Source organism: Camellia sinensis, chromosome 2 (genome assembly GCF_055761805.1).
Source record: "Camellia sinensis isolate YWXY chromosome 2, ASM5576180v1, whole genome shotgun sequence".
Classification (NCBI taxonomy): Eukaryota; Viridiplantae; Streptophyta; class Magnoliopsida; order Ericales; family Theaceae; genus Camellia; species Camellia sinensis.
This window is the reverse complement of record NC_138962.1, coordinates 175,031,080-175,103,168: the sequence shown is the minus strand read 5'-3', so window position 1 is coordinate 175,103,168 and position 72,089 is coordinate 175,031,080. Positions and strand designations below refer to the sequence as shown.

Genomic DNA, 72,089 nt, shown 5'->3' with positions numbered 1-72,089 from the left:
TTTGCATTGGATGTTTTGTTTTGTTTTTTTTTTTTTTTTTTGGTCCTAGACTCATATTTTGCTAATTACATTTTTAACTTTATAGTTTGACTCAAATTTTACTTGGTTTCATTGTTTAACATTAAACGGTTTGATTCCTATATTTTAAATTTAGTTTCAGTTTGACCATTTTATTCAAGTTAAATGTTAAAATTAACAATTTAAAGATACTATCCTTAAGATCTAAGACAAAGCTAAGAAAGTAACTCCATCACATTGCCATTATTTCAATTCTTACAAGTAATTTCAATTCTTACATTGTCATTATTTCAATTCTTACAAGTAATTTCAATTCTTAAAAGAAGCTATGTAATTCTATTGCCAATGTGCTAATTGATACGGGTGTATCCAATTTATTCATCTCGTGTGCTTTTGCATCAGCATTGGGGTTAGAATTGGCTCGACTAGCATCTCCACTCAGTGTGGAGTCACTTGTTGGTAGTGAGATTGTATCAGAACAGGGGTGTCGGGGTTGTGAGATAGAGGTCGTCGATTGCCGACTTCCTTTTGCGTTTGTGTTGTTAGACATGTCGAGTTTCGATGTTATATTGGGTATGGACTAGTTATCTTCGTATCAGGCTGTCATAGATTGTCACTGTCAGAGGGTTACTATATGTATCTTAAGTGGCGATTGTTTTTATTTCATGGGAGAAAGAACCAATAGAGCTTCATTGCCAGTAAGTAACCCGCGAAGTCAGAGTGAACTTAGTTGTCTTCTTGCGAACTTCTTGAGTGGTGATTGTGATGAAGTTCGAGTTGAATTACCAAGAGTAGTTTGTGAATACCTGAATATTTTTCCTGAGGATCTCACTAGTTTGTCACTTCACCATAAGATTGAATTCTCTGTTGATTTAGTGCTTGGCACGGCACCGATTTCTATGTCACCATATAGATTTGCACCTGCCGAGTTGAGTGAGTTAAAGATTCAACTCCAAAAGTTGTTAGATAAGGGTTTTATCTACCCTAGTATTTTGCCTTGGGGAGCACCGACTCTCTTTGCCAAGAAGAAAAAGAAAAAGAAAAGAAACAATCGAAATAGAGAAACAAGGAGAGTGAGAAGTAAAAGATTAAATTTTGAAATAAATATGAAAAATACAAAAAATAAACTAAAAATGAAGATCAACAACAATAATAACAAGAGAGAGAGAGAGAGAGAGAGAGAGAGAGAAAATTAATGACGGAAGAATAAGAAAAAACACGAGAAAACTGAAACAAATACGAATAAGAAAGAGATAGAGTGAAAGAAACATGCGTAAACAGTGGCGACTCTAGAAATTTATAAGGATTGAGTCACTCAATTTTGTGATGATTGCTAAGTTTCACAAATTTTATGAGGAAAAAAAATAGATATTTTAAATTTAAACTTCTCCAACTTTATGTAGAATAAATTTGAAGAAATTATAAAAATAAAAAATTCAGAATTTGACATTTGTAACAAAATAAATTTTTAATTTTTAATTTTGTCAATTTAAATCTAAATCTTTTAATTTATTTTTAATCTAAACATCTATCTGCCTATTTTTGTTAAGTAAAAATGACAAAAAAAAAGAGAGAGTATTTTAGTCATTAAACTCAAAGAAAATGATATTTTAGACATTTTATGCATATTTACATTGAGTTTAACAATTAAAATATCATTTTTTATCACTTTATTTAACAAAAATAGACAAATATTTTAATTTAAAAACAAATCAAAAGTTTATAGTTTAAATTGATAAAATTAAAATTTTAAAATTTATTTTGTTAGTGTGTGTTTATTTTAGAAGGTGAGAAAAAAAAAATATGATTGTGGTATCTTATCTAGACGATAAACGAAAAGTAATGATTTTGTTCTCTCGCTATTTAGATGAATGACAAAGCAAAACATATGAGAGAGGGATACGAGTGTGATTTTTTTTTTTTTTTTTCATTTGTATTTTAAGGGACAATCTTGGTATTATAAATATTTTACAACTGTAGGGGGGTTCAAGGTTAGGAAGGTGATTAGAGAAGCAAAACTATGCTAATGGTCCAATAATGGCGAAAGTGGCTGGAGAATGAGTAGCAGCAACTGTATGAGAGTTGGAGAGTGTATAGCTGGGTGAGGGTGAAGCAAGTGGCTCAAGAAGAAGACAATGGCAGTGCCAAAATGGGTAGCATCTCCCTCAAATCTCAAAATTCCTCTTCTTGAACCTTGGGAAATGGGTCCTATTTATAGGCTTTTCCTTGGTACCAAGAGGACACCAAGTGGCCAAATAGAGAAAAGACATGTGTCCTAGAGGATCACATGGAATATTCTGCCTTGAGCCACTAGGCTGAAGGTGCCATATGTCCCTCTACATGTACTGTGTACTATTTGCTTGCCTCCACAACTACCTTTTTGAGTCTCAGCAAGCGTAGTTACGACATGAGTGTTTGGCGTGGCAACTCCCTTTTAGGCCTCAGCAAGTGCAGTTGTAGCGGGAGTGTTTGCCTCTGCACTTGCCTTTTTAGCCTGAACCTCAATAAGTGCACTTGCAGCGATGAACCTTGCCGCTGCACTTGCCTTCTCAGTTCTATTTGGCCAGTACATGCATTCTTAGGACTCCATAGCCTGCTATCAGCCATGTTCGTGTTCACCTCAGCGAAGCCTACATCCTTAGCCACCTAACCACAAACTCCCCAACTTCCCAGGGCGAAGGCCACAGCCAAGCCTGCTATTAGTCATGTTGTGCCTTAGTACCAAGCCCAATGGGGCCTCTTTAGTCCTGCTTGTGCGACTAAGGTAGGTCCATGACCTGGGTAAAGGAAAGGGAGTCCCTTATGTTCGGGTTAACCAGCTCCTATCTTCGCGGGATCGCCGCGGTAAACTGGTATCTCTGGGCCTGCTATTAGCTCCAACCAGTAAGTCTTGGGGCCTACTATCAGCAACAAGCATTAGCTTCTACTTGTAGAGGGAGGCCTCTCTCAGAGGCTGCTATCACCTTGGCAGGATATTCCCTCTACAACATAATTGTTGCGTTAATGATTTCCCGTGGCAAGTTCAGACGGTAGGACTGAAGATATTAGAGATGGCAGCGCCGACAAAATGCCTCTACAACTTGGGTGTTGCAAATACTGCCTCTGCAACTTAGTTGTTTTGATTTTCTTTTTTCCTTAGCAACTTCAGATCGTGGCGGGACCGAAGATATTAAAAATGGCGGTGCTGAGGCAAAGTGCCTCAGCAACTTTCCATCTGCACATGTTCCCTCCGTAACTTCACTGCTACAAGTGTTGCCTTTGCAACTTGACTTAGGCCTTTTCCTTTGTGAAGTCCATTTGGACCCCTAGTGGGTCGGATCTGCTTTAGCCCACCATTGGCCCACTTCCCTTGGGTTTTTACCCATGCTTCTTGTAAGATATATATAACGCAACGGGTAAAAGGATTCAAGCCATACCTTGTGTGATGGAATCCAAAATGAAGAATCTTGTGAGTAAATCACGTGTTTCCTTAATCACAAACTAAGAACACCCAGCAATGGAGTGATACCACACTATGAGTATCACCCACTCTAATCACAGTGCAAAGGCTGGATCATTCTCTAATATGGGAGTGAGTTAAAGAGAGAGTATGGGAAAAATGTTATGGGTAAAAACCATATAACATTTCTGATATTCTATATATTCAAATATATAATCAGATATATAACCATATATATTCATCTATCCATATCTCCTAAGGATAGGATAGATGTAGAAAGATAGAGGGTTATCCCAACAAATAGGATAATCAGGAAATCAAATTCAAATTACATGGGTAATTTGAATGGGCCATGGGCCATGCCACATGGGCGCCCAAATTCGAGTACAATACCCGGCCCAATTTCCAACATCTCCCACTTGCACATAAGTTGGCATGACACTGCCACATCTCTATCTCAATCTCCCTATGACAATCCTCACCACTGATTAGTGCTAATCGATGATTAAGCATGTTAAATGACTGATTGACTGAAATCCTGAACTGATGGATTGAGTGTATAGCTTAAGTGCATTTCTATCTGTTCATGTTGAATGATCTGTTCATGTTTTGCGCTTTAAACTGTAAATTGAAGGCCTTATCGGCGGCCGAATCTGAAATCGAGTAATGTTTTATACTAGTTAGAATTTATGCGATTTTATGGTATATTTAATTGGAACTTGATTTGGTATAATTAAATTAGATTTAATAATGTTAAATTACATAAGTTGGCTTTATTTACCTAATTGCCATTGAGTGGGTTATGCTAGACCACTACTTCTCTCACCTTTAGCATTGTTTAGCACCATTTCTTCAGCCTTATTCCTAGAGCAAACCGACTAGAGAGAGAGAGAGAGGGAGAGTAGGAGAAATGATTTCAACCAAAATTTGGCTTGGAGGCTTAGGAGGTTGAAGGATTCCTTGCATATTGAGCTCCCACATTTGAAATTGGAGACTTAAGGTAGAGAATTTACCTTCTTGTTCATATCTTGGGTTGGTTCTTGCATGGTTTAGGGGATTGTTGGAGTTTAGAGCCAAGTTATGGCTTAAATTGTTGAATTGAAGCTTGAATCATGCATGTATGTACATATTCTTGCATTTTGAAGTTAATTTTCATGAAATCTTGCATGCAAGTTTACATTCTTGTCCTAGTCCATGAGTTCATCATGGTTTTGAGTTTAATCTTGCTTTGGATCATGTTTTGAGGCATTAGAATTCACTAGAATTCATGCATGTCATTTGTTCTTCATGTTCATAAAAACTTCTTTGAAATTGTGTTTAATTGAACTACCTTTGGGCTTTGATTTCTCAAATTGATCTTTGAAACGTGTCATATTATGAGCTTACAAGTGTTTTCCAGAAAATTAGCCCAAAAGGATCGAATTTGATGCTTTAAAGTTGAGTTTTGAGCTTGAGGTTCAAATCTGAAAATTCTAGATTTTGGACTCACGCTCGAGCGGGGAACTCCACACTCGAGCATACACACTGAGTTCATTCAGTCTGCTCGAGCGGGGAAAGTGACGCTCGAGCGGAAAATGCGTGTATCCAGTACTTTGCATGTGTTTTCAATCCGCTCGAGCGGGGGAATGCGAGCTCGAGCGAGGACTTGTGTCTCACGCTCGAGCGGAGGTCGAACGCCCATCGAGCGTGAATTTCACCCATCCAGTACTTTTACAGCCTGCTCGAGCGGAGTAACTCACGCTCGAGCGGGGCTCTTTTGTCTGCATGTTCGCTCGAGCAGGGAAACCCACGCTCGAGCGGGACCCTGTTTCAGCAAAATTTTGAGAAGTGTTTTTAAATGCATCTTTACATCCTCATTCCATCCTAGGTATTCTTAGGCTTACTTTAAGGCATCTTAATGAGGATAATGCTTTAGAACCACACCGAGTCAAGATAGGGACTAAGTTATTGTTTCCCAAACGTGCAACTTAGTGTGTTCATCTTGTAACTGTGTAGGGTTGGCATTCGAGGACGCTCACTAGCCTATCTGTAGCCCAGAACTCTGTGAGTAACAATGTTGTAAAGATATGTTCAATTATGAATATTTTATGAATGAACAATTGTACTACTTTCTGAAATGATATTTCTTACTAAATGAATGCTTGTCCTATTTGCGAACTATATTCGTGGCATCCATAGCAATTTACTGTTACTGTACGGTGTTGCTACTGTCACAGAGATCTCTGTCGGTTCCCATGTTTGGAACCACTACTGTTTACTGATATGATGGCCATCAACTGACTGTTCGGTCTGTTAAGACCTACTGTACTGTTTTGCTATTGGATGTACCACATATGACTATTATAGTTTCTGGATGACTGTTATGGCATAAAACATGAGCCACAAACTGAATGACTGATATACTGATAAATGACTGTTTTCAATACTGAAAGGACATTCATTGTTAACCTCTTTACGCATATGTTATTCATTGGGCTTTAGCTTACTGCTCATATATATATGTAGGTGTTCAGGCACCGGACCGTTGTTAGAAGCATCAGACTAAGCCCTTGTTTTGTCAAGCCAACCTTTGTGCCTCACTTCGAGGTTCTAGATCTGTTCAAGCTAAGGCTACTTTTGGGGTGTCTCAGATTCACCCTATCTGTCTCTGTTATGTATAGACCGAATGATATTTATACTGTGCTGTTATGGTGGGGATTTGGTCCCTAACCTGAATGCCTGTAAATGATGTATGCATATACTGTATTGTTTTGAATATGAATATGTTATGAAAAGTCTTTTTGCATACAGACTGTCACAGCTCATTGGACATCTTTCATTTACTGTTTTGGCTTCCGCCAGCCCCTGTACTCTGTAATACTGTTATTACTGTTAAGCAGGCCTTTGGTAATCTCGGATTACTGGCCGGTTACAGTGCTAAACCCATAGGGGCGGGTTTGGGTCGTGACAGAGTGGTATCGGAGCGATATTAAACCACGAGTTATACCGCACACACGTGTCCAAATGAGCTATAGGATGTCCTAGAAAAGTAATTAGGACATTACATGAGCATGAAAAGTGTGTGTGGCCATGACATGAATGTACGTGTTAATGCGTTTAAGTATGCAATTGCCTATGTTTATTATTGTCATAATTGCCTATAGTGAAATGGATAACGCAAGAACCACCGATGAAACTGAATCATCTGACGCCAGAATGGCAAGATTAGAAAGAACAGTGGAACTGTTGACCGAAGCCTTAAGACAACAGCGACAATAGAACCAACAACCCCCACCTCCTCCGATACAGCCGGAACAGAATGTGAATGACGACATCATTGCTTTAACACAGAAGTTCAATAAGATGAAACCGCTATCATTTCAGGGAGGCCTTGAACCATTGAAGGCGGAAGCGTGGGTGCTAGAAACTGAAAAATTATTTGAATTGTTTCCGTGTTCTAAAGCACACAAAGTGCTACTGGCTACCTTCACCTTACAAGAAGAGGCTAGAAGGTGGTAGATGCTAGTCCGCGACACCAACACTGCTATGAATTGGGCTCAGTTTAAGAGAGCCTTCTTTGAGAAATACTTCCCACAGTGTGTCAGAGACCGCAAGGTAACTGAGTTTGAACAGTTGAGACAAGGTGCCATGTCTGTGGCTAAGTATGAGTCAAAGTTTACTGAACTCGCCAGATATGCACCGCACATGGTTGACACTGATTACAAAAAGGCCAGGAAGTTTGAAGGCGACCTTAATGTAGAAATTCTTGACAGAATCAACGTTTTGAAATTGCTGAAATACGTGGATGTTCTTGATCGAGCAATAATGGCTGAGTCGAACATCGAAGCATTGAAACAGACTGAAACACCAGCGTCTGAATGGCGTGGTAAGAGACGAGGTTTTAAATTTAAGAAAGGCTAGAACAGTTCATCAAAGAAAAAGCAGAATGCAGGGTCAACAGCCAGTTCCAGTCAGGGAAGTGGTTCCATACCACCCTGTTCTGAATATGGTAAGAAACGTAAAGGGGTTTGCTATAAAATTTCAAGTGCTTATTACAGGTGTGGCAAGGTGGGCCACATGGTCAAAGATTGCCCCTTTGCTCCCCAGGGCAATAGTAAAGCTGCACCAAGCGCAGCAGCATCAATTGCTCCACCGAAACCCAATCCTAAAGCCACTAGAAAAGAGCCTATGAGACAAGGCCGAGTGTTCGCACTCGTACCGGGAGACGTACAGAATACCGGGACCATTGTGTCAGGTATACTCTCAATTTGTGCTCAAAATGCTTATGTTCTGATTGATTCGGGGTCTACACATTCATATGTATCGCATGCTTTTTCGCGAAAATTGAATAGACCATTGGAACCCATGAACTATCTATTAGCTGTATCTTCACCTGTTGGGGGATCCATGACTTGTGCTTATATGTACGCTACATGTGAAATTATTGTTGAGGATGTTCATTTGTACATTGATTTACTGCCATTGAATATTGATCATTTTGATGTGATATTGGGAATAGATTGGTTAACGAAATATCATGCTACCATAAACTTTGTAACAAAACAAGTTGTTTCCATCCACCTGGACTGCCTGAATTTGTGTTTAACGAAGTTGAAGTAGTACCTCCCCCGTATTTGATTTCATCCATGAATGCTTTTAAACTGATTAAGAAGGGGTGTAAAGGGTATCTGTGTTGTGTATTGACTGTACCTACTGATGCTAAAACTGATGTGAACAGTATTCCTATAGTTAGAGAATTCCCAGATGTTTTTCCAGATGATTTTCTAGGGGATTTGATTGATAGGGAGATTGAGTTCACCATTGATGTGATTCCGGGTACATAGCCTGTATCTAAAGCTCCGTACAGAATGGCACCTCCCGAATTGAAAGAGTTGAAAGTTTAGCTGCAAGAACTGTTAGATAAGAAGTTCATCAGGCCCAATACTTCACCGTGGGGCGTGCCAGTCTTATTTGTGAAAAAGAAAGACGGCTCACTGAGGCTCTGCATTGACTACCGTGAACTGAACAAGGTAACAGTGAAAAATAAATACCCATTGCCTCGCATTGATGATTTATTTGACCAGTTACAGGGTGCCCAAGTGTTCTCCAAAATTGATCTTAGATCTGGATATCACCAGTTGAAAGTCAAGACAGGGGACATCGAAAAGACTGCCTTTCGAACGAGATACGGACATTACGAATTTCTTGTTATGTCTTTCGGAGTTACCAATGCACCTGCTGCATTTATGGACCTTATGAACAGAATTTTCAAACCATACCTTGATGAATTTATAGTTGTTTTCATAGATGACATTTTGATTTATTCCAAAAGCACGGAAGAACATAAACGTCATTTGAACATTGCCCTACAGATCCTAAGAGAACAGAAACTTTATGCAAAACTAACTAAATGTGAATTTTGGCTAGACAGTGTGATGTTTTTGGGACATATGATCAGTAAGGATGGTATTACAGTTGACCCACAGAAAATTGAAACAGTAGTAAACTGGCCTAGACCGACAAATGTTACCGAAGTCTGAAGTTTTCTAGGCTTAGCCGGGTATTACAGAAGATTTGTCAAAGATTTCTCCAAAATTGCCCTACCACTGACACAGCTGACTCAAAAAGGGATATCATTTGACTGGACCGATCAGAGGGAATCAGCTTTTCAAGAGTTGAAAACCCGACTAGTGACTGCACCGATTCTCACCTTACCCTCAGGTACAGATGGTTATACTGCATATAGTGATACTTCTTATAAGGGTTTGGGATGTGTTTTAATGCAGAATGGTAAAGTTATTACATATGCTTCCCGACAACTGAGGCCGCATGAAAGGAACTACCCGACCCATGATTTAGAACTTACTACAGTAGTGTTTGCACTAAAAATTTGGCGTCACTACCTTTATGGGGCAACATGTGAGGTGTATACAGACCACAATAGTTTGAAATACTTCTTCACATAGAAAGAATTGAACATGAGGCAGCGGAGATGGTTAGAACTGATAAAAGACTATGACCTGCAAATTTTGTACCATCCAGGAAAAGCTAACACCGTTGTTGATGCATTGAGTTGGAAATCGATTGGAAATTTAGCCTGTTTACTCACCGGGCAGAAAGAATTGCTATGTGACCTTGAAAGACTTGAAATTGAGATTGTTTTGCGAGAACGAGGTGGAACAATAGCCGCTATTTCTGCTCAACCGGCACTGATTGAAGAGATTAAAGAGAAACAGCAACATGATGACTTCTTGAGGAAGATCATCGAAGAACGTAAATCCAAACCGAGGCCGGATTTCAAATTTGAGAATAATATGTTAAAATTTCAGGGAAGATTGTGTGTACCGAGTGATTCTGAACTGAAAAGAAGAATTCTGCAAGAAGGCCACAATTCAAAACTGTCTATCCACCCAGGAAATACAAAAATGTACCAAGACTTGAAACTGAATTTCTGGTGGCCGGGAATGAAGAAAGAGATTGCTGATTTTGTGTCGAAATGTCTTCATTGCCAACAAGTTAAAACCGAACATCAACGACCCGCAGGTTTACTGCAACCCTTACCGATATCGGAGTGGAAATGGGAACATATCACTATGGATTTCATTATTGGTTTACCTCACTCCAGTAAAGGTATGGATTCAATTTGGGTTATTGTTGATAAACTGACTAAATCTGTTCATTTCTTACCTGTCAAGACAATTTATAATGCGGACAAATTGGCTGTAATCTATATTGATGAGATTGTTAGATTGCATGGAGTGCCTGTGTCCATTGTTTCTGATAGGGACTCGAAGTTTACATCGAGATTTTGGCAAAGTTTGTAGACAGCATTGGGTACTAAACTGAGACTGAGTAGTGCATACCATCCTCAGACAGATGGTCAGTCAGAAAGAACCATCCAGACTCTGGAGGATTTACTGAGAATGTGTGTTCTTGATTTCCAAGGAAATTGGGAAAGCCACTTACCGTTGGTTGAATTCGCCTACAACAACAGTTTTCACTTGAGTATTGGTATGGCGCCTTTCGAGGCTTTGTATGGCAGAAAATGTCGATTTTCGATTTGCTGGGCAGAAGTTGGAGATGGGCCTTTGCTTGGGCCCGAAATTATACATGAAACTATCGAAAAAGTGAAACTGATTCAACAGAGACTGAAAACCGCACAGAGCCGACAGAAAAGTTATGCAGATGTCCGAAGGCGAGACAGAGAGTATGAAATAGGTGATCATGTTTTTGTTAAAGTGACACCGATGAAAGGCCAGACTCGTTTTGGAGTCAAGGGTAAGTTAGCGCCCAGATATGTCGGACCGTACGAGATTATTGAAAAGATTAATCCGGTGGCGTATCAAGTAGCGCTCCCTCCTAAAATGGAGCATATGCATAACGTGTTCCACATTTCATTATTGAGGGATTATCTTCGGGATCCCTTTCATGTGATTGAGCCTACCCGTGTAGTGCTAAGTGATGACTACACTTACGAAGAACGGCCTATTCAGATTATGAACAGACGGATCAAGAAGTTGAGGAACAAAGAGATTCTATTAGTTAAAGTTGACTGGCAAAACCATGGTGGCGTGTATGCCACTTGGGAAAGGAAAGACGATATGATCAAGAGATATCCTGAACTGTTCCCACTGAATCCTGTTTTTTTCCAAAATGAAGGTAACTTGAGTTTGGAGGACCAAACTCTTTATAAGGAGGGAAGACTGTGACAACCCTCACCACTGATTAGTGCTAATCGATGATTAAGCATGTTAAATGACTGATTGACTGAAATCCTGAACTGATGGATTGAGTGTATAGCTTAAGTGCATTTCTATCTGTTGACTGTTGAATGATCTGTTTGTGTTTTGCGCTTTAAACTGTAAGTTGAAGGCCTTATCGGCGGCCGAATCTGAAATCGAGTAATGTTTTATGCTAGTTAGAATTTATGTGATTTTATGGTATATTTAATTGGAACTTGATTTGGTATGATTAAATTAGATTTAATAATGTTAAATTACATAAGTTAGCTTTCTTTACCTAATTGCCATTGAGTGGGTTACGCTAGACCACTACTTCTCTCACCTTTAGCATTGTTTAGCACCATTTCTTTAGCCTTATTCCTAGAGCAAACCGACTAGATAGAGAGAGAGGGAGAGTAGGAGAAATGATTTCAACCAAAATTTGGCTTGGAGGCTTAGGAGATTGAAGGATTCCTTGCATGTTGAGCTCCCACATTTGAAATTGGAGACTTAAGGTAGAGAATTTACCTTCTTGTTCATATCTTGGGTTGGTTCTTGCATGGTTTAGAGGATTGTTGGAGTTTAGAGCCAAGTTATGGCTTAAATTGTTAAATTGAAGCTTGAATCATGCATGCATGTACATATTCTTGCATTTTGAAGTTGATTTTCATGAAATCCTATATGTAAGTTTACATTCTTGTCCTAGTCCATGAGTTCATCATGGTTTTGAGTTTAACCTTGCTTTGGATCATGTTTTGAGGCATTAGAATTCACTAGAATTCATGCATGTCATATGTTCTTCATCTTCATGAAAACTTCTTTGAAATTGTGTTTAATGGAACTACCTTTGGGCTTTGATTTCTCAAATTGATCTTTGAAACGTGTCATATTATGAGCTTACAAGTGTTTTCCAGAAAATTACCCCAAAAGGATCGAATTTGATGCTTTAAAGTTAAGTTTTCAGCTTGAGGTTCAAATTTGGAAATTTCAGATTTTGGACTCACGCTCGAGCATGGAATTCCACACTCGAGCGTACACACTGAGTTCATGCAGTCCGCTCGAGCGGGGAAAGTGATGCTCGAGCGAGAAATGCGTGTATCCAGTACTTTGCATGTGTTTTCAGTCCGCTCGAGCGGGGGAATGCGAGCTCGAGCGAGGACTTGTGTCTCACGCTCGAGCGGAGGTCGAGCGCCCATCGAGCGTGAATTTCACCCATCCAGTACTTTTGCAGTCCACTCAAGCGGAGTAACTCATGCTCGAGCGAGGCTCTTTTGTCTGCATGTCCGCTCGAGCGGGGAAACCCACGCTCGAGCGGGACCCTGTTTTAGCAACATTTTGAAAAGTGTTTTTAAATGCATCTTTGCATCCTCATTCCATCCTAGGTATTCTTAGGCCTAGTTTAAGGCATCTTAATGAGGATAATGCTTTAGAACCACACCGAGTCAAGATAGGGACTAAGTTATTGTTTCCCTTAGTGTGTGTTCATCCTGTAACTGTGTAGGGTTGGCATTCGAGGACGCTCACTAGCCTATCTATAGCCCAGAACTTTGTGAGTAACAATGTTGTAAAGATATATTCAATCATGAATATTTTCTGAATGAACAACTGTACTGCTTTCTGAAATGATATTTCTTACTGAATGAATGCTTGTCCTATTTGCGAACTGTATTCATGACATCCATAGCAATTTACTGTTACTGTACTGTACTGCTACTGTCACAGATATCTTTGTCGATTCCCATGTTTGGAACCACTACTGTTTACTGATATGATGGCCATCAACTGACTGTTCGTTCTGTTAAGACCTACTGTACTATTTTGCTATCGGATGTACCACATATGACTATTATAATTTCTGAATGCCTGTTATGGCATGAAACATGAGCCATAAACTGAATGACTGATATACTGATAAATGACTATTTTCAATACTGAAAAGGCATTCATTGTTAACCTCTTTACGCATATGTTATTCACTGGACTTTAGCTCACTGCTCATATATATATGTAGGTGTTCAGGCACCGGACCGTTATTAGAAGCGTTAGGTTAAGCCCTTGTTTTGTCAAGCCAACCTTTGTGCCTCACTTCGAGGTTCCAGATCTGTTCAAGCTAAGGCTGCTTTTGGGGTGTCTCAGATTCACCCTATCTGTCTCTGTTATGTATAGACCGAATGATATTTGTATTGTACTGTTATGGTGGGGATTTGGTCCCTAACCTGAATGCCTGTAAATGATGTATGTATATACTGTATTGTTTTGAATGTGAATATGTTATGAAAAGTCTTTTTGCATACAGATTGTCACAGCTTATTGGACATCTTTCATTTACTATTTTGGCTTCCGCCAGCCCCTGTACTCTGTAATACTGTTATTACTGTTAAGCAGGCCTTCGGTAATCTCGGATTACAAGCCGGTTACGGTGCTAAACCCATAGGGGCGGGTTTGGTTCGTGACACTCCCCAAATATTTAACAATCTCATACTAGCCAATGAACCGTGCGACCGCTGAGAAACACCTGCATGTGGGAGCTCAATACTAGAACTGAAAAATGAGCCAACATAGAGACATCAACCCGAACATAAAAATAATGTCTCATATACCCCAGACCCATCTAATCACACTGGTCCAAAAAACATCTATAATCCCTCAAAAGAGCATGTTTGACCCTCTCAATTCTTGCAATATATTCACACTCAATCCGCCTATCATACAAAGCGATGTGAGTTGCTGGCTGTGAATATACAACAGTGGTGTAATACTAGATGATCTTCCTTTTGCCCTCATGCCATTTAGTTTAGGATTGCCCGCTTTCTCAGTGATATCCCTTAAGGCCGAATCATACATGACCGCAGGCAACATACCAAAGTAGCAGAACATCAACCCCTTACTTTATGATCTCTCACCTTATTACTCGGTCACCAAACACATGTAGTATGAATACATGCTACGGTAGAGTAACTTTTCCAAAGAGTGGTGTCATACTCGATACACCGTACAGATCTTAGTCTAATCGCTTTCTAGTGCCTAACTCGAATTCTCTATTTGCTCAACTTCTAAGTGCCAAATAAGATCTCGCATCTGGCTAATCATAACAGGCACAACATAGAAAGTGGGTACTAACATCTATGTTTGGTCCTTAACACGACCTCATCTTGGTTGTAACCAAGGCGACATACATAATGGAAATTTAAGCCTCTATTGGCTCCAAATAAAAATAAACCACTAGTCTCATCCTTACTCGCTCCCAAGCGCTAAGGGCGATTGCTTGTGTAAGTGAGCTAATCTTACCTACTGACATCATCATCTGCTAATCATTATGACACAAACCATAATAGTGTCAACATCCCATCATCTCACAACAAATAAGTGATCGATTTTAAAAAACACGACCACAGTCTGCGCAATTTTAGATTCCAAGCATCAGCACCTCTTACGATAAACATATACAACGAAATCCACCATGTGCGCCTCACATGAAGTGGTTCAAGATCACTACTTTTGGCGCAATTACCTCTCTAAAGATATTTTGGTGACCAATCTGCGTTCATTCAAGATGCGCCCAACTAGCGCATTGAATCTTACAAGGGGCAAATTTATATACTACTAGTAAAGCATTCTATCCACAGTCTAGTGAGCAAGGTCAATGTCTAAACTACTCAGTTGACCATTTATCAAAGATAACACTCATCATGCCGAATACGCCCACATAGCGTACTTCAGGCTCCCACAACAAAACAAAAAAAAAAGATTAAGGAATATAGGTCATATGTTTCTCTCAAAGACAATCTGAGTATTCACTCAATAGCTAAGGCTCTGGCTTTTACCGATAGGTAAGTAATTGGGTTTGTAATTTTGCATCTAGAATCATTCTAGGATATTCTTTATGCAAGTCATCAAAGACAAACCGGTAACTCTCCCAAAACAATCCCTAAGGATCGTACATCCAAGCATATAAATTACATCACCCATGTCCATCCTATCTAAAACAGAGGATTGCCTACCCTAGGTGGCGACAACCTTATAAATTCCTGGCTCATAATGACTAAGTAGGGAAAAACTTCTTTTGGACCATTGATCATGCCTCAGTGGTCTTCATTGATCATCATTGGCCTATCATGGCTCAACGAAATCTAAGAACCACTATTTGGATAACTGTTTTAGGCTGTAAAAGACTTATTGAAACTAGCAACCTTTTTGCGCTCCTAACTTTTCACCATAAAAGCATAAGGTAAATCCCTACGGATATACTTATCCAATTCTCCAACGAGAAGTTGGGTCACAACATCCACAAATCAATGTTTCGAACTTATGTCAATCATAGTCTAAGTCGAAATAACCTCACTCCCCAGGAGGAAGTCTTCTCATGGTCTACACCTTCCTCAATAGTGCAACTTTTCAATATCTAGCGAGCCTTATGCCTCAACAATGACTATCCAAATTGAGCATAACTTTAGAACAGTTTCGTGTCATAATGGAAAGTCAAACAAATTATAGAAATGGTTAATCCTCAAAGACTTTGCCTTAAACTGTGCAACATTGATCCGCTTTCTAAAAACAGGGGACTAGAGCCTTTGGTATTATCCTAGGCTCTTTATCATCTTGCGGAGCAATCATGAATGTTTCCCTCTCAATCATCCAGTGATGACGTGAAAAATTTTCACATTTGCTACCACGCAACAAAGAATGTAGTGTATTCTTCTCTAATGGAGTAATCCACTAGTAGGCACATCGCTCCCACTGTCCCTAGGATATTGGAAATTTCTTTCCATTCTCAACTAGACTACATAAAGCGCTATACTTAGAATTCTCTATCTTATAAAGTTTTAAAACTCTATTCACGTCACATTTACTAAGAAAACTTTATGAGACTTAGTTATACTACCACAAAGTTGCTTACCTATATGTACATGACCCGAAGGGTTTACATGACAACATACAATAATGTGCCATAGAACCCTAGGTCTTAACTTCGCAACCTTATGAGAAGTAAAATAAAAATAAGCTGCTTAACAGTTACAGATCGCCCATAGATGGCTCTCCGCTAACCCATTACTCAAATGGAGTGTAAAATCTGATATAAAGGGCACTTAGTTAGGGATATAGGCAACAAACTAAAGTGCAATTCCCAATTGGAAAACATTTTGTGCCATCATCCACTTAACATTAAAAATACTTAATTCCTTATCTCCACTACACCATTGTGTTGCTGAGTACTAGGAAAAATCAATTTTCTAAGCATCTATCTCTCTTCATAGAGCTTTCAAAAAAAAACTCAAATAGATACTCGCCACCTTGGTCAAAACTAAAAGCATAAAAGCTCTTATCTAATTGATCTCAACCTCATGTGTGCAATGTCAAAAATCATCTCAAAACTTTTGACTTATGAGAGATCAAATAGCTTTGACTAAGATGCGTATTGTAATCTATAAATGTGTCATGATTGGAGCTAGCTATCATACCCTTCCACATATCCAGTCACAAATAACATAGTGGACTAAATGCGCCAAAACAAATGCCCTTCTGCGGTTTTCCTACTTACTTGTGCACAACCATTGCAAATAAAGTTACACATTCACATGAGAGCAGAATGTCACATACAAGTGGGCTCGAGAGGGCCTACTCAAACCATCCATGTCGTCTTCTCATTGATGTGATTAAGTATAATAAGCCATTGGTTTCAAGACCAAAGTCATAAACTAATTCCAATCATCCTAATGTGTGAGTTCTTAAAGACAAGTGTAAAGGTTTAGGCCTAACTAGGTAATGACTCACGACTAATTCATGTTCACTAGATCATAAAAGGATGTCATGGAGATATCAAATACGCCTAAGTCGCAAATTTAACTAGTAAGTGCTAATCCCCTGTACCTTCAAGTCAATTTTATTCTCCATACACTTTATTTGCATTTAGTTGAAACATAACGATACTTCTCTTGCCATCTATATTTCTCGCTTCATAGTTAATTGCAATTAATTCTACTATCCACAAGAAGGAGAGAATAAGCCATCAATCTATGACAACTCCTAAAATAATTTAAGTGCAAATTAGGTTAAAGAGTCTAATTTAACACAATGCTCTCACGAGCGATGCGTCAAATTCTTAGAGTCATAACAACCTTGTTGGCCTTAACCTTTTCATTACTATACTGCAACTTTTGCGCTTAGAGATAAACGTCATTCAAAAGCGTTTAACCTAGCTAAGGAATCATATAAAGAAGCACCTCCTCATATCTCACACTCAAGCGTGGAAACAGTAAGTGTCCAAACTTAGACAAATTGGCAATGCTAATAGATTTTGCATCCACTAGGCGCTAATCTTTTCACTTAGTGTTAATAGATTTTGTAGCTTGTAAGCGCTAATCTTTTAACTTCAAGTGATACTTCAACGCATACTATTACAATGCGTGAAATCTTGCTCCATCCAATCCCATCAGTTGGGTAGAGAGCAAAACACTGCTTATACTAGCTACTTGTCTTACACTTAATGACTAACTCATTTAAGCTCGCATTTATTGAATGACGTGACTTTCGAATGTTGCTTCATCCAATGATGCAACATTATTACAAGTCAAATTACAAATTCAATCCGCGCAGCTTAATAGTCAAGATCATATCTAGATTTGTTGAGGGCTTACTCAGTTCATAACTCTAAACTTGCCAATCAAAAACTACTTAGCATGCCGCCAACCATAGCACACACATCATTTTTTTTTATTGTGCCAAACAAGGTAACAAAATCACGGCGACTTTGAGTCATGTTTCATTACTTGGCTCAATTAAGATCTGACCTAACGTCTCTAAGACTTTCTGTTCATCTAAAGAATAGGATTATATTTTTGACATTTGAACATCTCTACTAAGTCTAGGTCAACCAAATTAACTTCCATAAGCTGAGTAAATTTAGAGGGATATTCGCATTGGGATTAATTTGATTAGCATAATATAATTTTGCTGCAAAAATCTAAATTAAATAGTGACAATATTACACAAAGATCGAAAATCCGCTCGTAATCATCTCTTGTTCCACAGGTGACAATTATTCAAAATTTAATTTAATTCATGTGCAAAATATTAGTTTTTGGGAGTAAATCTACAAAGATTTCTCTCAACCAAATAACCTCCCATTGACTATGGCATGTCTAAAATATGATAAAATATTCTAATTCCATATAATAACATCTTAATGTAGACTCACAATCAACTCATGTTATGTTACATTTAATAATGAAATTTAAATAAAAACTAATTAATCATGTTATTCTAATCACAATATATTAGGAACTTTAGGCAAAAAACAGCAATATGCTGTGTTTAATATTCAGATTATGCCATAACATAAAGTATATCACTTTTGAAATTTTTCTGTTATTTTTTGGAATTTTAACTAATTAATGAATACACATAAAATCATAAATAAATATTCCAGAATCTGGAAAAATGCAACAACCATACCAGTAAATAGTAAACCATTACAGTGGTCTACAATAAAAATTTTAGCTCCAAAAACTTAATCATACAACACCAGAAGCATTTTAAAGCAGAAATAATGAATTATTATTTCAAGAAAAATATTTTATTTTCATAAAATTTTGAAAATTTTAAAGAAGATATAAAATTTAATTTTGGGTCTAACAGTACCAACCACGCTTAAAACAAAGCTATAACGAATTACTTATGACCATTTAAAGTAATTTTGAATTTTAAAAAAACAAACAGGGCCTTACAACCAAGCCAGCGTGAAAAAGATGGTTCGGCGCGGCTCGGCGCCACACAACACAATGCGACACGGCGCAGGTGGCTCAGCGCGGCGTATCTCGACTCGGTGCGTGTGACAGTGCGGACGGCTCACGCATAGAGAGCGCGGACGACGCACGCGTACGGGCTGTGACTGACGTGTGGCGCGCACGTGGCCGTGCTGACGTTGTCAGATGGCGCGTGCGGCTCATGCGCCCCCTTCCAGGGTGTTTTCTAGTCTAATTTTGGTACTGCCAGACTCTATTTTCCAAAATAAAAACATTGGTAGTCTCAAAAATGACATTTAACAAACTCAAATAATATAGTGTATCACACTCTCTCTCAAATGAGAGTGGAAGTGCAGAAACTTTGCACTTCATCTTCTTCCTTAAGCCACCAAAAAATACAAAACGAATCCAAATTAGGGTTTGCTTTTTCTTATCAACCGTGAGTCGAAATCAGGTCCATAATATACCATTTCGAAGGTATTGAAACAAAGATTTCAAATATATAATTTTCATAACATAAAAACAAAGCATGTAAAACTAGCATGCAGTCAAAGTTACGAAAAATTAAATATGAATCTCCATTTTTCTCAAAATCCGACTGTTGGATTTTCATGAAACTTGGCAGATATATTCTACATGAAATATACTGCAACATCTGTAAATTTCAAGTTGATCGAAAAAGTTCAGAAAAATATTAATTTTTCATGCATATATCATGTGTATATATATATATATAATTATGTACATATTTTAATGCACAAAAAACAAGCACGAAAATACTCATTTATAGTTATGATACCAATGTAAGATATACATAACGCAACAGATAAAATGATTCAAGCCATGCCTTGTGTGATAAAATCTGAAATGAAGAACCTTTGTCGGTAAATAAATAAATAAATAAATTTAAAGCTTGTTGACAAGTCGATAGGTGGATCGTGGATGGAACCTCGTCACCTGCCTCACGTTGTCACCCTTGTGCGTAAACTGGGAGTGTAAAGATTACAAAGAACTGAATTGAAAGTCCAAGTTAATAGAAGTTGTTTCACTAAGGCCTCGTTTGGGAATAGGCTAATTTAGTAACTTTTTGACTATTTAGCTAAAAAGGTAGGCAAAAACAACTTGTATGTTTGGGATGACTTTTTGGCTAATTACGAAAAGATGTGCAAAAAGTAGAGAGAAAAGAAAATCTTTGACTTTTTGGTATGGGTTGTTGGCTTTTTGACTAATTTAGTAACTTTTTGGCTAATTGGCTAAAATAGCCTCTTGCCAAACGAGGCCTAACTTTTTGTTTTTCAAATATTCAAGTTTCATTTGGTAATTTTTAATTATATTATTTTTTTGTATATTTTTCTCATAAAAAGTTTAAAAAATTATTAAAATAATCTATTTCTAAATAAATTCTAAATTATTTTCAACATATGGCTAACTATAGATTTTCATTTACATATTAGGGGACGGAGTATTAAATTTTTTAAAAATATATGGAAGTGGCGAATCCATATAATTGAGACATATTCTTAAATAAGGCTGGGGCATGCCTCCAATCCAGATGGTGGACTGGAGGGTCTAGTTTGGCCCATTGGGTCTACTTTTGGATTTTTTTTGACCTTTTCGATAATTCAAACTGTTCATATTTTAAAATTTGTTAAGTATATTATTCTTGTAAAAAATCACGTCGATCGGATAACGGATACTATGTATTTGGATCACTTTTTTATGAATCATTAATTTTCTAATTGTTCATTTTTTTTCCCAGACAAATGTGATTTGAATACATAGTATCCGTTACCCAATTGACGTAATTTTTTACAGGAAGAATGTACTAAACAAATCCTAAAACATGAATGGTTGTAATTATTGAAGAAGGGTTTAAAAGTGAGTCCAATGAGCCGAACTGGGCCGGACTATAATAGATGTGGACTGGAGACCGTCAAAACCCCTTAAATAATACTATTATATTAAAAGAGTTTTATTATTATTATTATTATTATTATTATTATTATTATTATTTTATTTTTAAAAAATTAATTGGAATAGCGATCACCCCTATCAATCGCAGTCCATACCTAATGGACATGGAATGACTGTTATTTATTTATTTTTTTTAAAAATATTTGAATGACTATGGTTGTTTGTTGAGGTGGTTGCAATTGTTAGAGGTGGGTGACATCGTGGCGAGTGCTTGCAATTAGTGGTCGGAATGACTAGGCTTTTTAAAAAAAAAAAAAATAGATTTGAATGACTATTGTTGTTGAGTTGAGATAGTTGCAATTGTTAGAGGTGAGTGGCACCGTGGCGAGTGCTTGCAATTGGTGGTAGGAATGACTAGGTTCATTTTATTTTATTTTTATTTTTATTTTTATTTTTATTTTTATTTTAAAGATTTGAATGACTATGGTTGTTGAGATAATTGCAATTGTTAGAGGTGAGTGGCACCGTGGCCAGTGATGATTGCAAATGGTGATAGGAGGTTGCAATCCATCTCTTCTTTTTTTTTGCCTTTTTCTTTTTTCTCTCTCTTATTTTTTATTTCTTTTTTTTTTTTTTAAATTTTCTCTCATTGACTTACTTTTTTTTTTATATATATAAAAAAAAGCATTAGTGGGCTATGGAGTGTTATTTTAAAGAATATGAGAATGACATGATTTCAAATGAATAATTATTAAGTTCAAATAGTAGATTCCTTTACTAAACTTAATGATGTGTCACTCTATTAAATATAGGAGTGAAAATCATATCGTGTCGTATCGTTTTCATATCGTGTCGTATCAGGTTTGTATTCAAAATAATCTAAAACAAACACGACTCATTTAATTAAACGTGTCAATTATCTTCATACTGACCTATAATCGTATGAATCATAATACAACACGCTTAATACAATTAGCAAAATCTCATGTTTTAGATCATAAGCAAATTGTACTTCCTATTTACACCCAAAAAAAAAAAAAAGTGTTTCATATTACATGCATAAGAATAATTTGTTTAACTATTGACACACAATGATAATATGTATGTCAATATCTATGAAAATAATTAAAAATATTTATCACTAATTCATTACACATCCAATCCAAACTCCTATCACTCAGGCCTCGTTTGGAAACAGCCTATTTTAATAATTTTTTGGCTAAAATATGAGGTAAAAACAATTAGTATGTTTGTAATGATTTTTAATTTTTTACGAAAAAATATGTAAAAAATGAAGAGAAAAGATAATTTTTGACTTTTAATATTTAAATACCTAATAAAATTTTAAAAACAAAACGAGTTTTCATCCAATGACAAACTAATAATAATAATAATGTTACAGCTATGTCACATCCAAAGTAACATTATTGTGATTCTTTTACTTTTATTCAGACACAAAAACATTGTTGCTACGCATTCAAAAACTCTCTTGTCTACCAATCTTGACTTGCACCGATTTATCCTTAATTTAGGATTGCACTTTATTAGGTGTATATATTATATAGAGATTTAAATTTTAATTTAATAGATGAAAATGAATTAATCAAGATGTTATGTTTACTAAATTTAAGTTCAATTCGGATTATTTGTGAGTCAATATTGGGTTCGTGTCAATGTGTCAACACGAATATTTACGCAGGTCAAACGTGTCCATTTTGGATTTCGCGTGTTCAATCTAAATACGATCCATTTAATATTCGTATTTTCAAGTCGTGTCAGATTCAGGTTTGAATCAAAAAATAATTGACCCTAACCTTCTAATTATGTTGTAAATCTAAGGTAAATGCAACGGATGAAAAATTATGATCATACCTTTTTCTGTAGAGTTTGAATTGAAGGATCTCGTGAGTAAATCACGTGCTTCCTGAATCTGATCAATCAACCCAGCAATGGAGTGATATTACATAATGAATATCACCCACACAAGTCACAGTGTAAAATGACTCTTGATCGTTGTATTTTGGGAGAGATAGGATAATATCTCATCTATCCATATCAGTTAATATGATCGACCGAGTTTTGAATTCAAATTCAAACTTTCATAGATAAAGTTCAAAAGGTTCAAAGGATCATGTCACCTGAGCGCTCAATTTCTAACATATGTGTATGATTTGAGTCGTATTAACTGGTTAACAAATTTTCATCATTAATTAAATATCTAAGTCAATTTTTTTTTTTAATTTATTCTCTAATTATCAATCAATTATTTTATTGACATATCATTGGATATAGAAAGTGAGTTCAGAAAATACGTTTATATATCATTTTTCTTATTGAAAAACGAATTATTAAATTATAAAAATGTTATTTAGGAGGACAAAAGTGCAAACTTTGTAAAAGTACATGGTCAAAGTGCAAATTTACCCTACAAAAAATACTTGCAGGACAAGATCACCAAGCAAGTGCCAACCACACCATTTCTGCCATTGCCACAAAGGAGACAACCCACCACCGCTCGCCACCCTAACTCCGGCGGTGATAGACTGACTGGTGGCTAATGGCTTTAGCTTTGACATTGCCACCACTCTCACTGTCTCCGCCACCAACACCACCACTCAAATCCTTCTTCTTCTCTCGCTGCTCTGCAACATCTCAACAACAACAGCAACAACAACAACAAAGCACCTCTTCTTCCCCACTCACTACCTTCAACTATCGCCCCGCCGTTATTCTTCCAGTTAACTCTCTGTCTCTCTCTGTCTCTCTCTAGATAATGATGTACTTTTATAGCCCTGTTCTTCTGTTTATAAGCTAGCTGAGTACTAATTTTGTCAATATCCTCCAAATTACTGTAAAACTAAGAGCTTTTTTAGGGTTTGGGAGACTTGTATTTTGGTGTTCATTATTGGGTTTGGAGCATTGGGAATACCCATAAGTAAATACACTCATACACTCATGTATATAGTTATGCATCCTGTATGTTTGTGAATTTAACTTGTAAAACCATATCAAGATATCCCAAATTAGTATAAAACGAAGAACTTTATAGGGTTTGGGAGACTTGAATTTTGGTATGCATTGTTGGTGACCATTGGTTCAATGGTAAAACCTTAGCCTAAAAACCTTGAGGTTTTGCGTTCAAGTCTGAGGGAAATCACTTTGTGCATTATGTCAAAGGTTTGGTATGTATCCAATTTTTTTCTTGCTAGACATGTATTAATGTGTACTGATTGGGCGTTGTTTTTATTGTTGGGTTTTGCAGTATTTGGAATACTCATAAACAAATTCATGCATATATACTTATGCATCCTATGTGTTTGTGAATTTGACTGATAAATCCTTACACTCTCACTCACCAAGTACTTTAGGGCTCAGGAAATAATACAATTAGTGTCAACTAAGAACTTTTTTAGGGTTTGGGAGACTTGAATTTTGGTGTCCATTATTGGGTTTGCAGCATTTGGAATACCCATAAGTAAATAAACACATATAAACTTGTGCATCCTATGTGTTTGTGAATTTGACTGATAAAACCATACACTCTCACTCACCACTTCAGGGATTAGGGAATAATACTAGTGACTATAAGAAGTTACAGCTTATCTTGAATGGGTACGGAGTGCCAACTGTGGCTGCCAATGTTTCGAGGGTTGATTGGCTGAGGAATGCTGCTGGCTTGGTGGACCCCAATTACTGGCGTGGCACTCTTTGCCCCCGCCCTGTTCTTGATTGGTATTGCCTTTTGCTCTTACTCTTTGCTGAATTTATGCTTCGCAGGTAATGATTTATGATCATTAAGCCATCACTCTGTTGGCAGGTATTTGAAGAGGATTGATGAAGCTATCAATGAAGCAAAGAAACTGACTGGAGGTTCGTAATCTGATGCTTTTCTTGAGTTTCTTCACTGTGAAAATACCATTTGAAAATCTGGTTATTAGTTGCTTTTATTATTGAAACCATCAGTAGATTCTTACTGTGATGCAGTAAACAATCTAAATTGTAATTGCTATAGGGGTTCTGATTGTATTTACTGTACACTAAAAAGTATTGTAAGGGGTGTTTTATGGAGGCCCAAGATTTATGCATGTCCCCCGAAGAGTTTCTGCACACACTTACTCTTTCGTAACTTCTGTTTGATGATGTCATTTTGAATTTTACGCATTACTTTTGTTTTTTAAATGCAAGTAATCTCTTATTCTTTGTAGGCTACTCCACAAAGCAACTATAACTGTGAAAGAGTTGATGTTTCCAATTGAGTCCTACAGAAAACTTGTGTTACATGGACTCTTCTATTTCCCCCAGAGTATCCATGTCCATTGGATATGACATGGGTAGGAGTGTGTGATATGTGTCCAACACTCATAGACAATTTAGATACTTGAATCCTTTAATTTATTACAATATATGAAGAAGAAGAAACTCATATTTGCTAGTAAAGCAATATTTTTAGTCTCTCACATGAATTAGATATGGAAATATTATATTTTTCGTGAATCATATATAATTTCTAGTATATTTCTACATAATTTATGACATCTCATCCGAGAATATTATATAATATGCAATATATGTGTATATGATGTGTCCCGTACCCATTTCCAAGTTTGGATACGTATCACAAGATCCTAAGATTTAAATTTATGAGGGTATGATGCTTGGATATGCACCGACACCTAATACTCATACCCGAGTCCATATAACATAGCAGAAAACACATACATATAGGCCCAATCAGTTTGGATTAAGGATTTTTAAGTTGACTTGAACATTAAATGATGCATTAAAAAAGCACAAGTGCACATGTATCAATTCATGCTTCAGCACATGTTGTAACAAACTGTGTGGATGGTATGTTATGAGCCTCACGATCTTTTGAACTCTATGCACATCTAAACAAGGCTCACAACTTCTTTACTTCCTTTCATACCAAAAAAAAAAAAAACTCTTTGTTTGGTTTAGTTTTCAAAATCTATTTTCTAAAAAAAATTCAAAGACTAGTTTGGTGAGAAAAAAAAAATGCATTATTTTCATATGGTTTTCATTTTTGGGGGTGCAAACCTGATTTTTGAAAATTCGAAAATAACTTTTTGTTGTTTATTTTGTCAACTAGTTTCAAATTTTTCAAAAATATAAATAATTAAAAAAATTACCGAAACTTAACCAAATGGAGCCAACATTCCTCTGGAGACTTATTATCTGAGATACATTTTTATGCAGCTGAACCGTCATAGTCTCCCACTTGATTGTGACTAAATGATGTCTTTACTTTTGCTCCTCTTTCTTTCACTGGATTGGCCTTTTCCATTCAATGCTAAACACAATGCAACATTCTCTGTTCTAATTTCTTAACTAGCATTCTCAAATAAAGTGTGCATTATACTTTGAAGTTTAAGGGTTCTTCTAAAAGTTTTGAGTAATTCCCCGAAAATCATTTTCATAAGTTGCATATTTTGATATTTATTAAGGGTGGCCATCATGTCATGTTGGGTCGTATTCGTGTCGTGCCATTTTGGGTTTGTGTCAGAATTACCTCAACACTAACCCAACCCATTTATTATTTTGTGTTATCATATCGTGTCTTTGTCTAGTTCGTATTATGTTAATGTGCCATTTCAAAAAAATTTACCATTAGCTAAAAATACCAAGTGTATGAATTTTTTTTTAAAAAATCCGCAAGTTAAATTTAATGAGACTAGAATGAAATTATTCGTAAGAATATTAAATTTCAAGTCAATTTTATTTTTCCTAATTTACAAAAACTAGATCCTATTATTATATTTTTTTACTAGAAAGTCAAATGGTAGACAAAAAATACATTATATTTAATCAAAAACAAAAACAAAACCTATGTTAGGCATAAAGTTCTATTGTATATACTTTGAAATAAGTTAGATGGAGTTGCATAAGAGATTCAAAAATGTTGTGGCACCCCTCAGTGGGAATAATATATATATTTTTTTTGGTTGGCACCGCTGGGGTGTCCAGATCAACTCGACTAATCCTCAGGGGTGCACAGACTCTAGACAAGGAATTTTCTGCAAGTGCACCATAGTTAATTTAAGGATTTTTTCTCCCAGTCCGATGGCCCTAAGAAATTGTTAGCACTTAAGAGGTTTCGATCCCTGAACCTTAGAGGGAGCACACCCCTAAGACCCAAGGCCTTGCCACTAGGCCATCCCCTTGGGGCTCCCTTAGTGGGAATAATATTAAAATGTGTAACTAATTATTCATTAAATGGGTTGTTCATATCAATTTCGTATTATGTAGGTTCGACACTAACCTGACCTGTGTAATATTCATGTTATCGGGTCATGTCATTTATGAGTTCATGCCGATAAATGGTCAACCTTAACCCACAAACTTTGTGTGCAGTTCAAGTCCTGTCGAAAATTCCCACCCTTAATATTTATTAACTTTTTTTTTCTGAAAATAAAATGGTACAGTTAACCTAGGCAAACCTGAATTCTGTGCAACTCTCACAATTACAAATCTATACCATGTGTTCAAGCAAAATGAATTCAACCCAGAATAAAATATATATAGTGCAGAGTGCAGACCCATAATCAAGCAAATTTTATTGCAGGTGGAACTTTATCTTTAATTGGACACTCAGCAGGAGGGTGGCTAGCACGTGTCTACATGCAAGAATTTGGGTTGTCTGATATTTCCTTGTTATTGACTCTAGGAACCCCCCACCTGTATGTATCATCTTATTTCTAAATATTGTTGCTATTGGCTTTTGAATCCCCTTATATATTTTTATTAACCTTTTTGACAGCTGTATAGTTTATGGGATTTGCTAGAAACTTCGTTTTCCTATTGTTAAGAGCTTAGTTTGAAATATATATTGTATATCACCATCAGTTGTACCCTTTCAGGCCACCTCCAAAAGGTTCACCTGGTGTTATTGATCAAACAAGGGGCCTCCTGAACTATGTTGAAAAACATTGCTCAAAAGCTGTCTATACTCCACAACTGAGATATGTATGCATAGCAGGGAGGTAAACTCTTAAAAACACAGCCTGTTTTCTCATTCTTATTCCTACAGTTGCTTCAACTTTCCCTATAATCTTGCTAAAAGTTGCTCTTCCTAAATCCCACTGTAGACTTTTTGGTTCTTGTAAGGTTATCATCATTGCTGAATGACTATTGATTACTCATTACCGATAAAGTTTGTTTGATCCATGCTATTAGTTTTTAATCAGAGAACTTGAATTGGTGTACATGATTCTCATGCAGTGACATCTTATTCCATTTCTAGATATATTCTATTCTGTAGAAATTGGGGTAATTAGCTGATAATGTGTAATTCCCAGATAGTAGGTTGCACAGGAGTTAGGGAAAGCAAAGTATTTGTAGTGGGTAAATTATATGTATTAATAAGGCACAAATTTGCTCCAGCGGATTCGTTTACATGGGCTGCATTATCAAAATAATGAAAAAAATGGTTGTAAAATAATAGAAATAAGGGTTACCACAAGCAAATCCATTTTGAATCAACCTCGGTTGTTCTACTAGAGCGTCAAGCTTTGAAAGCATCTGAATTTGTTTTGAAGATGTAATTTTTTTATGGTGGGATATAAATACAAAAGATGGTAAATGCCAATATCAGGAATACAGGAATATTGTTGATTATTATGCAAGTAGAATGTATTTATTCCATAAATAGAATGTGTTTTTATTCTGGTTCAGTAGTTAACGTATCTGTTACATGGACTCATCAAAATAAATCAAATACCTATGTTGGACACCCGACACTTGGACAAAGGTGTAGGATAAGTGTAGATAACTTTTCATCGGACACTTCTTAAATATTTGTATTTAACACTATCATTATATGCATATAGCATAATTGGCTTAAAATGAGAAAAATATATTTTTGACACTAAATGTCACATTTTATCTCACATAATATATTAAAAATATATAAATATGGCCATTTTTTATGAGTTTGTGTACTCCTTAATTTGAGGTTTGATGGATCCGATCTCTAGATACACAATCGGACTCAACACTTGTACCTAAGTCCATGCAACATAGGTTATCATTTAGTTCAGGAGTAACTAAAAGCAAATAAATCAAAAAATCTTGCTTGAGACAGTGTTATCTGGGCTGAAGTAATATTCTTGTTCTTGACTATCTTTTTGAAACTCTGACAGAGGTTTTAGGTGTCTTTTTTAAATGTTTTACATATATATGTAAGTTTCTGAATAAACTTGTATATTCAATTGTTCTAATACAAAGATTACAACTAATATATATAATAATCCTAACCCTAATCTAAAATAGGAAATACAATCAATTTAAAATACATTTCCATAATTAACATAATATTCTCACACCCTCACTCAAACTCAAGGTGTTGTAGCAAAAAATATTGAGAGTTTGCCAAGAAGAAACTGAAAACGAGCAATGGTGTGAGTCTTCGTAAAGAAATCAGCAAGTTGGAATGTTGAAGAGATGAAAGGAAGCGAGATGGAGCCAGACTGCAGATGCTGACATATAAAATGACAATCAATCTCAATGTGCTTTGTTCTCTTATAAAAGACAGTGTTATGTGTAATCTGAATAGCACTGCGGTTGTCATAGTAAAGGGAGGTCGAAGAAGACTGTGGGACACCCAACTCAGTCAAAAGACAATGAAGCCAAACAATCTCAGCTGTGGCATGAACCATAGCACGGTACTCAGCCTCGGCACTGGAACGCGTAACAGCGGCCTGTTTCTTTACCTTCCAAGAGATTAAGGAATCACCAAGAAACATGCAGAAGCCAGAAGTGGACTTGCAATCAGTGACATCACCAGCCTAATCAAAATCAGCATAAGCCACCAAGTCCAAAGAGGAAGTAGAAGACAACAGTAAACCCTGAAATATAGTGTCTCGGAGATAGCGAAGAATCCGAACCAAAGCAGCCCAATGGGTAGAGCGAGGAGCAGAGACAAACTGGTTAACCACATGAACAATATAGGCAAGATCAGGACAAGTAACTGTCAGAAAGACTAAGCAACCCACAAACTCTTGATATGAAGTAGGATCATCCAAAAGAATACCATCAGTAGTGTTAAGCTTTACATTAAGCTCAATGGGGGTATCAAAAATCTTAGTGTCAGTAAGACCGACACGATGAATAATCTCATTGGCATACTTGGCCTGAGATAAAAAGTAGCTCTTGGGAGAAAAAGCTACCTCAATACCAAGAAAATACCTCAATTGGCTCAGATCTTTCATTTCAAAAGTGCAGAAAAGATGCTATTTGACCTCAGATATAGCAGAAGAGTCAGACCTAGGGATGATCATATCATCCACATATAGTAATAATGCAACAAATCTAGTAGAGGTGTGAAGAAGAAATAAAGCAAAGTTTTGGGCACAAGGATGAAACCTAAGCTCAGTAACAACAATCTAAAAGCGATCATACCAAGTACGAGGAGACCGCTTCAGACCATACAGAGCACGCTGAAGGTGACACACCTGTCTAGAGGAATGGTGAAAGCTAGGGGGAGAACGCATGTAAACCTCCTCAGTGAGATGGCTATTAAGAAAAACATTCTTAACGTCCATCTAATAAAGAGGCCAAGAACAAACAACAACAATAGGGATCAAAGCACGAACAGTAGTCATCTTGGCAACATGAGCAAAGGTTTCCTCATAATCAATACTATACTCCTATGAGAAATCTTTAGCAACCAGACGAGCTTTGTAGCACTCAAGAGAACCATCAGAATGAATCTTGACTTTATAGACCCATTTGTAACCAACCAAATTCTTACTAGCAGGCAAAGGAACTAACTCTCAAGTATTAGTTTTCTGTAAAGCAGACAACTCATCCTTCATAACTTGAACCCAATGAGGATCCTGACAAGCCTCCTTGTAAGATTGAGGTTCTGAAAAAGAGTGAATAGCAGACAAAAAAGTACGATAGGAAGCAGAAAGACATGTATTAGACCAATGCAACATGTTTGGAGGATGATGAGCTTGAGTAGGATATCGAGGTGCAGCAGGATTAGAGTTGTTAGAAGCAGGAGGATCAGCAGCAGGGGCAGAGACAACTGGTGGAGGAGGAGCCTTGCAACGAGAATAAACTAACAACGGTGGAGGAGAAGAAGCCGAAGGAGGAGAAGCAGCTAGAGGTGAAACAAGAGGAGAAGATGGAACAAGTTCAGGAGAAACGGTGGAGATGTGTTCATCAGACGGGACCTCAGAAGAAAATGGATCAATATGAACCAAATCCTCTTTGGAAACTGAGGCAGTGAGAGGAGGAAGCTAAAAGTAGGGTAAACGTTCGAGAAAGGCAACATGGTGGGAGACATAAAGGTGACGGGAAGCAGAGTCATAACAGCGATAACCTTTCTGAGTGAGACTATAACCCAAAAAGACGCATAGGACAGACCGGGTACTAAGTTGGTCCTATCTTTACGGGGTAAAAAGACAAAACAAGCAGACTCAAACACACGAAGGAGGGAGTAATTCGGAAGGTGGGAAAACAAGGCCTCATAAGGAGACCGACCAGAAGAAGGGGGGTAGGTATATGGTTGAGAAGAAAAGTAGCAGTACGAACTGTCTCACCCCAAAATGAAGCCGAAACGGAGGCAGAGAGAAGGAGAGACCTAGCCGTCTCAAGGAGATGGCGGTGTTTATGCTTAGCTCAACCATTTTGGACAGGTATATCAGTACAAGAAGTTTGGTGAATGATACCCAATTTGGCCAAGTATTCATAGAATTCAGTTTTAAAGTATTCCCCACCTAAGTCAGACCGCAACAATTTAATAGTAGACCCAAACTGTAGAGTGACTATAGATTAGAAAGTACGGTGTATCTGGTAGAAATCAGAGTTATGAGTCATAAGATGAACCTAAGTGTAATGGGTGCAGTCATCAACAAATGACATATAGTATGCAGAACCCCCTTTGGTGAGAACAGGAGAAGGGCCCCAAACATCAGTATGAACTAAAGAAAATGGTGTATCAGATGTAGAAGTACTTTATGAAAAGGTAAGGCTGGCATTTTGGCAAGTTTACACCCCGACATTCAGTAAGTTTATTAGGAGAAATTTACCCAAGATATCCGATTGAGCTAAAGACCATAAGCGATCAGCAGACAAATGCCCTAATTTAGAATGCCACAAGTAGAAAGGACTAGACATAGAATCTAACTGAAAAGAGGAAAAGGTAGTCGAAAAGGTTGCCATAGGCAGATGCAAGCTCTCCACCACATAGAGATCTCTAACTCTACGGCCGATCTCAATTTGCTGCTTAAACATCTGATCTTGCACAGAACAAATAGAAGAAGAAGAAAAAATAACATCAAAATCAGAGACATCAAGCTGACTAATAGATGATAAAGTGACAGATAACTGAGGAACATAAAAGATAGACGGAATAGATACAACAGACATAGCAGACGGTAAGACAGACCCAATAGATATAATAGACATACCAGACCCATTAGCAGCATTGACAGTAATAGGAAAGGAATGAGGAGTACAATTTTGAAGTAAGGGGAGGTGGGAGTCATATGATGAGAGGCACTAGAGTCAAAAATCCAGACAGACGAAGAAATATCTTAAGAAGACCCAAGCAAACCTGAATGAAGAGATGAAATAATAGAGGCAGATAGGAATGGCTGGGAGGTAAACAGTATATATTGAAGCTGACTGATTTGAGCACTCTAGGAAGCCAGGTCAGGATCAGGAGTTGGAGCAGATGCAATATAATCAGCGGGAGGAGCCCAGAATTGGTTCTGAGATTGCTAAAAAAATAAGGTAGGCAGACGTCCCTTCTCAGGACAGTTGTATTTCCAATGGCTCCTCTGATGGCAGAAGACACACTTATCAGAAGTCAGAGACATCATAATAACCAGAAAATTAAAGAGTTCAAGTGTAATAAACCCTAAATCCAAAACCACAGCGTAATCACCAGAAGAGTATTGGGTTTAAATATAATGTTAGTAACCTAATATCAGATGGGTCAAATACGAGAGAAGTCAAGACCTAACCTCAAAGAGAGAGAGAGATATAGGTCAAATACCATAGAAGTCGAGACCCAACGAGAAAGAGAGAGAGATATTGAGACCCACGAAATCAGAGAACCACGGAGAAAGCGAAATCGTTACAGAGAAGCCTCGCGACTGAATCTTCAGTCTCTCAATCTAGTCGATCCAGATGAAATAGTCAGATGGGTCGAACGACCTAGATGGGTCAAATAAGAGAGACGAAGCAACCAGATAACTCAGCTTCCAGAGAATCAGAAGTTCTAAAATAGAGGACCAGAGAGAAGCAGAGGTAATCGCGATGGGTCACCCACGCGAGTCAAAGGCATGATGACCAGATGTGTCACAACTATACCTGATCACAAACCCAAAAACTAGAGGGCACGAAGCAGAGGTAGAATCGAACTTAGATAAGTCACGAGGTAGAGGTAGTCAGTCACGAACAAGGCAGAGGCTGAGTGTCGCAAACAAGAGGAAACCACGAACGAAGCCTGTAGTCGAACCAGACAAACACAGAAAGAGAAGAAGCTGTCGACTTATAGGGTTTTGGGTCAAAGACGTCTCTAATACCATGTAAGTTTTTGAATAAACTTGTATATTCAATTGTTCTAATACAAAGATTACAACCAATATATATAGTAATCCTAACCCTAATTTGAAATAGGAAATATAATCAATCTAATATTCATAATCAATCTAAAACACATTTCCATAATTAACATAATATTCTCACAATATCTTCCAATGTCTAACTAGAGTAAACATCTATGAAGCACGGATACTCCGAAATGGTCCCCGTATGCGTATCGGATACGGATACGCGCCCAATACGGTGGGATACGTATCAGATACAGCAAAAGGAGTATCCTATTTTTTTTTTAATTTTTTAATTTCGAATACGTTTGGGATACGCGGGGATACGCGAGGATACTTCAGGGATACGGTCGGGATATTTTTGGGATACGGCAGGGCAAAAAAATAATTTTAAAAACTTATAATGGAGTCAAACTATAAAATAACAAAATAAGGTAAAATAAAACAAAATAAATAAATCAACCAAACCCTACCTAGGTCGCGACAGCAGTAGCAAATGAGGAGAGGAGTCGTCGTCGTCTCTATCAATCAACCAGGAAGGAGTCGTCGATCAGGTTCGCGAATAGCAGCTCGTCGATCAGGTCGTCCCCCTCTCTCTCTCTCTCTCTCTCTCTCTCTCTCCCTTTCGCTCCCTCTCTCTCTCCTTCTCGCTCCCTCTCTCTCCCTCTCGCTCGATCTCACTCTTTCTCTCGCTCGATCTCTCTGGTCTGGATGGACTGATCTCGCTTGATCTCACTCTCTCTCTCTCTCTCTCCCTCTTGGTCGATCTCTCCCTCTCCCTCTATCGTCTCTCGCTCTCCTTTTCGATCTCTCTTCTGGACACATTTTTTTTGTTTCTTTGTTTTTATTATAAGTACACTCTTTTGTAAACTGTAACCTGTTTTGGCCCATTTGATATACAATTTATTTATTTATTTTTTATTTTTTTAAAGTATACTCTCTGTAACCTATTTTGGCCTCATTTGATATCAATGTATCATATATATATTAGCCAAGGTTTTAAAAAGCGGCCGCAACCGTTATGTAACGCCGTTACGTAACGGTTTTGGCAGTTATCGCCACCCGTTACGGCCGCTTTTGCAGTGTGATTGAGATTCACAGGTGTGTCGGCCGTAGCGGTCGTAACGGCGCCGTAACAGCCGTAACGGCTTGTTATGCACCGTTACGTAACGGTTCCAAACTGTTTCTTTCGAAAAAACACACAAAAAAAAACTGAAAATGGAGGAAGAGGGATAGAGAGAAGAGGGAAGATAAAGAAAGAAAATAGAGGAGTAAGAGATAGAGAGAGAAAAGAGGGAAGATGAAAAACATGTTATTGATTTGTTGAAGCTGTAAGGTCTATGCTATTCTATTCAGCTGCTATCACTCAACCATTTTGTTTGTGTGTGTCTATTTATATATTATTTGAAAATAATAATAATAATAAGTGTGGTCATTATCTATTTGGCTTGGTTAAAATATGTATATATATATATATATATATTTAGGCTTTTATTTATTCTCTTACTTTTATCATTGTTTATCTTATATATATAATAGTTAGTGATTGATTTTTTGTATAATATAAAGTTATTAATTATTAAAATAAAATGTAAAAAACTCAGTTTATAGTGATTTAAAAATATGAAATATATTGGATCATACTTAAAAATTTATAAAAATTGATCAATATTTATTTTTAACCCAATAAATATGATCATGGAAAAAAAATATGCGTATTGGTAAGTTTTTTTCAAATTGTGTGAAAAATAAAAAAATTCACGGCTCCGGTTACCGCAACCGTTACACTACGGCCTTTACACCCCGCAACCGCAACCGCTCCACCGCCACCATTACGGCGACTGCAATCGCTTTTCAGAACCTTGATATTAGCTTTTATATTTATAAAATTTTTGATTATTCGTTTAAAAGAATTAAAATAAGGTGTAAATGTGTTTGGTTATGAAAAAAGTTGAACCTATTTGACTAAATAAATTATCATATTTTTTTTTGTGCAAAAAATATCAAAAATTTCCTAAGAAATTATAATTAAAATAAATGTCACTTTATTTGTTCATACATATTTATTTTTATGTATGCTACATTACTAAAAATTGTAAAAATAATATTTTTTATAAACGTATCCCTGCCGTACTCGTATCCTAGTTTTTCAAATTTTGTCGTATTGCCGTATCCGTATCGTATCATACCCGTATCTCGTACCCGTACCCCGTATCCGTATCCATGCTTCCTAGGTAAACAGACAGGTTACTCAGTTCAGGAAGCACAAATCCACAGGGTGCATCCAAGTTCTAGGCAAATTGGTTTGATATCCAACTCTGATCCCTTTGGAAGAGGCACTATAAAATCAAAAAATTTGTATAATTCTGCTTTATACAGTCATCAAATACAACTTAATCTCAATCTGCAAATTTATCTCCTAATCTAAATTTTTTGTAGAAAACTGTAGAAATTGATGTATTATTGATTGTGTATTTTATATATTACAAATGGTGAGGGGCTCCTTATATAGGAGATGTAGTGGAGTAGGTGGTAGTAGGTGGTAGTGGTAGGTGTGTAGTAGGTGGTAGTAGGTGGTGGTAGGTGTAGTAGGTGGAGTAGGTGATGGTAGGTTTTAACAGCCCTCCGTAAACTCAAGGGGGATAGGAACTAACCAACTTGAGTTTGGAGAGAGTAACAAAACAAGAAAATAATCTGAAAAATAAAAAATGGATAGGAGACACTGTATGGTCGTGTCAGACCGTTGTAGAAGACTGTATGGTTATGGCAGACCGATGTAGAAGACACTGGCTCGTGTTGGACCGATGTAGAAGACAGTTTATGGGGTCATGTCGGACCGTTGTAGCAGACAATGTTGTGACAGCTGTTGTGACAGTTTACGGAGTCTTGCTGGACCCTTGTAGAAACTAACCGGAATCAATGTCGGGACAGTTTACAGAGTCTTGTCGGACCCCTAAAAAGTCGCACCCTCAAAAGGCGTGCCCAATCTTTCAAAAGGCGTGCCCAATCCATAAAAAGGCGTGCCATCAAAAGGCGTGCCTAATACATAAAAAGGAGTGCCGGACATGATGGCGAGGCGCGTGACTACCTTGGCTTGCGCGCCCGTTTTGTCGTCTGGCGTCAAATGGCGCGCGATGCGCGTGTCTGCCTCTTCATCATGGTCTTTATAAACCGAAGCGGAGGCTGAGGCTTGGAAGCATAACAAACCAGTTGAAACCTCTTCGTTCTCTGAGAGCTTGTCGCTAAGAGCTGCAAATCTTGAAACACTCTGTAACCAACCCTTCTCTGAAACACTCAGCAACCCATAACATGGCCTCGTCTTCCCGTTCAGCTACCCAGAATATGGCCTCTTCGTTCCGTGGTCTGCTCACTCTCTTTCCCGACCTCAACGAGTCAACAAGAGAGATAACTGGTGCGGTGGCCAGTGAACCTCAACCAAGCGCCTCTGGTTTTGCTCCGTTGAACTTTCCGATGCGGTCGGTGGAGCAAAAAATGGCGGTGCAAACTGATATTGAGGCCAATCAGTATACTTTGAAGTCATGTGTGGAGACCATGACGGCGGTCACAAACCTGTCGCACCGGCTGCAGAGTAGGACAAATGAGGTGCAGCAGTTAAACGCCCAACTGGCTCTGCTCCAACGCATGTACAAGGATGCGCGAGCAGAGATAAGTGTGCTAAAGGCGGAAAATAAGGAGCTGAAGCGGAAGGCCACCGTTATGTTCCGATTTGGAGGTCCGCCATATGCTGTAGTGGAGGAGCAGGGTGGAGTGATCGTGCCCAGTGGAGTGGGAAACTCGGAGGTAGCACCGTCAAGGGCCGCCCAGGACGGAGGCAAGAAGAAGAGACCGGCGGCAGAGTAGAGAAGAAAAATCCTGCCTGTGGATATGTGTTTTGTGTTTTGTTTTTGTTTGGGTGGTTTTTTTTTTTTTTTTTTTTTTTTTTTTTGTGTAAAATGCTGATCGGGGTTGATCCCCGGCATGAAGAAATGACAAGTTTGTAAAAGGTTGTTTTTTTTTTTGTTATTTTTTATTATTATTATTATTATTATTATTTTTTGTTTGGTTTGTTTTGTGTAAAAATAAAAATAAAATGAAAGAAAACAAGGGATAAAGAAAAGAGATAAAAATATTTGGAGATGGATTATATGAAAAACATCAGTGTGATGGTTTCAAAATAAAGTGGGGGTGTTTAAAAAAAAAGATGAAAAGTGATTTGGAAAAAATAAATAAAAGAAATTGATTTGAAAATCAAACGGAGGAGAGAGAGGGACAAACCCATGTGAAAAAGTGGAGAGAGAAGGTGAGAGTAGAGAGCATAATAATGAGTCTGGGGTCTTTCTCTAACAGACGCGAGCACTTTTGGCTTTTTTTTGTTTTTTAAATTAAAGGAGCATCTTGCATTTATCAATTTCAACTGTGCATTGTTGGGAAAGCATTACACAAAGCTGCTCAAAGTGCTTCAAAGGAACAGAAAGTAATGTGTATTCCTATAACAGCAAGAAAGAAAGCTATTAGGATTATTACATACCAGAACCATCCAACTGAGCCCAGCACAGCTCCAAAGATAGCAATCAAAAGTCCCGTAAGATTAGGGACGAAGAAGAGATCTATATGGACATGGACTTAGAAGAAGAGGATGTTGGAAGATGATGGTTGTCGAAGCGCAGACGATCGCAGCGAGGTAGAACCGAATGACTGAAGGAGAGAAGACGTGGTCGGCCTGACGGTAGCGGAGAACATTGAGGTCGCCGCCAGGGCAGTAGGGCACGGCCCAACCCAACAACTGGTGGGTCTCGAAGGATCCGAGAAGGGTGGAATTGATGGAGGCGAGGTCGGAGTCGAGGGAGCTCCGGTTCTCGAGACGGCCGGAGCCATAGACGTAGTCGATTCCTTGGGATTCGCAGAGCTTGCCGAGCAGACCTCCTATCCAGCCGATACGGCCGTAGATCAGGAACTTCAGGGGCTTCTCCGATGAGCCGTTGGCTGGGAACCCCATACGCAAATCTAGAAAGAGAGAGAGAGAGGACTCTGATTGATTCTTCAACCCTAAACACACACACAGAGGCAGAGGGAGCTCTGTCTTCTCTCTTTCTCTTTCATTTCCAGCGCATACACGAGATCGGCGAACTGGTCGGTGGCAGTGGAAGATGACTGGAAACCACAGCAGGGGACAACGCACTCCATGAGTGAGCGGAATGAGCACCGGAATCTGATTTCCCTGCCACACTCCACGGAGGTTATTGGTGTGTCCATCACTTTCATGTTCATGTGCACACATGTGCAAGGGCCTCCTTTGGCTTCCCAAGTCTATCATCCTCATGTTTGCTTCTGCTTCTGCTCGGAATAGCACTAGCTGATGATCAGATCAGATGAGATATGATCCAAACAACACAGAATCATCAACCTCCAAGACAAGAGAGACTGAGAGTGAAGGTATGTGTAGAAAATTCTAGCGGACTAGGTTGAGGTCCGGCGGGCGGCCAAGGCGAGATTGCCGCCCGCCGGTGAAGCGAAAAATACTAAGTTCTTAACCTTGCTCTGATACCATGTAGAAATTGATGTATTATTGATTGTGTATTTTATATATTACAAATGGTGAGGGGCTCCTTATATAGGAGATGTAGTGGAGTAGGTGGTAGTAGGTAGTAGTGGTAGGTGTGTAGTAGGTGGTAGTAGGTGTAGTAAGTGGAGTAGGTGATGGTAGGTTTTAACAAAAACATCCCATGATTCTCATTTTATTCTTTTATTTAACCATTTGAAAGGCAAAACCATATTTTTGGCAACCAATACAAAGGGTTTCATGCTGAAACAAGTTTCAATTTTTTTTTTCTGAGTAAAATTATACGGCTATTTTTATCAGCTTGCTAGTTGCATGTCGAACATGTCCTTAAGTAACTAACATGATAAATTGCTCGGAGTGGAGTGGTGTGGATAAGAAAATTATTCATGGAGTGAAAAGAAATTAGCTTACATCAGTGGCAAGGATAAAATAATTTCTCATTCGTAGTCACACCTATGTTACTTGGAACGTGAATCGTTTTGGTATGTGGAACGGGAATAGGAACGTGATATGCCACATGCTCTAAAAAGTGATACGATAGGGATGGATTTGTATAGATTACACTATAAGAATTTAAGATACTTCTAGGGTAATTTATTTATTTTTAATCTATTAGGCATCCAATAAAGTACTCTTTTTTTTTTTTGTTGTCCAAAACTAATCACGTAGCAAAATGTTTCTATGAACATTATGACCTATTTTTAATGTTTTGTCCGGTCAAAACTTTACTCACCTTAAATTTTAGTTCATTACATTTTATTTTTTTTCCCTCCCAAGGACACATAAAGAAATATATTGGGAAATTTTTTTTTGGGAGTTTAGGAAGGTCTTATGCATAGATGTACCACACTCCGACACTCTTATCCAAATCCATCTGACATATCTCAAAACAAAGAGGTGAAAGGTATTAAGAAGCATGAATACGGACACGTGACACACACAGACACACAGAAATGCAAATTTTTAAAAAATGTAGGACACGACATGTTGGAGACACGTGCAAAACATATAATTTTATATATTTAATTTTTTCAAATTTATCAATCTTAGGTATGCTATTTTAGTAAAAAAATTTAATTTTTTATTTTAAAAAAAAAATAGTCCTCAGCGCATCCTTAACGTGTCCCATGCGTGCCCTAACGTGTTCACAACATGTCCCTGGTGTATTCTCAGCATGTCCCAATGTGTCCACAATGTGTCCCAAGTGTCCCAGTGTGTTCATGTCAGACACCTGTATGTGACCTCCGGAGAGGTGTCCATGCTTCATAGGTTGACTACAACTTTTCTTGTTTTTTAAAAAAAATAAATTGTATTAAAGAATGTGCCAAGGAGGCACCACCCTTGTACCAAAAAAAACAAAAAACAAAACAAAAATCTACCTCAACTCATGCCTAAGGGGATAATTACACACACACACACACACACAACAACAAAATGGAATAACTTTATCGTGAGTTCATGAACTCTGCAAGGTGCTCAACTGTTGAGATCTTATGGTGCTTCGTAGTAAATTAAAGAAATTTTCTATGAGTGATATTAAGATTTTGCAAACTACAAGTGTGGCATGTATGTCATCTGAAGTGGATATTGGAAATGTAATTATTTATTGGTGGGTTGTTTTGGGAGGTGGGCAGAGAAGGCAATTGAGCCAAAATGCTAAAAAGAACCATACAGATTGTAACGTTTAGAGTGAAACCAAAAGAGGAAAAAAATTATTTATGGCCTTGCGAAAGACTCGCTGTGGCTGGCCATACAATTGTGACCCAATTATGGAGCCTTAAATGAAATCCATTAAGACACCTAATAATGAAGAAATTGTCTGCTTGAAGAGCCATATTAAAATTTACAAGGTTAGATTCAATGTAGCACAAAACACAGGTAGTGACTTCTGGCTCATCATGGCTGTCTTGTATCCATGCTGGATTGTATCAGGGCTAGATAGAACAAGAAACCACATCTATGGCAGTTCATTCATAGAGAAAGAACATAATATTATGAGATAATGCAAAAATATATATCTGCAGTCAATCTTGATTGGAAAACTAATTTCGACCCCCATACTATTTGAAAACTGAGTTGGTGCTGTATAATAATGCAGGTATATTCAAGGGGCTCGGTTCTTTGATGATTCAGATGTGAATTCCAGTTCTACATTTCATATAGACATTGACCAACCAGAATCCGAGCTTGCTATTGTAAATGCCACAAGCACATCAGCACCAGTTTCCCCCACCTTCCGCACTCGCTTCATTGGTCAGGGATACAAGCAGGTAATTATTTTTTATTTTCTTGGTGCCTTGAAAGTGTTCTAGTCTTCGTTCTGGGTGGTTTTCATCTTGTTAGTGATGCTGGAGATCAGAAGCACAAGCTCCTGCTTGAAATGCTGATTATTATTATGATAACGTGTCAGGTTTGTGGTCAGGCAGACGTATGGGGCGACGGAGTTGTGCCAGAAGTAGCAGCCCATCTAGAAGGTGCGCTCAATATTAGTTTGGATGGAGTATACCACTCGCCTGTTGGCTCTGATGATGAATCAAGACCGTGGTATGGCTCTCCTGCCATTGTAGAGCAATGGATACACCATCTCCTTGACTAATTAGTTACGAGGTGCATAGAAGGAAAGAGAAAATCGAGCAATTCATTTTTAAGTAAATCCAATTATTCACATTGTATATACTTTTTTTATTTTTCATATAATACATCTTTTTCATATAATACACCATCTTTTTCTGTTTCTTATTGTTTGTAGAACAGTTCTTGTACTTGATTTAGTTGCATTTTTTTCCGTATAACAGAATTATGATTCACTTTGTTGATTTTATTTGGGGAATTTCCCATTAAGTAATCACTATGGCAAATGGGTCTATAAAATGATCCTAATCTTTTCATTTTTGGACAATTGATTTGTATTTGTATTTGATATCCAACCAGACATATCTGCATATTGAAATCCAACCATCTGAAGGTGTCACTTAAAAAACCGAAGAATCAAAATGTGTGTCTTCCCAAAAATAAAAACCATAATACCAAAGCTCAACCAAACACACCTCTCCCAGAACACTAACTCAGCTTGACGACTTGGTATTCCAAGATCAATACGAGCAATAATCACATAATGGGTAAAATTGACAATATCCATTTTGGCTAGTTAGGTGGGAAACAAAATCGGCCCCTTCATCCCTTGTGCACGGTAGTCGAAACTATTGGTAATTTAAAAGAAGAAGAAGAAGAAGAAAAAAAAGGACAAATGTTTGTTAATGGATTAGAGTCTGGAGCAAACTAAACAAAACCTGACCATTACAGATAAATTGAAACGCAAACCCAAAAGTAATTAGTTGGTAGTGCAAGTCAATTCTAAGATCAATGTAAAAAAGTAGGCATTTCATATACTAAACACATGCCTCTTCTTGACAACTAGCTCTACATTACCCACACAATTATTATTCACCTATGTATAGAATAAACATCAACAAAATAACAAATATCTGAGAATAGAGAGCATGATAATTTCTGCAAAAAAATGAAGGATTTGGTGGTGAAGATTCAATGAAATAAGGAGAGGAAAAAAAAAATCATAAAAATCAATTTGTTTGTGAAATAAACTTGTCAAATAATTATCGACAACAAATCTCATTCATCCTTCATGTACAAAAGTTATGAGAATAGAAATTCAGCCAAATTCAATACAATTCGGATGTGCTAAAAATTCAACACCAAAACAGACATCCACTGCTTTAATGAGAATAAAAACCACACAGCTTGGAACTATTTCTACACAAAATAAGAACATTTTAAAACCAAATATTCATTGTGACACAATTTGAAAACATCTTGCATAGAAGGGACCATCAATCTTGGACTAATATTACAAGAAGTAGTCTTTTTGCTTTCTTCCTACCTACTTTTTACAAGATGTTGAACTAACATTAAGTTGATGTCTTCTCGATCAGCAGTCAGCTAGTTTTTACAAAATGGGACGATAGCAACCCCCCAATCTCTAGAAACCCCACTTTGTCCTTCCCGTCAAATATTGTCTTCAGCTTGTCATCGCAATATATTTCCTTCTTATTTGTGGGGTTCTGCCATCAAAAGCACCCACATAATTCAGCAAAATATATCTGATCTATAGAGTTTCTCTGACAGCAATCATATTGTATACCTATGTATATTTTATAGTAAATGTTGAAAGTGTCTCCATGAGTTGACGTGCACAGTCAACACAATATAATTGAACAAGTCAATACTGAATAAAAACATCGAGACCTTCTCAATTGTGCATTAATGTAATTTCAACACCAGACAAGCTTCAAAATAGAGAACAAGATGGTGGTACCTTTAAAAAAGAAAAAAGAAAAAAAAAAGAGAGAAGAAAATGAAACAGAAACAGAAGAAAGAATTAGAGAGCACCATATGTTAAGATATATACATGAATGTGTCGAATAACATGTATCCATCGGTGCATGCATCTGTCCCGTGTAAAGACTTATATGGACTCAAGTATAGGTGTCGGTGATGTAGGATGAGTGCGGGTATTTTTTACTCTCTTACAATCAGTGAGTCCAACTTTAAAGTATAGTAGTGAAAAGGTAGGGTTTTGGGATGATTTTAATTGGGCTTTATGGCTGAATGGTTAGTAAAATATGAGTTTTCTTTTTAAGGATTTGTATGGGTAAGAAAAAAGTAAGGGTTTTCAGAATGAAAACACAAGGTTTTAAGGAATTAAACCCACTATATAATGGACAAAAGGAGGACACAAAATGAAATATTGACCATTCTGAGTTGACGCACATGTCACAGCAATTGACGCTGCTCCCCAATACATCAAAAGCAAACATAACCACAGACGCCCTATTAAATTTATTTGATTAGTACAAAACAAAATCATTTCACCTATTAAAACAAGAGCATTCATTACTTGAAGCATGTGTTTGCTCAAATTGCCATTAAATATTATTAAATCAATCAGAGAAAAGCAAAAGGTCTAGTCATCAACAAACTCTCATTTGGTAGGTGGTGGATTTGGAGAGCATTGCACATCATGTGCTACAAACAGATCTCTTGAATTCTTCCTGTTAACTTGTATCAACAAATTTCTGTATAACATGTAACAAAGAAAGATATGCATAGTATCATTTGTAGGTACAACGCCCTGCCACAACCTAAATCATGCCATGACTATAATTATAAATATAGATTCAAAGCTTCCATATGTGTATAAATAAATATATACAGAACGCAAATCCATAAATGTTCTGAAAATTGCAATAGGAAAAACAAAAGAGAAATGTCAACTCATAATAAGAAAGATAATAGAGTCAATTAAAATCATCCTCTGGCATAAAAACTATTCAATTAATGTGCAATGAAGCAGATAACGAAATACAACCTCACTCAAACCAACTTCACAGTGAAAGGATACATAAATTTTTTAATAAATCATCAACATTCTTTTGCAAAAAATGATGGGTTTAGTATTCATCAATCATCAATATATGATTAATGCTCCAAGATAACGATATAATTAAGGCAAGACTGATTGGATAAAGGATGATGTAAAGGGACAATCCGTGAGCTCAAAACCCCTAAAAGAATGAAATGATCACTATGTGGTAACCTTAAAGGGTAAATTAAGTATGCACTTCAGATACGGCCTAGTTAAGGGGATCCCTTTGATCCTAAAAGATACTCATCTCCTGTGATATTGGAAAAATCAAAGGTATGGGCGAGGTCCGCCCCTCAAATTTTGGCAAATTATATTTTTACCTACAAGTTTAAAATAATTTTTCAAATTGCCCCTCTTAAATCTTTTGTAGACCCTCACTCCTTTTTGCTTTTTTCAACTAAACCCCCTTTTATATACATACATGCATATGAACAGTGGAGTGCCCTAGTTCTCTCCGACTCTCATCTCAGACTAACTTCCATTCCCTTGTCTCTATCCTTATTGACTAGCGACTTCGACTTCAACTGCAAATAACAATTGAAGACTGTTGAATCCTATGAAGCACGGGTACGGGTACGAGTACTGGTACTGGTACGATACGGGTACGTCAATACGGAAAAATTCAAAAAAAAATTGGTACGGGTACGGCTTGGTACGCTTGTAAAAAAATATTTATTTTTAATTTAGAGTAATGCAAAAATTAATTAAATGATTTAATTCGTTAAGGTCTAACCTATAATTAACATTTAATGCCAAAAATAAAAGTATAAATCAAAATTAAATGTCAATATATTAAATAACTTACAATCTATAGTTTAATTTTAAAATCATGCTAAGCATGAAACAAAAAATAAAAAGAAGTCAAGTGAAATAAATTTCATCTGTGTAGTAGAAGGAAAATATTATTTCAACTGAGGTACGATAGGCTTGAATATATATTAGGTACGTCAAAAATTAAGAAAGAAAAATTTAGATACGTATTTCATGTATCAAGTACGTATGCAGAAGTACCGAGGTACGGTCCACCTGTAAGTACCCGGTATGGGTAGGGCAAGTTTTCCAAAGTACCCATGCTTCATAGGTTGAATCTATGTTTTGTGATGATGTGAGTGATTATTGAATCTGTGAGTTCTGAACTGTGTTGAACCTGTGATTACGAATTATTTGATTGAACCTGCTAAATTTATGATTATACATACAGTTCAGAAGGACATTTATTTATTTATTTATTTATTTTTATTGCATTAAACATAAGCAAGTAGAGAGAATGAAATGAAGAGCTCCTAGGGTTTAAAACATTTAGAGAGAGGACAACGGTAGAGAGAGAAGCATGTATAATGAAATCCATAAAACTGAAACCCTAGGGACCTGAAGGTTGTGGAGTCTGATGTAGTCCCATATCTTCTTGACGGCATCAGTGCGAGTGACCTCCGGAACGCCGAGGAAGTGGTGGAGAGCCGGCGAGATTGGGGAAACCTTCTGAATGCCGGTGGGTTTTCGGGGCTCCGATGATTTTAGATTTACAGGCGATGATGAAGAGCGTCGTGGTGGTGGTGGCTTGGGTTTTGGGGTGGTGGTGGTAGTCTTCGCAGTAGTCGCAGCGGAGGATTTGGCCTTCTTCGATGCCGCCATTAGAGCCCTGCAACCCTTGAAAAACCCTCCACCACTCGACGACGACATTATTATTGCCCTCCTCCCTCTCTCTCTCTCTCTCTCTCTCTCTCAGACACAAAGAAGATTATGCAACGAAGCAAAGAGAGAAATGATCTCACACTATTCAGGTAGGTGGAGCTGAACCAACAAATTCACTATGTATATTATTTCATACTCAGAGAGAGACAGAGAGAGGAATTTGGTTTGGATGGGGGGTCACTGCTGTGATCCCCTCAATGCTGTTCCTGCTTGCAGATAAAACGGCAGCGTTTTATGAGTTTTTTTTTTTTTTTTTTAAACCTTAAACTCTAAAATAAAAAAATAAATTTTAAGAATTAAACCTTAAACCTTAAACCATAAATCTTAAAATAAAAAATTAAGAATTAAATCCTAAACCTTAAACCATAAATCTTAAAATAAAAATAAATAAATTTTAAGAATTAAATTCTAAACCTTAAACTTGAAAATTAAAAAAAAAAAATTAAGAATTAAACCCTAAATCCTAAAATAAAATAAAATAAAAGTGTAATTTATCACGTCAAAAAATATGGTGAGAACAAAAAAAAAAAAAAAGACTGAAACGGCACAGTAGGGAGCACTGCACAACAGTGCTGCCGCTCTCGAGAAATTTCTTGAGGTAAATAAAATTTAGTGTATTAATTAGTGTACCAATACGGAGATGGAGTTATTGCTGTGCCTTTAGCACGACAATAACTGTTATGTCTCAATTTGAGGTGTATTATGGACTTATTCTTATGATCCAAATTGTCATTTTGTAGGATTTGTTAAGTACTTCATGCCTACCAAAAATCATATTAATCGGATATCAATAACTATATGATCGAATTACATATTTTTTATGCTATTTCTCAAAAGAAAAACTTATTGTTTATTTTTTTTGTATCGATCATATAGTTATTAATATCTAATTAATACGATTTTTGGTAGGCATGAAATACTCAATAAATCCTACAAAATGAACGGTTCAGTTCATAAAAATAAGCCCATAATACACCTCAAATTGAGACACAATAGTCACTATTGTGCCTTTAGCACAACAATGACCCTATTTCCGTACCTGTACGGGAAAGAAATAATTCTCCTCGTATAATCCTGTTGACTAAGTCCGCGCTCCTCCGTACGACGTCGCTTTGTCACCTGAAAACACAAACGTGAGCCAGCCAGCGGATGTGTGCCGGAAACCTCTCCGATGCCTAAGTCATCAAACTTGACAAAGCTCAATGTATTCAGAAAGCAAAATTGTGTGTTGTCTTTTTTGTGTTACCTCCTCCAAGGTGATGTTTGTGAGCTTTTATAGGTTTCGAGTGGCACAATCCTAGTAGGACTTTTATTCCTCCATGCAGAGTCCTCCTAGGATTCATACTCCTATAGGATAATGCTTATCCTTTTACACCCCCCCCACTGCTTAAACCAAGTGGGATGGTTTTCACCATGGTCGAACTACCATACGACCGAGATAAACCTGGCTATACTGAGCCACAGAGTAGACCGAACTATCCTTAGTTCGGTTCTTCCGTTTACTCTTTCCTATCTCGGCTTTCAATGTAGAACTCGTGGTACGGTTTAGACCGAACCAACGATTCGCGACCGGTATAACTCCAAGTTGCTTCCGGACCGAAGTAGCTTTACAATTCCTGAGCCGAAGTAACTTCATCTCTTTTGGCCGGAGTAACTTTATCTCTCTTTGGCCGGAGTAACTTCTCGGCCCTTTTTACCCAATCCTTCGTACTTTGGGCCATAAAGTCCATCTTATAGCTCGGCCCAATTTTCACCAAAAATTACCCTCTCAATTGCCCCTTAATTCCATCTGCACAGCATGATTGGGATTACCTGGTGACCAGCCGAGCTAACGCTTTTAAGCCTTTCCAGCCGGGCTAAAAAACCGTGTAGCCTCTCCAGCCGAGTTTATTTCACTCCGGCTCTACTCGTTCGGTCAAAACGTCTCTTCAATCACAGTGACTGTAACGCTTCACTTTCTAATGACACGTGGCAGGCTCTGATAGGCTGTGGGCAGCTGTCACGCCGCCCTCGTACTATGAAAATTTTGAACAGTCCCGCCCTTTTTTCCTTTCGTCCTTTTCACAAAACAACCCCTTCTATATTTTGAATTACCACTCGACTATCACTCTCTTCTCTCTCCTTCCTGTGTTCTTGCTGTTCTTCCGTTGCACTTGAAGAGGCTGTGACTTTGCTGTCATTTTTCCCTCTTTAGCTTCATCTTCCTCTGGTAAGCTTCAAGAAACCTGCTTTGCTTTTCTTCTTTCTGCTTTCTATGTTTTTACGAAACATGCTTGTACATTTTTGTTTTTGCTTCTGAACTTCCATGGAAAAACATTAATACAACCCATGTGTGTGAACTATTCTGAAGAAAACAAGTTTTGGATCCAAAATCATGTAGCAACCGAACTAGGATACTGTTTGTCCTACATAGGTAGATCACTTTGGACAATAACCGAACTAGAACTTGTAGAAATAACAGTAGTTTCAGTAGGTTGTTAACTCCCGAATCACTCTGGCCGAGATAAGCTCATTGAACGACGTTTGAACCCATTAAAATAGGAACCTCGGTCTTAAACCGAGCTAGGCCTTGGGGCTAAGCCAGCTTTCCTAGTTTCTAAACCAAACTCAGAAAGCTGCCCCTAGAGGCTCAACCGGAGTAACAAAACTCATAGTTCAACCGATTTATGCCTTTGGGGCTAAACCAGCTTTCTTAGTCTTTTAGACCGAACTCAGAAAGCTGCCCTTAGACGATGAACCGGTCTAAAAATTGATTCCAAAGCCAATATGCCGAGATATTTGCCAAGGTCTGGCTAATAAGAACCCTGCTCAAACCGAGCTACCAATCATTTTTGCTGAACCGAGATAGAACCTGTCCATAAAATCGAAGTAGGGCTTTTTTACCTTGCTTTTAATTTGTAGCACGGTCCTATGATCTGTGCTTAACCCCTTTGTTTTCTACTTTGCAGACTTAGGTTGCCCAGGCACTCCTCCGTGTGCTCAACCGAGCTACTGAGCACAACTTTTGCACCGATATAACTTATTCTTAACTTATTCCTTAAATGGGGAAGTATAGGTATCTTGTAGACACTCCAGGTGGCTCAGCCGAATTCAGGAAGGACTATAACATACCTGATGATGTCCACCTGTCTTTAGCCGAAAAAGATGTCATTCCCTGGGATAACGAAGGCTTTGTCCCCTCTACCCTTTTATCCATTATAGAAACCGGACTACGGTTTCCCGTCCAACCATTGATCTGTGAATTTCTTAGGCAGACTAGATTATGCCCTACCCAACTGTCCACTAATTCATACCGCATCATTATGGGAATAGCCGAACTGAACCGTCAAGCCGGACTAAACCTTGGCCTGGCCGAAATCTTTCATCAATATTCCATTGGCTCAAAAGAAGATGGGTGGGTCTATTATCTTAAGATACGCCGCCGCCGAGAGAAGATAATTAAATATACACCGGACAAAGACTTAAACAACGACGATTTTTTCTGGGTCTCTGGGAACTTTGAGGATTTTCAAGCCCAAATTCCTGGCCGACCTATAAATTGGAAAAAAGGAGAGCCCGGTAATTTAGCTTCGGTCTTCTTCCTTGCACATTTTTTTCTTTTTTTATTTCGGTTTGTTAGCTTATCAACCGAACTAACAGTTCTTCTTTCGCAGATTCTACCCACCTTCATTCCTTATACAGTTATCCAAACCTTGCAACTTTGCGAGCCGCACTACGATATCCTGAACGTAGTTGGGCCAAATTGCTGAAATTCGAGCCGACCTACCGATACAGTGGTCGCCGGAAAGCCAGAGTAACTGACTTTCTTCTTGAAGAGGCCCCAGAACCGGACCCATCCTTGCCCGAGATTAGATTGATCCCACTGACAGCTGAAGAAGAGATGGCAAAAAAGAACAGAGTCAGGGCGCTTTTAACCGAGACAACCAGGCCCGAAGTAACGCCACCCAGCCAATCGCAGCCTGCTGTTGTGGCCCTCCCTTCTCAACAGCCATCCTTTTCCCGTCGAACCAAGCGAGCCCGGACTGCCGAAACCGAACAAATTTTGGTTGATGAAGAAGAACCTGCTCTTCCACCGAGCTTACCACCGAGCCCCCAACCGGAGCCTTTCGACCGAACTACCGGTTGCTGGGCACCAAAACTTACTTTCAACAACCGAGACATCCAAGACTCAGACTCGATTGTTGCTGAGAAAGACCATCAGTTAGCCTTCAACCTGGCCAAGAGTGTGTGCCTCCCCAAAGACATGGAGCACCACCAAAAACAACTGAACACCGAACTGAAGGCCATCCGGTCTTCGACAAAATCCATGATTCTGGTAAGTAACTTCGGTCGTCTCTCTGTCTACTTTCTTTTTTCAATTTTTACTTCGGCTAAAGGGAAATCTTTGCTTTGTCAGGCCATTCAGAAAAACCAAATCACTCATAGGAAAGTGCTGGAGCTTAGGAAAATAACAAGGCAAGCCGCGGCAGAAGCTGAAGCAAAAACGACCGAGCTAGAGGAGGCCAGAAAGCAAATGGCCGAGCTCCGAGCTGAGAACGGCCGACTGGCCGGATTGGTTAGTTCGGCCGAGGCAGAAAGGCAGAAGGCTGCCATTGCTCTAAAAGACAAGTACCTGCGCGAGCTGGTGAAGCTTGAAAGGAAGAAAGATGCCGAAATATCCCGAGTGAAGGAGAGCGCAAAAGAAGCCGAAAAGAAAGGCTTCAAGAAGGCAGAGGATGTATATGTCAAGCAGTGTGAGGCCGCCAAGGAACTGTTCTTTAAGTGCGGCTGGAGGGGAGCCGTTGAGAAGCTCGGTCATGATCCACAAACCGAGGTTTTTAACCCTCCAGCCTACTTCATACCGAACTCCCTTGTGGAGTATGCTAATGCCATGCAACAGCAGTTTCTTGAGGGCTCAGACTCTGATGAAGACTCTGCTTCTGAGGATACTCCGGTTGTCAATGTGGATCAGACAGTTCGGTCGGAGCCCACGGTGGAAGACCTAACTATTGAACAACCAGGTGAAACCGTGGTTCCGACCGAAACCACCCTTGCAACTGAGAACGAGCTCCCGTCAGAAACCGGTCTTCATGTCGATGCCGATGCTACCTTTGATGCCGAAATTGAAGATCTTTTCTCTTGATTTTGTTCTTTTTCTCTTTGTTGTTACCTTTTGTCTTTGTAACCGGGCTATGCCCCTCTGTAATTGCTTTTCAATGAATGAAAATTTTGCTTGAACTCTTATTCCGGTTTTGATTTGTATGCTTGCACTTTGATATGTCCAACGTTTATCTCGGTTTTTGCTTGTTCGAACTAACTTATGCTTACCAGCCAACCACTCCTTAGCCGACATAATTACTTCGGCTGAGGAGTACACAGATTTGGTTTAATCCAGCCAACCATTTTTCAGCCATACCCTTACTTCGGCTAAACAGTAACAGGAGTTGGTTTATTCCAGCCAACCACTCCTTAGCCGACATAATTACTTCAGCTGAAGAGTACAGTGAGTTGGTTTTAATTCGGCCAACCACTCTTCAGCCATACTCATACTTCGGCTGAAGAGTTCAAAGAGTTGGTTTAATCCAGCCAACCACTCTTCAGCCATCCCCATACTTCGGCTGAAGAGTACTAAGAGTTGGTTTATTCCAGCCAACCTCTAAGTTAGTTTTTTCCAGCTAACTTAGAACAATGTTTGGTTATTCCGACCAAAACGTCCTGCAGCCTGGATCCTTATCCTGGGCTTAGGAAGGGTGTTGGTTTATTCCAGCCAACCTCTCTTTAGCCATACTCATACTTCGGCTGAAGAGTTTCAAAGAGTTGGTTTAATCCAGCCAACCACTCTTCAGCCATACCCATACTTCGGCTGAAGAGTTGCAAAGAGTTGGTTTAATCCAACCAACCACTCTTCAGCCATACCCATTGGTTTAATCCAGCCAACCACTCTTCAGCCATCCCCATACTTCGGCTGAAGAGTACTAAGAGTTGGTTTATTCCAGCCAACCTCTAAGTTAGTTTTTTCCAGCTAACTTAGAACAATGTTTGGTTATTCCGACCAAAACATCCTGCAGCCTGGATCCTTATCCTGGGCTTAGGAAGGGTGTTGGTTTATTCCAGCCAACCTCTCTTTAGCCATACTCATACTTCGGCTGAAGAGTTTCAAAGAGTTGGTTTAATCCAGCCAACCACTCTTCAGCCATACCCATACTTCGGCTGAAGAGTTGCAAAGAGTTGGTTTAATCCAGCCAACCACTCTTCAGCCATACCCATACTTCGGCTGAAGAGTTGCAAAGAGTTGGTTTAATCCAGCCAACCACTCTTCAGCCATCCCCATACTTCGACTGAAGAGTACTAAGAGTTGGTTTATTCCAGTCAACCTCTAAGTTAGTTTTTTCCAGCTAACTTAGAACAATGTTTGGTTATTCTGACCAAATGTCCTGCAGCCTGGATCCTTATCCAGGGCTTAGGAAGGGTGTTGGTTTATTCCAGCCAACCTCTAAGTTAGTTTTTTCCAGCTAACTTAGAATAAAAGGTTTGCAATGTTCCTAACTTTACTAAAGCTAACTTTTACAGAGAACGAATCATGCTGAAAAGAATTGATTGTCTTATTGAAGAAAAAGAAAATTACATATGTTTGAAAGAGAAAAAGCTAAAAATAAAACAACTTGAGATTGGCCGTGTTCCATGGCCTAGGGATTGCTTTGCCGTCCTTGTCTTCTAGGTGGTATGCCCCTTTGCCTGCTAACCCAACAACTTTGTAAGGACCTTCCCAGTTCGGCCCTAACTTGCCATCTCCTGGTATCAAGGTGTTTCCCATTACTTTGCGCAGTACCCAATCGCCGATCTTGAATTGTCTTGGATGCACCTTTTTGTTGTATTTTCTAATTAACTCTCGTTGGTATGAAGCAATGTGAACCAGTGCTCCTTCTCTTCTTTCTTCTGCAAGGTCGAGTTCCAATGTTATGGCTTCTTCATTTAAGTCTGGATCAAAGTTTTCGCTTCGAATTGTGGGGAGGCCAACTTCCAGTGGGATTACTGCTTCCATTCCGTAGGCTAAGGAGAATGGTGTTTCTCCTGTTGATCGTCGAGGTGTGGTGCGGTAAGCCCATAAAACATGAGGAAGTTCGTCCACCCATTTGCCTTTTGCCTTTTCTAACCTTTTCTTCAGTCCATCCAAGACAACTTTATTTGATGCTTCTGCTTGGCCATTTGCTTGAGGATATGCCGGTGTAGAATTGTAGAACTCTATCTTGTATTCTTCACAAAAGCTTCTAAAGATTCTGCCGTTGAACTGAGTACCATTGTCTGAGATTAGGGCTTTTGGTATGCCAAACCAAGTGATGATATTCTGCCAAACGAACTTTTTCACATCTTTTTCTTTGATTGATGCCAATGCTTCTGCTTCCACCCACTTTGTGAAGTAATCAGTTGCTGCGAAAAAGAACTTCCTGTTGCCGGGTGCTGTCGGAAGTGGTCCTACTATGTCCAAGCCCCACATTGCGAAAGGCCATGGGCTAGTTAATGGTAGGAGTTCTCTTGCCGGTTGATGTATTTGGTGTGCGAATTTTTGGCATTTCTCACACTTCTTTACATATTTTTCTGAGTCTGCCTGCATGTATGGCCACCAGTATCCTTGTGAAATGGCCCTGTAAGCTAGCGATCTTCCTCCTTGATGGCTCCCGCACACCCCTTCGTGTATCTCGTACAAGAATGCTTCTACTTTGCTGGGATGTACACACTTTAGGTAGGGTCCTGAGAATGACTTCTTGTATAATGCCAAGGATGGGGAGAGCCAAAATCGCTGCGATTTCGTTCTTATTCTCTTGGCTTCTTTTTTCTCTTCTGGGAGGATGCCGTCTTTTAAGAACAGGATGATGGGATCCATCCAAGAGGGGCCTAGTTCTGTGCAACATACTTCTTCTGCTTCAGGGTCTTCTATGCTTGGTCTAGGTAGGTAGTCGATTAGTAGTGGATGAGGTATGGAGGAATCTGCCATTGAGGCGAAGCCTGCTAGTTCGTCTGCTCTGCTGTTTTCCTCCCTGCCGATTTGCTCTATCGTTACTACTTCAAATTTCTTGATTTCTATTCTGACCAACTCTTGGTACTTGGCCATCCTATCATCTTTTGCTTCGTAGTCGCCAGAAATTTGATTTACCACCAGCTGTGAGTCGCTGTAGACCATAAGTTCGGTGGCCTTCATGTAGTATGCTGATTTGAGTCCTGCGAGAAGCGCTTCGTATTCTGCTTCATTGTTTGATGCTGGGAAGCCAAGGTTGATTGCTTGCTCTACAACCAGGCCGTCTGGTGAGATGAGGACTATGCCAAGTCCTGCACCATGCCGGTTGAATGCTCCATCCACAAAGAGTTTCCACATCTCACCAACGAACAACTTCTAGCAAGTGGAGGGGTCAGATGATGTCGTGGGGTCAAGAATGGTGTTTTCTTCAAGGTCTATGCTTGCTGTCTGCCCCTCGCCATCTGATTGTACTGTTGGTGAGCCTTGGTTTGTTTCTTCCTTGATGTCCTTAGTCTGGTCTGCCTTGGAGTTTGACTGAGTACCTTCTACTAGGGGTTGCGCTATTCCGGCGTCAACTTCTGTCCCTAGTTCGGTTGTGTCAGTTAGGTTGACTGGGCAGATATGATGACTTTCAGGAGTAAACTCTGCGACGAAGTCTGCCAAAGATTGGGCTTTTATTGCGGTCCTGGGTTGGAACTTGATGTCGAATTGTCCCAACTCTACTGCCCACTTCAAAATTCGCCCAGAAAAGTTCGTCCTCTCAAACAAAGCTTTTAGTGGGAAAGCTGTGAGGACGACTATGGTGTGGGCGTGAAAGTAGTGTGCCAATTTCTTGGAGGCCATCATCAAGGCTAATGCCAGTTTTTCCAGTGGCAAATACCTTGTTTCGGCTCCCAGTAATGTCTTGCTGACATAATAGATGGGCAAGTGTTGAATTCCTTCTGCACGAACCAACACTGCGCTAACTGCGTGCTGAGAGACTGTCAGGTACAAGAAGAGTTCTTCACTAGGTACTGGGGTAACAAGCAGTGGTGGGGAAGACATATACTCCTTCAAGCTTTCCAGAGCTTGGTCGCATTCTTCGTCCCACTCAAACTTGGCCTTTAAGGCATGGAAAAATGGTCGTAGTCTATCTGACGACCTGCTTATAAACCGGTTGAGTGCAGCCGCCATGCCGGTGAGATGCTGCACTTCTTTTACTGAGTTTGGTCTCTCCAAATCCTGGATTGCCTTGATCTGGGAGGGGTCTGCTTCTATACCTCGGTTGGTCACAAGGAAGCCCAGGAATTTGCCAGATCCTACTCCGAATGCACATTTGGACGCGTTGAGGCGCAATTTGTGCTTCTTCAGGATCTCAAACATCTCGCATAGGTCCTTAAGATGGTCATTCTCATCCTTGCTTTTGACCACCATGTCGTCGATGTAAGCCTCCATTATTCTGCCCAACAATGTTGAAATGTTGCCCCTGCGTTTTTCAGGCCAAAGGGCATGACCTTGTAACAGTATAGTCCTCTTGGAGTTGTAAAAGATGTGACCTCCTGGTCTGGCTCATGCATGGCGATTTGGTGGTAGCCTCTGTATGCATCCAGAAAGCTAAGTCGGTTGTGCCCCGCCGTTAGGTCTACCAATTGATCTATCCGTGGTAGAGGAAAGCTGTCTTTTGGGCACGCCTTGTTGACTGTTTTGTAGTCGACGCAGACTCGCCATTTGCCATTTTTCTTTGGCACTACGACTGTGTTGGAGATCCATCTTGGGTAGTGCACTTCTCTAATTGCTCCTGCCTCCAGCAGGTTGCCTACTTCTTCCGCCACTATTTCGGCGTGGTGGAGTGCCGATCTGCGTGTGTGCTGAATGACTGGTCTGGCGGATGGGTGGACATTGAGCTGGTGACAGATGAAGTTTGGATCAATGCCCGGCATGTCGTAGGGCGTCCAGGCGAACACTTCGATGTTAGAGGTCAAGAACTCCAAGACCTCTAATCTCTCAGTGCTGGACAACGACGAACCGAGCAAAAAGAACTTATCCGGGTTCTTTTCATATATTTTTACCTCTACCAAGTCGTCCACCGCTCTCTGATTCGCCGCTTTGCCGACATCTGCGAATAGCTCATTACTTTCTGGTTCTTCCACCGAATAAACGTACCCTTTGGCAGCGCGGCTGCCATTCACCGTAGCGAAGCATTGTTTTGACATGATTTGATCTCCATATACTTCTTCAATTATACCGGAGTCGTAGGGAAACTGCATCACTTGGTGGTAGGATGACGCCACCGATCGCATGGCATGCAGCCATGTTCTGCCTAAGATGATGTTGTAAGTGGAGGGGACCTTCAACACCCAGAACTCCACTTGTTTTGTCACGCTTCCTGCCCTAACTGGAAGAATTATCTTTCCGACGGGCCATTCTGGCATGGAGTTGAATCCAATTAAGGGTGATACAGCAGGCGCCAAGTCCTTGTCTTGTAACTTCAGTTGTTTAAATGTGTCGTAGTACATGATCTCACATGAACTACCCTGGTCAATCAGAATCCGCTTGACGTCAAAATCCTTGACTCGGAGAGTGACGACTAGGGCATCATTGTGAGGACAGTATATTCGATCCAAGTCTTTATCTGAAAAAGTCATGACGTTTGTCGCCTCTGTTTTACCCTTCTTGATGGCAGGTTGGGCACTTAGCACCTCTCTAAAATGCTCAGTCTTTTTGATTGACCCCCTGAGCTCGCATACACGCTCAGGTTCAATGACTCCATGTATTACATTGATAATGCCTTGAGACGGGGCGTCGATTGGCATTCCATTGGGGTTATTATGCTCTTGGGGGGTTGGCTGCGTCCCTCCTTCAATGTACTTATCCAGGTGTCCTGCTGCCACCAATTCTTCCAAGTGTTGTCTCAATGGTGTGCAATTCTCCGTGCGGTGTCCCTTTTCTTTGTGGAAGGTGCACCGCGATCTTTCGTCATAGTCCTTCTGGGCTTCTCCTAGCTTGGCTGGCCACTTGACGAAAGGCTCATCTCTTATCTCACTCAGAATCCGATATATCGGTTTTTTGAACACCGTGGTTATGGCAGTGCGGATTCTCAACCATCTTTTATCGGGGTCTTCTCCGTTATCTCGTCTGCCACATCTGTTTCTGTTACTTCGTTCTACCGTGTTCACCTTGGCTGAGGTTTTCTTTTCTGGTACTGTGGTTGCACTAGATTTTGCTTTGGCACGTGCGCCATCCTCCTCTACCCTGATGTGCTGATGCACTCTTTCTATCAGGGCCTCCATAGTGAGGGGTGGCGTCATGGTGATCGAGTCCCTCAGTCTGTTCCCAACTGGAAGGCCTCTTTTATACTGTGCAATGGCGAGATTGGTGGGGCAGTCCCCAATCTGATTGAATGTCTCCCAGTAGCGACTGTTGTAAGATCTTAGGGTCTCTTTATCACCCATGTCAATGGAGAGTAGCTGATCGATCTCCACCGGGGTTTTAGTGTTTGTTCGGAACCTTGTCACAAAGGCTTCTGCCAATTGTGCCCAAGAGGCTATGCTGCCTTCTGGAAGTTTCTCAAACCAAGTCAAGCCTAGGTGACTTGATGGGAAGAGTATGCACATTAAGGCCTCGTTTCGCCTGTATACAGCCATGACTTGGCGAAAGTGGCTCAAGTGTGAGTAGGGATCCGTCTTCCCTTCATATGTGGTGAATTTCGGCTGAAGGAAGCCTGATGGTAGGGGCGCGTTTTCAATCGCCGGAACAAACAGTGAAGTCTGCAGCCTTGCTAATGCTTTGTCTGTTGGTTCGTAGGCTGGGCGCAGTATTGGCATTCCAACCTCGACGCTTCCATGCGTCCGAGGAGCCAACCGCTGTAAGGCAGAAACTCTGTGCGGATCCCGCGCCCTGGCATCCTCCTTGCATCGTGCTTTCTCTTCGAGCACGGTTCGTAAGTCGGATGATCTGGGTACACTACAAGAAAATGGGGCTTAAAAGACGGAACTATTTGCGACGCGACGGTATTTTTCTACCGTCGCAAATACTCTGTTTTTTGAGACGGCATTTTTTACCGTCGCAAATACTCTGTTTTTTGAGACGGTATTTTTTACCGTCGCAAAAAGTCACTTTTGTGGTTTTTTTTTTAAGTGAATATTTTTAAATTTTTAAATATTTTTTTTAGATGCACTTTACTTAAATGTATCTAAAAAAAAAATTATGAAAAAATATTTTTAAAAATTAATAAATACATACAAATATAAAAAAAAATGTATTGAATTATTGTATTTCTTTTGTATTTTTGGTATTTAGTGAATTTTTAAAAGATTTTTTTACTTTTTAGGTGTATTTATGTTAGGTGTGTCTAAAAATTAAAAAAATTAAATATTAAAAAAATTCAGTAAAAATAATATAACACGGAAAACAAGAAAGTATAATTTTCTCAAAAGAGTTTTTGGAAAACTCTAACCTAACATAGTGATTGTGGTTTTGAGACAGCTTCATATATATACAGTCACAAAATAGTTTGAATAAATTCAATGGTATTTTTCTGTCACAAAAAAAATAAAAAAAACGATGTCGTCTTACTCTTTTAATATAACATCTCTTTTCATTCATTTTTTCATCTTCCTGTCTCTTTGTATTTATCTCTCTCTGTTCTCTTTATCTCTTTCACTCATCACTCTTCTTTCTCTGTCTGTCTGTGTATCTCTCTCATTTTCTCTCTGTGTCTCTCGCATATCTTTCTTCTCTCTATCTCTTATGTCTTCTCTCTTTATCTCTCTCGCTCATCTTTCTTCTCTCTATCTCTCTCATTTATTTTTTTTTCTCTTTCTCTCTTATTTATATCTCTCTCTATCTCTCTCGCCCATCTCTCTTTTTCTGTGTCTCTTTCTCGCTCATCTCTTTTCGCTCTATTTCTTTCTTTTTGTCTATCTTTCGCTCATCTCTTGTTTCTCTCTCTTTTTCTATCTCTCATTCTCTCTCTCTCTCTGTCTCTTTTTCTGTTTATCTCTCTCTCTCTGTCTCTCTCTCACTCTCACTCTCTCTCACTCATCACTCATCTCTCTCTCTGTATGCTTGTCCATTTGTGTATTTCTCCCTCATTATATTCGTCTTGCTCACTCTCTCCATCTCATATTCTCTATTTATCGAGCTTCTCCTCGATTTATCTATCTTTTCTCTCATCTCTTTTCTCTCTCTGTCTCTTTCGTTCATCTCTCTTCTCTCTATCTCTCTCGTTCATCTCTTTTCTCTCTCTGTCTCTTTTTCTGTCTCTCACTCTCTATCTTTTTCTCTCTTTGTCTCTCTCTCTCTCTAACTCATCACTCTTCTCTGTTTGTCTATCTGTCTGTCTCTGTCTCTCTCTTTCTCTCGTTGTCTCTCGCTCATATCTCTCTCATCTGTCTTCTCTCTCTGTCTCTCTCACTCATCTCTCTTCTCTTTATCTCTCTCGCTCATCTCTCTCTGTATCTTTCTCATTTATCTCTTTTCGCTCTTTCTCTCTTTGTCTATATCTTTTCATCCATTTTTTCATCTTCATTTCTCTTTTCTCTTTCTCTTACCGTCTCAACCTTACTAAATATAAAAAAAAATAAAATTCATCAACTATAAAAAAAAATTATTTTAATAAAAAATTATTTTTTTAACAATTCTTCTGTTGCAAAAAAAAAAAAAATCTTCTCTCTCTGTCGCTCATTTCTCTTCTCTCGCTGTCTCTCTCTTTTTCTGTGTCTCTCTCTCTCGCTCATCTCTTTTCGCTCTATTTCTCTCTCTTTTTTGTCTATCTCTCGTTCATCTCTTGTTTCTCTCATTTTTTCTATCTCTCACTCTCTCCATCTCTCTCCCTATCTCTTTTTCTGTCTATCTCTCTCTTTCACTGTCTCTCTCTCACTCATCACTCTTCTCTTTCTCTCTCTCTCTGTCTACTTGTCTATTTGTCTATCTCTCCCTCACTATGTTCGCCTTACTCACTTTATTACTCTCATCTTCTCTATTTATCGAGCTCCTTCTCGATTTATCGATCCACTACAAACGATGTCGTCTTACTCTTTTGAACATTTCTCTTTTCCCTCATTTTTTTATCTTCCTATCTCTCTGTCTCTCTTCTCTTTCTCTCTCTTATTCATCACTATTCTCTGTTTGTCTCTCTCTCCCTTTCTCTATGTGTCTCTGTCTCTTTTCTCTCTCTCTCTCTCTCTCTCTCATCACTCTTCTCTTTCTGTCCATCTCTCTTTTTCTCTCTGTTTCTGTCTCTCTTCTTTTTCTCACTCTGACTCATCACTCTTCTCTATCTGTCTGTCTATCTCTCTCTTTTTCTCTATGTCTCTCGTCTATCTCTCTTCTCTCTATCTCTTTCATATATCTTCTCTCTCTGTCTCTCTTCTCTCTCTCTTATTTTTTTCTCTCTCGCTCTCTCGCTCATCTCTTTCTGTCTCTCTCTCTCTTATTTATCTATTTTCGCTCTTTTTTTTCTCTCTCTCTCTGTCTCTCTCTTTGTCTATATCTTTTCACCTATTTTTTCATCTTCTTCTCTCTCTTTTCTTTCTCTCTCTTATTCATCACTCTTCTCTCTCTCTCTGTCTATTTGACTCTCTCTCTCTCTGTGTCTCTCATTCATTTATCTCTTCTCTCATCTATCTTCTCTCTTTTTCATTGACCACAAAAATTAACTTTATTTTAATGGAAAATATTATTCCTATTTTTACCAAATAAAAAAATAATAATTATTTTTTATTCATTAAAATAAATATAAAATAAATATAAAACAAATAAATTTTTAACTTTATCAAATGAAAAAAAAAATTTATCAACTATAAAAATTATTTTAATAATTTTTTATTTTAATAAAAAATTCATTAACTATAACATTTGTGGGTGTGTGGGTGTGTGTAGGGTTTTGTTTGAGAACACACAACACAAACACAAACACAACCCAAACACAACAGAGCCGTCCCTCTCCTCCTGCTCGCTCTTTCTCTCTCTCTCCATCTAGGGTTTCGCCTTCCTCTCTCTCTCTTTCACACAACGACGGCGCCGATCATCGGTCACCGCCGATCCTCCCTCCAGTCGATCCTCCTCCCTTACCGCCGCTGCTGTGGCGATATGTGCAAAACCATCGAAGTCGCCGTCGTAGAACTACCACAACTCAACCCTCTCACGAAGCTCTCGCCGCCGAGCCTCGACGACTTCGACCCCACCGACGACGACGGGTTTTATATTCCTCCTCTGAACTTCGCGATGGTCGACAATGGCATTTTCAGGTCCGGTTTCCCTGACACCGCCAACTTCCCCTTCCTCCAATCCCTAGGCCTCCGTTCCATCATGTAAGTAAAAAAAAAAAAAAAAAAAATTCAACCTCATTGATTATATGGCAGTGATGTGTTGGAAAATTATGTGTCAGTGAATGATTTGAATTTGCTGATTATATACAGATTTGATGATTATAGGGCTTTGGTTTTGCAGATGCCTTTGTCCAGAACCGTACCCGGAGGCAAATGCCGAGTTTGTCAAGTCAAATGGGATTCAATTATTTCAATTCGGGATCGAAGGTTGCAAGGTAAGTCTTGTAATTTTTGTTTATTTATTTATTTTTTGTGTTACTTTTTTACTTATTAGCAGTGGGTGCAAACTCGATTTGTTTGTAATTTTACATTTTTGATGATGGAGGGGCCATTTGATGAATAAAGAAATCATTTAGCAGAACAGTAATTGAAATTGACCGATACAGGAAAGGCATTATTGGAAAAATAAAAAGCTAATAGTATAGATACTATAGTATAGATTATCAATTTTATTTTTTTATTTTTTTTGATTTGGTATGGTAATTTGAGTGTGACATGGAATGCTTGTTCTTTGTGATGTGGAGGAACAGGGGATTGTAATAATGCAGTTCATTATGCGAAGTGGATTGAGTTCACTGTTTAAGACTGAACAACCATGTGAAATCTTTGAATTTTAGGTATATGAGTTTATTGCTGAAATGAGATGACAATGTTTGGACTATATGGACATATGGGGTGTTTATCTATTCTTTGTTTGACCTTGCAACAACTTTATCTATTACAAGTTTTAGTATAGTTGTTAATCTTAAAATATTAGTATGTATTCCTATTAAAGAAACCTTATTGTTTATTTATTTTGGTGTTTTGTTGAATTTTATTATTAGGAGGATCATTCTCTATCCAAAAGCATATCTAAGCGGATCCGGTCCATCTGCCATAGTTCACGCAATACAACAGTACATCCCAATATAGAATTAGAGGTTATAGAAGATTGAATTCTTGCATAGTGCTAACATATATTAATGTTTTCCATCTAAAGTAATCATTTTTTTTTTCTTACTATAAACACTCATTTCTATGGTCAAGTGCTCTTTTCCATAATTATCAAAGCATTGTTCAAATCAATTTATATCAATTTATCTTGAATATCCTTGATCACTGAATTGGATTATGCAAAGAGGAACTCTGAAATGGGTAAATAGGTGGAAATTCTTATAATGACTATCCACTTTTGTGTGTGTGTGTGTGAGGTTCTTTTCGGTTTACTATTCTTGATCACGCTTGTTGCTTTACTTCCCTATGTTTGGATATATGTTGTGTTTGCATTTTTGAGGAAGATGTTTCTGTCATCCCCTTCTTTGTACTTTCTGTTTTTCACTTTTTTAGGGAACCCAATGTGTGCTCAACTAGGTTTGAATTGAAGGTCAATTTTAACTAGGCCTGCAGCATGATTTTGCCAAAGTATATGGTTTATATTGCCTTTGATTTGATGAATTATTGACTAAATAATACTTGATTTGTTTATAGAAAATAATGAAACGGGGGGATGGGGTGTCAATGTATGTTTTATTGTGAAGTGTGTATTGAATGTGTTTTCTGATTAAATTTTTTATTTGCAGGAAGCATTTTGTTTTAATTACTGCAATATATTTTTGCATGTGGAGGGCTATATATATATATGTGTGTGTGTAATTTGACATACCCATCATTTTTCATCTTCCTGCTAAATAGAGTTTTTAATTTATTGTTTACATTTTTTATTTGCTGTAGTTTCTGCCTCCATGCTCCTTTTATGATATAAAATTTGTTTGAAACTGTCTGTGACAGGTCAAGAATGAGGAAGAGGAATCCAGCACTGGGCATCTTTCTATTCTGATGATGAGTGTTAAAAACGACACACAGGTAATGCATACTTTTCTTCCCTGTAAATTGAGGATAATGTTGTTGTACTAGTGAAATTTTGATATAAGGGTCATAGTCTTTAAATGGCTAAAAGCGGTTGTCCTTGTGGCATGTTGAATTTGAAAATAATTTGTTTATCCTCTAGTTCTGGCCTTGGAGTTCTCATTTTTCTAGACATGGGTTGTTTAGATTCTAAATTAATAGGACTTCAATTCTAAATAATTATCCTTGACGCAAAGTGAGTAGTATCTTGAATAATTGAAGGTGCTTGGACTGGATTTATGTATTAATTTGTTTTATGTGTTAATTTGCTTCAGGATTGAAGTCCTATTAATTTGTTTTATGTATTCGTAATTATCCTTGATGCAAAGTGGGTAGTATCTTGAATAATTGAAGGTTCTTAGACCTCATAGGGTAGGTGTACATGACATCATTTCTGTTTTGTGTTTTAAATCTTGGTTCATCTATGAAACTGATGGATGTATTTAAATATGCCAGATATATTTAACTTAAATATGCCAGATATATTTAAATTCCTTATGGGATAAATTTGGGATGAAAAAGTTTTCAGGATGGAACGCATAATGTCAGTCTCTCTGAGTATATTAACAGAGTCGTCAAAGCCATGTATATATATAGACAAATTGTGAGTGTATATATATAAGCAAAACAGTAAGACACTAGACTTGTTGAATTGGATATTTCTTCATATGCACATAAGCATCAATATAATTATTAATTTATTATTTCCAAAGCACCTCAGATGTAACTGCATCAAGCACAAAAATGTGTTTCTTGTGCTTTGTGCATGGGTTGGATGACGTTTATCCACTATCTCCTGAACAAAACTATCATAAGTGTTCACCAAACTAAATATTTTGTGTGTTTGGGGGCTAGAAGGGGATTCTTTATGCAACACGCTCTGAATTTGAGGTGCTGCAAAGTACAAGCATATAAATATTAATGAATAAGAAATCCATGAAAAATGCCCGAGAGAATGTGTCACTTGGAATATGAAGCTTAGCCCAAGGAGAAGTATTTAGGATGTAGGCCAATACCTTGAATTATCCATTTCTAAAGACTTGAGGCATATATGGGGATCCTTTTCTGTGTGCTTGTTGACCTTCAAGAAGTCAGGTTCTCTCTGGAGTTTATGGGCTGGGAAAATGAATTCTCTTCATGTTCAAGAGTCAGAATGTGGCATGGTCCAACCTTGGAACCATTTCTTGGACAGTAATGATACAGTGACTAGATTTAGATACCAAATTTTGGATATCATTTGATATGCCACCAATGCATTAGTTTAATGGGTCATAACTTTCATGTCTTGTACGTTATAGCAATCCATTATTGATACATTTGGTAACCAAATTTGGTCACTGTTGCATTCTGTTTCTCAGAACTTCAGAGTATTCTTTTAAATCTTAAATAGTGCATTTAATAATTGTTCACATAAATATGTATGCTCTTAATATACATTGTATTTTATTTTATTTATTATTACATTTTCGGGGTTATGTTTTTTTTTGGTCACCGTTGTTCATCCTACGTGTTGTCTCCTTTTGCAGTTTTGTATTGGCACCATAAAGGATGATTTCTTGGGTGTGATCAGTGATCCAGGTGTTATTTCTTAATGGAAGTGATATTCAATATATAGCTAGGAGCCTTTCTCTCAGTTTGCTTTTAAGAAATGGGAGTGTTTCAAACTGTTGAATTATTTTTGTCATCTGCATACTTTTTTGATGTGTCCGGAAATGACTTTTTTGTTTATAGATATTATATAGATCATTGGAATGGAAATCCTTTGATATGCGTGCTGTTGTGTCTGCCACCGAAGATCTTTTTAAATTCATATTGTCTGATAAGGGTTTGAGGGTACGTGTTTTCCTGGTCCGGGACATAATTAAAGCAATTGATATTTTTCTTCAGGATGAAGTAGTTGCAAACATTTTCGATGAGAAGGTTCAAGCTAGAGAGACAGCTGAATCTGAGGTTCGTTTCAATTCCTCCATCTCTCTCTCTCTCCCCCCTCATGTGCTGGTGCATGTTTTAGTTAAACTCTACAACTTATAGATAATAGAACATCATTTTGATGTGGTTTAAAAGAAGTAGGAAAGCCAAAACATGAATTAGGAAACCCAAAAAAGTTGTTTTCGAAAAACTATTTTCATGCAAAAATTAAAGTGTTATATGAAAATGTTAGGTGTTTTCGAACTTTTTATTATCTTGTTTTTGAAAACATGAAAATGAAAAAACAAAAACAAAATCAGAACTGAACATATTTCAGTTGGTAATATTGTCATGAGATCAACTATGAGAATTAATGTTGTTTTGCAGGGACATGCAATGCTGATGAGAGTGGTTAATGGGCTTAAATCTTTCCGGCATGCAGTGAAGTTGGCCCCGGAGGTGTGGACTGCTATGCTAATCCGCATGACAGTGAAACCCGAGGCTCACAAATTTACATTTGACATCATTTCAGCCTTATTGATACATTTTAGCCGAAAAATTCCAGAGACCTTTTGGATTTGTATATCTAGAATTCTTCACAAGTTGGTGAAAAATTATAGCCATGTTGATTTATGATTTAGGTGGATTCTTCATTTGCTCATTTTTTTTCCCTAGCTATTTATTTATTTGAGTGAAACTATTTGTCTGATGCAATTTTAAAGATTATATATCTGAGTTTGGCTCCGAAAGTTGAGTGATTGTAAAATACTTTTTTTAGTAGTGTTTGTAAAATATTGAATTTGATGGTTTGATCAATTTAAATTTTTATTTTTATTTTCTGTTATGATGTTTTTGTGAATAGAATGTAAATAATCAACTCTTAGAGAGAGACCGTCGGAAAAAATAGAAAATTTTAATATTTTTATTAATTTTGTTACAGGTTTTACTTTTTGTGACGACATTATACTGTCGCAAAAAACAGAAATTTTATTATTTAAAATAGAAATTTTATTATTTTTTAATATTTTTTGCGACGGCATTACACTGTCGCAAAAAATAGAAAATTTCATATTTTTTATATTTTCTGCGACGGCACCACACCGTCGCAAAAAGTAGTGTTTTTTTTTTTTAAAAAAGACTATTGGCGACGGTATTTTTTGCCGTCTCAAATAACATTTTTAGCGACGGTAAAATAGAGCCGTCGCAAAAAAGTCAAGAAATTTCAAACGTTTTTAGCGACTGCACGGTGCCGTCGCAAAAAGGCAAAAATGTCGTCGCAAAACATTAGCGACGGCACTTACCGTCGCAAAAACTCTTTTGCAACCCCTGCAGTTGCGACCCCCCTCTTGCCGTCGCAAAAAGTCGTTTTGCCGTCGCAAAAAGTATTAGCGACGGCATTAGGAGTATTAGCGACGGTATTTTACCGTCGCAAAAAGTCAATTTTTTTGTAGTGGTAATTCCGTCTGTCTAGATCTAGTTTGATGCGAATGAGAGGGCCAGTATGTGCTTCCTTCAGTGTATGATCTTTCAGACTTCGTCCTCTCAGACCTGGAGTGACGAGTTCTGGAAGACCATGATTGAGTATCGCCTGTCCTGAGGCTTCTACTCTCTCCTTGTGAGGGTGTAGTATTCCTACTACGATTTTCTGAGTGGCGAGGGGGCGTCTTGTTTTTGTGCCCCTCTCCTGTCGCCACTTCTTTTTTCTTCATCTGGCATTTCAAGGCCTCCATGTCCACCGCCATCTTTCTTATCAATTCATCTTGCTCTTTCACGCGGTCTTCCAGAGCTTGAGGGTCAATCCTCCGTCTTTGCCTGTCAGGACTTTGTGAACGAGAGCGATGGGGGCTGTTATTTCGCCTTCCCCTAGCATCTCTTCTGGAATTATGTCGTTGGGGCTCCAAGTCCGCCATGGGAGGGACAGAAGGTAATCCTTCACGCCTTACGCCCCCATCTGGAGTTAGTCCGTCGACGGCAGACTGCGGCAATTCTTCAATGTGTGCCATTGAATGTAAAGGGGAGAAGCTTTAATCAAGAGGTTTTGTTCTGTCTGTTTTTCCCACAGACGGCGCCAATTGTACGGGAAAGAAATAATTCTCCTCGTATAATCCTGTTGACTAAGTCCGCGCTCCTCCGTACGACGTCGCTTTGTCACCTGAAAACACAAACGTGAGCTAGCCGGCGGGTGTGTGTCGGAAACCTCTCCGATGCCTAAGTCATCAAACTTGACAAAGCTCAATGTATTCAGAAAGCAAAATTGTGTGTTGTCTTTTTTGTGTTACCTCCTCCAAGGTGATGTTTGTGAGCTTTTATAGGTTTCGAGTGGCACAATCCTAGTAGGACTTTTATTCCTCCATGCAGAGTCCTCCTAGAATTCATACTCCTATAGGATAATGCTTATCCTTTTACACCCCCCCACTGCTTAAACCAAGTGGGATGGTTTTCACCATGGCCGAACTACCATACGACCGAGATAAACATGGCTATACTGAGCCACAGAGTAGGCCGAACTATCCTTAGTTCGGTTCTTCCGTTTACTCTTTCCTATCTCGGCTTTCAATGTAGAACTCGTGGTACGGTTTAGACCGAACCAACGATTCGCGACCAGTATAACTCCAAGTTGCTTCTGGACCGAAGTAGCTTTACAATTCCTGAGCCGAAGTAACTTCATCTCTTTTGGCCGGAGTAACTTTATCTCTCTTTGGCCGGAGTAACTTCTCGGCCCTTTTTACCCAATCCTTCGTACTTTGGGCCATAAAGTCCATCTTATAGCTCGGCCCAATTTTCACCAAAAATTACCCTCTCAGTACCAATACTAGTTATGATATTATTATTAACCTCACTCATTATACAAATTATAAATATTCAAAACCTCTTAAATTATATCATATTATCAATTGGTACACTAGTAAGTGCATTAGTTAGTGCATATAACATTATTCATAAAACTTTAACCGTGTGCATTAATTAGTATATTAATTAGTGTATTAATATTAGTTATGATATTTTTATTGACTTCATTCATCATATAAATTATAAGGGTCTAGTTTCCCTCCAGTTCCAAATTGGACTGGAGGATACTGTTGGGCTTATGAAGGCTCATCACGGTACCCGTTTCGATAATTCGAACTGTGCAATATGTAGAACTCGTTGAATACTATATGCCTGTAAAAAAACACGTTAAACAGATATCGATAGTTACGTGATCAAATCAGCTTTGTATTAAAAAATGGACAGTGAAAAAATAAATGATTGACAAAAAACTAATCTGATGAGATAGCTACCGATATCCAATCAACTTGATTTTTTATAGGCATATATTACTCAGCGAGTTTGCCACATTGAACGGTTCGGATTATCAAAACGAGACCCTTGGTGGCCCCCCACAAGCCTAACAGCACCTTCTAGTCCGATCTGGGACTGGAGGGAAGCCAGTGCCAAGTTATAAATACCAAAAATATCTTAAATTATGTCATACCATCAATAAGTATACTAGTTAGAGCATCTCCAGCGGTGAACCAAAATTTTCACCAAATTTGAGTAAAAAAAAGCCAATTTTCTCAATCTGATACCATTTGCTCCAACCGTGCATCAAAAGGGAAGTGGTCGGCCGGTTGGTTGACCGGTCGGTCGACCAATAAGGCGATTTTTTTTTTATTACCTATTTGAACATTTTTGACCAGTTTGAACCTACCTATTTGAAAGGGAACCGGTCGACCGGCTAGTCAACCGGCCGGACAACTGGTTGGTTGACTAGTTGGCCCACCTCAACGGTAACGTACAGTGAAATAGTGAAATCTGGAGCATGTTCTCGCTTTGATGAATTTTTTGTTTTATTTTCATTTTAATGCCAATTTGGTGAAACTATTGGAGCTCCAAAAAGTGACTTTTTCACCAAATTTCAAATTTGATGCAAAGTTTGGTTCACCATTGGAGATGGTCTTAGTACACTAATTAGTGCATATGGAATTATTCAAACTTTAAAGAAAAATACTTGAGACCCCCATTTTTTGGAGACCCCCACAACCCCCTTTGGATCTCCACCATAATTATTCAAACTTTAAAGAAAAATACTTGAGACCCCCATTTTTTGGAGACCCCCACAACCCCCTTTGGATCTCCACCATACATTGGTGGAGATCCAAAGGGGGTTGTGGGGGTCTCCAAAAAATGGGGGTCTCAAGCATTGTTGAACTTTAAAAATGTTTGAGAACTCTAAAATAAGATGTCTAAAGGAGCTCTAGGTGTGGGGCTCACTCATTGATGTGATATTTTAATGTAATTTTTTATTCCTGTCACATCATTAGAGCTCTAATTAAAGTTCCAAAATTAGAGTTATGTATCATTGCTCATAAAACTTATCTTTGGGTTGATTTTCAGAATTTACTTTTAAAAAATATTTTTTTAATTTTAGAAATTAATTTAGTAAAGAAAATTATAAAAATTAAAAATATTTATCATTTTTTATATATTTTTATCTTTTTAAAAGATAAAAGTGCTTTTTAAAAATTCAAAAGTATATTTTTAATATTTATTTTTATCAAATTAATAATTTTAGAAAATCAAATTTTGGATTTTAGAATCTATTTTCAAATTTTTTGTTCTACATAATTAGAAATTAATTTCTTGAAAAATATTTATCATTTTTATATAATGTCAACTTTTTATTGGAGGGAATACATAATTTTTAAAAATATATTTTTGATATTTTTTTTTATCAAACTAATTTATATATTTTTTTTAAAAAAAATTATAAGATAGTTTTAAAAATCAAACTAAACATCGAAGCCCAAGAAAAAAATCTAACCATTTAGAATTCAAATGGTGGGAATGTGATTCTTTACAAGTGCAACCTACGAATATAACAAGTCTTCATCTATATTATGCAATGATTTTCTAGACAATTTTCATGGTAAAAAATTTGGGAACAGTTTGTATACTATTTGGCACGGTTAGTAGGAAGGTTCAACCCGTGGGGCCTAAATGATGATTGGATCAATCTGTTGAGTTTTTTTTATTTTTTATTTTTTTAAATAACAGTTAATATATTAATAATTAAATGTTATAACCTAAATAATATCTCTTTATAAACTTAAATTTAAAACCTCACTCATTTTAACTTTTAAATAAGGGACACTTTTTCATAAATTTCTTTACACCTACTTATATTTCATTTAGTTCACATTATTTTCTTATATTCCAATAAGTCTTATGAGTGGTATAATTATCAAAATACCCCTAATAATATTCACATTTACAGTGCAAATATTCCGTGATGTGAATGTTTATATGTCAATGTGAATATTTATATTGTCAATGAGAATGTTCAAACTATCAATATGAATATTCACATTGTAAAATATGAATATTCACATCACCTAATTACTAATCATTCAAAAAAATATTTATAAGGGTAGAAATGTCCATAAAATACCTTAAATATGAAAATTATGATTTGATAGATTAATGTTCAAATAATAATGCTTATTGAAATACAAGAATATCTTATAAACTAATTGAGATACAAACACTTGAAAAATAATTTTTTAATAAATCTCTCTTTAAATAACTTTTCATAAATTTAAATTTAAAATCTCACTCACCTTAATATGTAGGGGTCGTTTGGGAAGTAGGTTGACTTTTTAGCTTTTTTAGTCTGACTTTTTAACTTTTTTAGTCTGAAGCTAAAAAGTCTCGTTTGAGATAGACTTTTTGGTTTTTTTGATTTTTATGAGAGAAAGAATGTAATGATTATAAGTCGTATGTGATGTTTTGTCTTATTAAACTAAAATATTTATTTTATTTTTTGTGACTATTTTAATAAAAAAAGTTCCAAACCTAACTTTCCAAACGAACTCTTAATGAATAATTGCTTAATAACCCGTTGAGCTGTCAATAGTAACAAACAAAATAGTTTTTGAGATGCCCACGAGCTCTCAATGGAGTTCGGATTCTCTCCAGCCAACCTCTCCAACCCTTCCTTTGGTTATGAGTCAGGATTTGGCCACGTCACTTTGGAAAGGATCTACGGCTCAAATCATATTAGCTTAAAAAAAATAAAAATAAAAAATTTGAGTTTCTTTTCATTGCACAGCAAAACAGAGCAGAGCTTCCTTGACAACTAGAAGAACCTTCCCTTTGTATGCGCTGAGATCCACCTTCTTACCCTTGCTATCATGCACATCTCAAACAAATTCCAAACTTTCTCAGAATCTAAACAAAACAATTTGAACAAACACATATATAAAGGTATGTAAAACAAATAGAGAATGAGAGAGAGAGAGACCTGGACTGAGAAATCATGAATGGATTTTTGAGGGACTGATTCAGAAGCACCTAAATCTCTTTCTTTTTCTACTAATCTACAGTAGCTCTTATCTCCTTTTCAATTCCATTTTTGGGTTTTGGAAAGCTTGAAGCTGTAAATCTTCTAAAAATCTAATCTTTTTTTTGCTTTTCTTACTGCATCTGGTTTTGTTTTTTGACTCCATTTTTAGATTTGGAGTAGACCCAGTTGCTCATTTTCAGTTTATACAATTTGGGTTCTATTTTTCACTGAAATAATTTTAGTATTTTTTTCTGAAAACGAAAACAGAGTGAATATATTTTTTTGCTTATTGGTCAGTGATAAATCTGATGTCATTGTTAAAGTTTAGGCTATTAGGCATAGATTTCTGTTGTTTTTGTGAGATTTTTCTAATTTTTCACTTGAATCTTCAATTCTTCAGCTGTATAGAACAAACCCATTTCCAGATTTAGGACCTAGTCAAACATCTTGGGCTCCATTGATCGATTCCGATGAGCAAACTCCATTCTCTAATGTACCGTTTTCCATTACTCTCTCTTTCTCTCTCAATTATGCATTGGCAAAGCAATAATCAAAAACTTTGATAGAGAATTTCACAGTC

The 72,089-nt window shown here is 38.0% G+C and overlaps 3 protein-coding genes and 1 long non-coding RNA gene across 6 annotated transcripts; 3 read left to right on the top strand and 1 right to left on the bottom strand.

Annotated features, from left to right (window-relative positions):
* The first annotated feature begins 23,238 nt into the window (after window positions 1–23,238).
* On the top strand, window positions 23,239–41,775 carry LOC114296112 (alpha/beta-Hydrolases superfamily protein). The gene is made up of 7 exons (XM_082916180.1): window positions 23,239–23,550; window positions 24,373–24,545; window positions 24,631–24,683; window positions 27,397–27,511; window positions 27,692–27,814; window positions 41,053–41,224; window positions 41,365–41,775. Exons 1-7 carry the CDS (start codon window positions 23,371–23,373, stop codon window positions 41,548–41,550), a joined length of 1,002 nt encoding a protein of 333 aa, XP_082772306.1. The 5' UTR covers window positions 23,239–23,370; the 3' UTR covers window positions 41,551–41,775.
* A 764-nt stretch (window positions 41,776–42,539) lies between these two features.
* Window positions 42,540–46,222, bottom strand: LOC114296113 (upstream activation factor subunit UAF30). 2 transcript variants are annotated; one of them, XM_028240407.2, is made up of 2 exons: window positions 45,766–46,222; window positions 42,540–43,033 (listed from the first exon to the last, which is right to left on the bottom strand). In XM_028240407.2, the coding sequence occupies exons 1-2, from the start codon at window positions 46,075–46,077 to the stop codon at window positions 42,908–42,910; spliced, it is 438 nt and encodes a 145-aa protein (XP_028096208.2). In that variant the 5' UTR covers window positions 46,078–46,222; the 3' UTR covers window positions 42,540–42,907. The 2 variants fall into 2 exon arrangements, with proteins under 2 accessions (XP_028096208.2, XP_082772305.1); XM_082916179.1 differs by lacking the exon at window positions 42,540–43,033 and adding an exon at window positions 43,872–44,047 and having other exon boundaries at window positions 45,766–46,208.
* On the top strand, window positions 43,798–46,100 carry LOC145820470 (uncharacterized). Its single transcript, XR_014362053.1, has 2 exons — window positions 43,798–44,943; window positions 45,479–46,100. It is a non-coding gene; the product is annotated as an uncharacterized LOC145820470 (long non-coding RNA).
* Window positions 46,223–60,329: 14,107 nt separating the features above from the next.
* Window positions 60,330–65,933, top strand: LOC145788750 (uncharacterized). 2 transcript variants are annotated; one of them, XR_014360520.1, is made up of 5 exons: window positions 60,343–61,374; window positions 61,514–61,607; window positions 64,803–64,854; window positions 65,164–65,226; window positions 65,572–65,933. XR_014360520.1 is itself a non-coding variant. In XM_082913623.1 (4 exons), exons 1-4 carry the CDS (start codon window positions 61,154–61,156, stop codon window positions 65,818–65,820), a joined length of 627 nt encoding a protein of 208 aa, XP_082769749.1. In that variant the 5' UTR covers window positions 60,330–61,153; the 3' UTR covers window positions 65,821–65,933. The 2 variants fall into 2 exon arrangements, 1 of the variants encoding a protein (XP_082769749.1); XM_082913623.1 differs by lacking the exon at window positions 64,803–64,854 and having other exon boundaries at window positions 60,330–61,374.
* Window positions 65,934–72,089: the final 6,156 nt, after the last annotated feature.

Coding starts and splice junctions, on each gene's coding strand:
- LOC114296113 (XM_028240407.2), bottom strand. CDS start 46,077: ATGTCGTCGTCGAGTGGTGGAGGGTTTTTCAAGGGTTGCAGGGCTCTA. Junction 43,034..45,765: donor TCAGACTCCACAACCTTCAG/GTCCCTAGGGTT, acceptor TTTTGATGGCAG/AACCCCACAAATAAGAAGGA.
- LOC114296112 (XM_082916180.1), top strand. CDS start 23,371: ATGGCTTTAGCTTTGACATTGCCACCACTCTCACTGTCTCCGCCACCA. Junction 23,551..24,372: donor GCCCCGCCGTTATTCTTCCA/GTTAACTCTCTG, acceptor TCACCACTTCAG/GGATTAGGGAATAATACTAG. Junction 27,815..41,052: donor TATGTATGCATAGCAGGGAG/GTAAACTCTTAA, acceptor ATAATAATGCAG/GTATATTCAAGGGGCTCGGT.
- LOC145788750 (XM_082913623.1), top strand. CDS start 61,154: ATGTGCAAAACCATCGAAGTCGCCGTCGTAGAACTACCACAACTCAAC. Junction 61,375..61,513: donor CTAGGCCTCCGTTCCATCAT/GTAAGTAAAAAA, acceptor TTGGTTTTGCAG/ATGCCTTTGTCCAGAACCGT. Junction 61,608..65,163: donor TCGGGATCGAAGGTTGCAAG/GTAAGTCTTGTA, acceptor ATTTTTCTTCAG/GATGAAGTAGTTGCAAACAT.